The 72,089-nt window shown below is 40.1% G+C and overlaps 1 protein-coding gene across 1 annotated transcript; it reads left to right on the top strand.

Annotated features, from left to right (window-relative positions):
* The first annotated feature begins 23,977 nt into the window (after positions 1-23,977).
* slc6a11b (solute carrier family 6 member 11b) lies at positions 23,978-69,121 on the top strand. Its single transcript, XM_067432013.1, has 15 exons — positions 23,978-24,197; positions 24,850-25,083; positions 25,727-25,861; positions 25,969-26,109; positions 26,202-26,283; positions 27,998-28,130; positions 35,146-35,280; positions 48,726-48,829; positions 49,967-50,091; positions 51,111-51,223; positions 53,426-53,563; positions 57,061-57,163; positions 58,550-58,650; positions 58,729-58,899; positions 67,400-69,121. The coding sequence occupies exons 2-15, from the start codon at positions 24,861-24,863 to the stop codon at positions 67,547-67,549; spliced, it is 1,854 nt and encodes a 617-aa protein (XP_067288114.1). The 5' UTR covers positions 23,978-24,197; positions 24,850-24,860; the 3' UTR covers positions 67,550-69,121.
* The last annotated feature ends 2,968 nt before the right edge of the window (positions 69,122-72,089 follow it).

Raw genomic sequence — 72,089 nt, 5'->3', positions numbered from 1 at the left:
GCATGTGCTTGGGCTGAGGATCTGCTAATGACAATTAAAGATGATTTAATAATAAAAAACAGCTACTTTGGGCATGCCATAGATGTAACAAAACCCTTGTCACAAATCAGGCCTCTGAGGCTCCCTCTGATCGCCACTAGAGGGCGCCTTCACCTCAATATTTATCCCCATTCCAGACCTTTGCCCTGACTCACCAGCCATCATTGTTTACACCTGTGTGCCATTAGCCTCATCACCTCAGTCTATGTAAACCTGGTTCACTCTGCCATTCACAGCGAAGTCTTGTAAAGTGTAACACCACAATTCTGAGTGGTCTCCCATGTTTATTGTCTCTTTGGATCACCTGCCTGTCTCTGGTCTACTCTCCTGCCTGCGTTCCCAGCCTTGTTGTGTTTGTTTGGACTGCCTGCATGTATTTTGAGCTTGCCTGAACTCTGGACTTCGATTGTGAACTGCTGTCTTAATAAAGTTGCATTTGGATCCCCAATCTGTTGACTCATCGTTACAACCATCTAGCCAATACAATCTTGTAATGTAAAGGGTTTTCTAAATGCTGTAAAAAATAGCATTTCACTAAATAAAAATAATCAATTAAACTGGATTACTTTTGTTTTTTATATATTCATTTCAGAGTAATCAAATGTAATAGCTTTGCACAAAATTAAGAATGTTAACCTGATTTAACTAAATGGCATTGAATTATCTTTATGTAAAAAAATTATGTTTACCAAAATAAACAATGTTAATTAAATTCAACATAACCCAATTACGTGGAACCTGTTGACATAAAAATAAGTAAATGAAAGGTATAATTTTTTTGAGTCAGGTTTTGCAAACAAAAATAAAGATATAATTAATTGCAAAACTCAATGACTGCTGTAAAAAAAGAACAACTTTGATCCTATTTTATCTCTGCAACAGATTTTTGGCAGCAATGAATTTGCAATATATTTTCCTTGGCCATACTTACTAATTTATTTGTGTTTTAGTCAAGTGTGAGTTCACGATACTGTTTTCCCCGTGTGGCCCTGATATGTTGGTAAGGATAATTACAAATAGGGATAAACATTTAATGTTGAAATCATGTGGCATGATTTAAAGCAGCAAAATGCTCGCAGTATTATAGTAGAACACTTCTAATAATTCTAATCTAATTCAAACATGGTAAACCAGGAGTGTTCAGGAGCATTGTTGGAGCGGTGCTATTGTGAGGAACTGAAAACCACTGACCACTGACCAACACACACCTGCTCTAAAGTCAATAGTGCAGCCTCTGATTGTTTTTGTGCATGTTACGCCCAAAGCACACCCATGACTCATTAAGAGATGAGGCTCAACCCTTTTGGGCTAGGCGATGACCGTTTTTCACGTCGTTAAACTAGGAAAATGGTTAGGAAAAAATGGTTCTTTAAAGAACCTTTCACAAAACGGTTCTTCAGGGAACCAAAAATGGTTCTTTGTAATGGCATCGCTGTGAAAACCCCGATCTCCCTGGCACATTTATTTTTAAGAGTGTATCTGCCAAATCAAACTCTTCAAATGAACACATTTTTAACTCTTTCCCCACAATGACTGAATTTTCCAGCAATCTGCGTTTTCACTTTATATGGTAGGGGGTGCTGTTACACATCTTCTGAAAGAATACAGAATCTCCTGATCAAGACACAGGCGAAGAAGAAGCAGAAACAACCGATATCATAATCATATGCACATATGCAAATAACGTGATCATCAACATTAAACAGCATATAAATCAAAACTGCCTAATGTTCCTGAATGAAATGTCGCCCCAGGACAAGCTCTAGGACTGAAGCTATAAATATGATTTTCACACCCACATTCAAATTTTGATAAATAAACAATGTATGAAATCTTTCTGTTGATATATTGCATGTTCACATATTCATACAACAAAATGGGGCCTTGAAAGTTTTGTAAAAGATATCAAAAATGCAACTTAGAAAGAGTTAATGATATTATTAGATGACATGATTTAGGAAAATCCCTTTGTAATCCTCAAGACCAGCCCTATGGACTAGCTTGCAAAATCAAAAGCAAAAAAAAAACAGCTCCTCTGTTAAACCGACTAATTTGCTCGAAATCTCTCCTCGCTCAGTTATCGTCCTCTAGCACAATAGTGTGACATTTTAGCACAGGTTTTAAAAGTCTACAGTGAAACCCCAGTGAAAACTGGACGCAAAATCGCAACAGGATTCTTGAAACTGTGGCTTTGTTTTTCACCCTCGGTTTCGGTAGGATGTGATGGAGAGAGAGGGAGGGAGGGAGGGAGTTGTTGGGGCGTTCTCTTCTTTTCCCATGTCATTCCTACAAACGGGCTTCCCTAACAGGAACCATAGGTATGCTGATCTCATTAGAACAATAACTAAAGGCCTGCATTTTCCAGCCCAGCATTTAAAGACCCCGGGGCAATGTAATTTCAAAATCAATCCCTTCCAAAAAAGCACCAGTGTTGGCACTTTCTAAAGGACTGTCAATTACTTCTCCCTCCATTCTGCAAAAGGAAAGCAGCATGATTCAACCAGGCCCAGATAAAGGCCCATTCTTTGGGGAAATCAGCCTGCGCATGGACTTGAATTCATTCTGCATTAATCTGCGGCCGCCTGTGGGAGCTCACTAGATATTCATCAGCAGTGCCAGACACTTCACTGCATGCAAATGGAGCGTTCCTGACGCAGAGATCCTTCAGTCTTCTCCCTCTTCCTTGAGTACTCCATCTCCCTCTCTCTGTGGCAGACACTTCTTCAGTTTTTACTGCTTTGGCATTCTGAGAGTTTTACTACCACCACCTTCAGCTCTACAAAAACTAGATGCAGTTTGTAGGTCACCTCGAGATCCACGATGAAAGCTGTTTAACTAAGAGATCAGCTGCAGGGCATGATGGGAAAGCTAATAGTCTTCCGAGGCTGAACTTACGTAACTGTGGGCTTGTGTACTTTAGTACCCCATTTTCCCAACCACATTGTCCGTACATCCTAATGGATGTTGTATATGGACATAAAACATGCAGATAGCTCCAAGCGAAAGTTTTTACATAAATCAAATTTTGCGAATAAAGCATTATGTGTTACTTATGCTGCCTTCACGTGCGATTGTAATTATCGTAAATGCAAGTTTCCGAGGTAAAAATTGCACATGAACCTCCTCTGACGTCACTGGGAAGTTCGGAAATCATTTTGATACCCAACTTCCCGAGATGGGCGTGGCATAACAGTTAAAAATGTTGGATGGTGGGAGACAAATTTCTGCTGTGGCAGGTGTTTTATTGTTTTTGTTCCCGTAACAATTTCATTGTCTTGTCTTGTCATTAAAGTAGTACAAATTTACATAAATTAATAATCATTTGAAGCATATTGTGTATTTTAAACACATCGAAAATCACATGTAGTTGACCATCATTCCAGAATAGTGAGATGAGTATAGTGTGATAAAAGTATCTACACAATAGGATCATGTATGGCTGAAAACTGTTACCATTTTAGAGTTTAAGCAGCCTTATCTTGACTACATTATGCTATTGTGAATGTGATTATAAACGATATGCTTTTGTGTTGTGCTGCAGTATTTGACAGTCATTATGATTTTCTGGGACCGGGAAATGACTGAAATGGTTATAGTGTTAAAATAACATTTTCCAAAGACGCACAAAAGAATGAAACTGGCATCCTCCATTCTTTCCGACAACAAGCTCGTAATCACAACTTCTGAAGTAGGAAGTAGGAAACTTCCGATAACACGTGAAGGCGGCATTACTGTGAGTTCACACCGCCAGCGGCGTGAGCCTCAAGGTGGCCGGAAGTCATTCATTTTCAATGGGAGCCGGTGGCGAGCTCCGGCAAAGCGGTGTGCAGTGTCCTGGCCGATTTGGCTGTCGAGGAGAGTCGAAATCAGCTCAACTTTATGGTAATGAGCTATGACGCGGTTCGGCGGCAACTGGCGGCAACCAATTGGAATGTAGAAGTGCTCCGCTTGAGACAAATCCAGAGAACGCAGGCCTGTAAACTTTGGTTCCGACCACATTGGTTCCCAAGCTAAATAGAGGTGAAGTTGATCATTGCTGTGCAGGTTTACCTATCATTTATGATGTGATCATTCATAGTGATCTGTAATTTGTTAAGAAGGAGTGCAACACTATTTTATAGGCGCTAGAACGCTTGATTTTCAGCGTGAATGCAATTCATTCTTACTTTTACATTTAAACGATTTCATGAGGTTAACTTATACCCTACTTGTGGTCAGTCTGCCCATCAACATGCTTGTTTGCTTTGTGGCCTCTTTAAATACAGTTTAAATACAGTTTAAAGACCAAGCTTTCGATCTACGTCAGAGTGGCAGCGCATCTACGAATCTTTCTACATCGCCGTTGGCAGGGTGGCCAGAGCGAATTTTGACGCTCTCGCCGGTGGCGGTGTGAACGCACAGTTAGTCTTGTTTAGCCCGAGCTTCAGACTGACGGCAGACTCTATCGCAGCTTTCATTGGTCGAGGACCGCCCTAGATAATGTATGACTGACATGTAACGCAACCAATCACAGTTTGCTTTGTTTCGTGTCATATTTAGGGGCATGAAAATATATAGTCGATGTCCTTGCAATAACAGACCGGCATGCGTCTAATAATTCACTTCACTTTATTTGTTGTCCCCGAAGGGCAATTTGCTTTGCAACCAGACCTGCACACATACATAAAAAACAGTTTAACATTAAAAAACAACACAAGACCACAGCCGTCCAAAAGTCTACCTACTACCCACAACTCCTCCCATACCAGAATTTAACAAAGAAACCACGGTAGGAATAAATTAATGTTTATACCTATTGCTTCTAACAGTAGGAAATCTGAATCTACGTCCAGAAGGTAGGAGATTAAACTCAGACTGTAGTGGATGGGAGGAATTCATTAAAATGGATTGGGCTTTCTTTACAACCTGATAATTAGTCATTAGGGTGACTCTGATGAGCTCCTATAATTTTACCACGGGTATTGACTAAATTATTCATCCAAGAGCGTTGTGCAAGTTTACATCAACAATGGAGCCGTGAACTTTACGTCCTTTTGTAAATCCAGCGTTTAACTGTTCCTGTAAGCGCTCGGTGTCACTGATGTAAACACAACAGCGTTCTTTTTCCACGAGGGAGTTTGACGTCACGGCATTTGTTTCAGGGCAGACCGTAAAAGAACGCAACACACACCGCTCGCGGACATCCTGTAGAAATCAACCAATCAGACGACGGCTTCGAAACTTCTGAAGTGTTTCCAGAAAAGTGTGCCATATGCATCAAACTTTCAGCCAGCGGTTCGTGCATGACGTCCAATGCTGAGACTTTATGTAACTAAACTCAACATTTCTGAGCTGCCAAAACGACTAATTTTCTACTTTCACGACACATAAATGAAAGCATCAGTGCATGACCGCTTCCACAGGAACACATCGATGCGTTTACATAATTGCATCCTTTGCCCTTCACTGGCACGGATACTTAAAGATGTAATTAGGTGACACCTTTTTACGATCGCTAGGAACCATTTCTGAATGTTCAGGAGCATTGTTGGGGCATTGCTATTGTGAGGAACTGAAAACCACTGACCATTGACCAACACACACACGCTCTAAAGTCAATAGTGCAGTATTTTTGTGTTATTTTAAGGGTGTGTTAGTGATATGAGCCTATAGGTGATGCACAACACACACACACACACAATGCAGTATTGAAGCTGAAGTAGCTAACAGAGAAATGGTACTCATTCTGTGTGTTTGTTATTGTGTGCACCATCAAAAACCAATAATGACTAACGCCCTTGGAGGTGTAATTAAGTGATAATATCTGCAGGGTACACGGCAGCTGATGCCCAGGCCACCTGCTGAACTCAAGCTGCCATTACTCCCACAACACCACTACTATATACAGTATGGACAGTTATATCTATTGACAATCTTATGAAACTCTATTCTTTACAGGACCAAATCCTTACTGAACTAAACTTTAAAAGTGCTCTGCTATGTGAATAGCACATGATGTAGGATAATGACAGAATTGTCTTCTTGCAATTTAGACCTTTAGGAGAAGAGTGTCGTTAGTAACACCAATAAATGAAACAAAAGAGATTAACTTGGAGGAATGGGTCACTGATTTATTTATAAATGACGAAGATCAGAGTACAATTTAGGAGCCATTTACTGAGTTACAAACATGTAATTTCTTGGTTACTAGACCTTTTATAAACACGTAATTCACATATCACAGTACATTGCTGAGGGTTCATATTCTACAGCAGAATGGCAACTTTGTCCCTACACCCATTCTCCACTAAAAAGACCCATTTATCCATCAGCTTAAAACAGTTGCACATTGTCCACGTTTGCTACATTTTAGGAATCATTAAAAATTTATTTTGTGCTGCAGGGTGACAAATCTTACAACAATGCACATGCAAACTAAGATTTGAATCAGAGTGCAACATATAGAGTACTTATAAACAGACCAGATTTATTTGGATTGATGAATTATATTTTTTATTCAAATTATTCCCAAATTGTTAGAGTAAAAAAACTAAAAATTCCTCAGTATTTTTGTCTTGTCTTCCAGTATAAATATCTAAACATTCTTAAATCGAGGCACATTTACAAGATACATTGAATATTATAATAAAGTCTTGTTTACTGAAAAACTGAACAAAATTAATGTACACTATGAAGCATTTGTCCCTCTATCGGTTAAAAAACAAAACTGCATGCATTTTGCAGAAGAACATTGTTTTGGTTGTGCTTATGGTCTGTGCATATGAATATGTTTCTTCTGCTGCTCATAAAACATTCACTACTAGTCTTAAAAGATATAACCAGTTTAGATGGAAAGATGACTCGTTACTGTAGCTTTACCCCACACTACTTCCATGAGAATAAACTCCAGCACCGCTACAACAACCATAATGACACGATCTTCACAGTCGATAATGTTTTACAGTCCAATCTGTTAGAGTACACATGGCAGTTTATCTGTTCAATAAAACACCTTACACACCTGTCGAGTAATGAAGACACCATCATCTCTCAGCTCATAGGGCCCTATAATTTCCACGATCACGGAATCGCAGATGGAATCGCGGAATTTGCATATTAACACGGAATCTAGTGTTGACACAGAATTTCCCAGAATTTTACATATTTGTAATGAAATTCTGTGTCGTGTGGGAGGAGAACATATGTCTGAGGAAAATGCAGACCGGGGGAAGCAAATCTTGGCGACACAACCCCTCCTGTCATTTCAGCTCGCTCTTCAAAACAATGAAAGTATGGCGAAGTTGGTCTCCACGGCTCTGCTTTCGTCAGCGAAAAAGTTAAAAAACTCGACGCTAACGGCGGTTTCAAACTGCACGCGCGCAATCAGCGCAGAAGCTTTGTGTATGGAGAGTGGGAGCCGCGCGGCCGTTGTGCTCAGGCAGCATTGGTCGCGCGCGCAGCTGAACTGCAGCTCATGTATTGCAAATACAGACAAATATTATCCATTCTGTCAGATTTTTCTGTGGTCTGCTCGACTCGACCCATATCATTCTCGTGCTTTGATTTATGATAGGCATATTAGGCAGCATATCTGCTGCAAATGCGACCGTGTTCCCCTCTGTTCCAAACACATAACAGGCGGTATATGGGTAGTTTACATGATAAAAGTAACCTTAAAGTTAAGATAAGCCTCTAGTTTAAATCATTTAAAGGGGCCTTCGAAGTTGGGAAAAAAACTTCTGGCAGTGTTGTGTTTTCGTGTATTTTATTTCTAACCTCTGCCATTAACAAACCCCTGCCACTAACTAACCCCTGCTACTAACTAACCTCTACCACTAACTAACCTCTACCACTAACTAACCTCTGCCACTAACTAACCTCTGCCACTAACTAACCCCTGCTACTAACTAACCCCTGCCACTAACTGACCCCTGCCACTAACTAACCTCTGCCACTAACTAACCTCTGCCATTAACAAACCCCTGCCACTAACAAACCCCTGCCGCTAACAAAACCCTGCCACTAACAAACCTCTGCCACTAACAAACCCCTGCCACTAACTAACCCCTGCTACTAGCTAACCTCTACCACTAACTAACCTCTGCCATTAACAAACCCGTGCCACTAACAAACCCCTGACGCTAACAAAACCCTGCCACTAACTAACCTCTGCCACTAACAAACCCCTGCCACTAACTAACCTCTACTACTAACAAACCCCTGCCACTAACTAACCTCTACTACTAACAAACCCCTGCCACTAACTAACCTCTACCACTAACCAACCCCTGCCACTAACAAAACCCTGCCACTAACAAACCCTGCCACTAACAAACCTCTGCCACTAACTAACCCCTGCCACTAACAAAACCCTGCCACTAACAAACCCTGCCACTAACAAACCTCTACCACTAACCAACCCCTGCCACTAACAAAACCCTGCCACTAACAAACCCTGCCACTAACAAACCTCTGCCACTAACTAACCCCTGCCACTAACAAACCTCTACCACTAACAAACCCCTGCCACTAACATAACCCTGCCACTAACTAACCTCTGCCACTAACAAAACCCTGCCACTAACTAATCTCTGCCACTAACTAACCTCTGCCACTAACAAACCCCTGCCACTAACTAGCCTCTGCCACTAACTAACCCCTGCCACTAACTAACCTCTGCCACTAACAAACCTCTGCCACTAACTAACCTCTGCCACTAACTAACCTCCACCACTAACTAACCTCCGCCACTAACTAACCTCCGCCACTAACTAAACTCTGCCACTAACTAACCCCTGCCACTAACTAACCTCCGCCACTAACTAAACTCTGCCACTAACTAACCCCTGCCACTAACTAACCTCCGCCACTAACTAACCTCCGCCACTAACTAAACTCTGCCACTAACTAACCCCTGCCACTAACTAACCTCCGCCACTAACTAAACTCTGCCACTAACTAACCCCTGCCACTAACTAACCTCCGCCACTAACTAACCTCCGCCACTAACTAAACTCCGCCACTAACTAAACTCTGCCACTAACTAATCTCTGCCACTAACTAACCTCTGCTACTAACTAATCTCTGCCACTAACTAATCTCTGCCACTAACCCCTGACATTTAAACTCATTTAATGTAGTTATTTTTTAACCAAGAATGTTACATAGTGCACCTTTAAGTGAGTTTGCTCTAAAAACAAGAACAAATATCTACCAGTAGGGTCAAAAATATCTTTTTTTGCAGTGATGTGTGAATATTACACGTGCATACTTAAACTTACATTATTTGTATAAATGCCTCTCATTGTCATTATCATGAAATAAATTTGACACTTTGTTTGGTTTTCGAATGACATGGAAAAAATGAATACAACATCAGAGTGATATATTGGTGGAGACAGATTAAAAATGACATTTCTTTATGATAATTAAAGTATATTTCATTGATCAAGGCTTTTTGGTCCAGTTGTTGCATGAAGACTTCATTATCTCTAATTTTCTCCGCTGTAAGCACACACATTTCTCTGATGTTTAACTTCCTTTTCTGCTCAGCCCTCCACCCTTTAACAGCCTGGGAGAATGAGAGAACACAAGGGCTAGTTATTCTCCTCCCTGGAACCAACATTGCCATAGAGACTCACGCTGTTTGTATTGCTCAACCTTGTTTTCAACTTTGCGCCTTTCCAAAGCCTTCAAAGGGGCTGTTTTAAATGCTTAGCAAGGGGCCACCTTTTATGCATCATGTCGCCGTGATATATGTGTGTTTCCCTTCCATCCTTTTCATAGGCTCGGTTACACAATGAAAGGAAGATACGTCCACATTGTAATTGTCCCTAATTACATCTGATTGTGGGACTTTATGGCTGAGGATGTCCATTTATCTGACTCTCTGTGGTCAGGCAGGGGACCCGGTATGCTTCACATGGTTTCTGATTTATAGCCCCAAAATGAACTCTTGATTATAGCCGTTGTGGACATACAACTAAAGAAAAAGAAAAAAAGGTATGGAATCATACATCTACATATTAGCTGTGAGTCCAAATGATCAAGCTCTGTGGATTTACACACAAATGGAATGGATTGTCATTCACAAAGTTCTACACATTTACTGCCCTAATGTGTCTATTTATTATATATGCTATGTTGCCTTAAGTATTGGCCCGCCCCTCCAAATCCGTCCCAGTTCAGGTGTTCAATCTCTTCATGGCCACAGGTGTATAACTCCAGCTCTAGGCCTGCAGACACTTCTACACACATTAGTGAAAGAATGGGTCGCTCTCAGGAGCTCAGTGAACTCAAGCGTGGGGCCGTGATAGGTTGCCACCTGTGCAATAAGTCCATTCCTGACATTTCCTCACTACTAAATATTCCACGCTCAACTGTTAGTGGGATTATAACAAAGTGGAAGCCATTGGGAACAACAGCAACTCAGCCATGAAGTGATAGGCCACGTAAAATCACAGAGCGGGGTCAGCGCATGCTGAGGGTCACAGTGCGCAGAAGTCACCAACTTTCTGCAGAGTCAACAGCTTCAGACCTCCAAACTTCTGTGTCCTTCAGATGAGCTCAAGAACAGCGGAGAGAGCTTCATGGAATGGGTTTCCATGGCCGAGCAGCTCATCCAAGCCTTACATCACCAAGAGCAATGCAAAGCGTGGGATGCAGTGGAGTAAAGCAGCCGCCACTGGACTCTAGAGCAGTGAGATGTGTTCTCTGAGCGACAAATTACGCTTCAGTCTGACAATTTCATGGACGAGTCTGGGTTTAGCAGTTGCCAGCAGAAACGGGACTTGCCTGACTTGCCATTGTGCCAAGTGTAAAGTTTGGTGGAGGGGGGATTATGGGGTGGGGTTGTTTTTCAGGGGTTGGGCTTGGCCTCTTAGTTCCAGTGAAAAGAACTCTTAATGCTTTAGCTTACCAAGATATTTTGGACAATTTCATGCTCCCAACTTTGTGGGATCAGTTTGTGGACGGCCCCTTCCTGTCCCAGCATGACTGCGCTCCAGTGCACAAAGCGTCGGTCCATAAAGACATGGATGAGGAGTTTGGTGTGAAGGAACTTGACTGGCCTGCACAGAGTCCTGAGCTCAACCCGATAGAACAGCTTTGGGATGAATTAGAGCGGAGACTGAGAGCCAGGCCTTCTCGTCCAACATCAGTGCCTGACCTCACAAATGAGCTTCTAGAAGAATGGGCAAAAATCCCCATAAACACACTCCTAAACCTTGAGGAAAGCCTTCCCAGAAGAGCTGGAGCTGTTAGAGAGGGTGGGCCGACTCCATATTAAACCCTACGGATTAACAATGGGATGGCAGTAAAGCTCATGAGCATGTAAAGGTAGGCATCACAAAACATTTGGCAATATAGTGTAATTTGACTGCTTTCAGTTGCTAATGACAGCTCTGAGCTCAATTAAACACATTTTACAATGTTTAAAGCCTTTCTGCACACTATCCCCTGAATACGGTGCAAAATTATATGTGAGCTTAATCATAAATGTGGACTATAAAGATACATTTCTCCTTTTTTTTTTGGATTACGATTTTCCAAAGGTCTAAATGATCGAAAATGACAGGCAATAAGGCTAAAAGTCATTTCCTTCACCTCATAGTGTAGTTTCAAACAGAATATGAGGGGAATTGAGGGGCTTTTTCTGTCTCTCTTGCATCAGAGAGGAATAGCAGTTCTTACTGTAAAACAAATGCTTTTTGCATCAGGTCATGGACGCTCATGTATATAGCGCCTCCTGGAGGAGGAAGAGCCGTGACACTTCCTTTAGCCTGATCCAGAATCAGTCATTTTATTTGATTCTGCTCCTAATGCGTTCTATTAACTGTTCCGTCTAAATGCATTTCTCTACCAAATGTTTATTTTGTGAATTATACCTGCACCAAACACATTCATTATTGTCCATAAGACTAGAAAGCAAGTCAATACAGTTCATACAGTCCTTTGCTTTTCAAAGCAGCTTTACAATAACAATGTCTTTAATTCCATAAGACCCTCATTTAATTAAATGGCGATGCTGGCAAGGAACAAAATACGTTAATGTTACTGGGGGAGGAACAAATATAATATATTACTTAGCTAATTAAATGATAGCAGCACCACATGCATAATGCATAATTTTTCAAATGTTTTAAAGCTCAAAAATGCTTCTTTGTACTGTATATATGAATGAAGGTGGTTCTGCTGTAAAATACCACACTTTACAGTACATAAACTGTTAATTTCAGCCATGTAATTAAACTATTTGCTACTCAGAATGTTCTGTTCATTTCATCAACAACAAATATAGTTTATATATAAAGTAATTTACAGTTGTTAGATGGAGAAGAACAGTAACATGATATGTATAATGCATCAGGCAATGTGTTATTAAGGTAAACAAAATACAAACTTTTGCTAATTTAGTTTTCAGCACACAAAAAGTGAAATAGTTTAAAGCGACCACATTATCTAATTACTAGGTAAGATTTTTACAAAATGTATTTTATTTATTTATTTATTTATTATCCTTTATTTTACCCGGAAATAATCCCATTGAGATTCAAAATCTCTTTTTCAAGGGAGTCCTGGCCAAGACAGCAGAAAAAAATAAAAATAAATAGATAAATAATAATAATAACAAACAAATTAAAAATACAATAAAATACATATACACACAAATAACCAAAATAAAACATTTAACACTTTAACATCATCTCAACAAAATCACCAGCTGCACTCAATAACATCACATGTGCATTTAGTACTTAAATAGTCCTTAATCCGAGTTTTAAACTGTGTCATTGTCGGTAGATACTCAAATTTAAGCTGTTTCTGCAATGTATACCAGGAAAAAGGTGCAAAAACGTTAAAAGCACTTTCACCGAAAACAGTTCGCGTTCGTGGGATATCATACATGATTTGCTTATATGATCTAAGATTACAATTCATAGCAGTGACTTTTGGAGTCAGAAGAGAACATAAGTAAGAAGGCAATTTACACAGTATGGCCTTAAAAAGAAAAGTATACCAGTGCTCCAGCCTGCGATTGTGCAAGGATGGCCAACCCACACTCTCAAACAAGCTACAGTGATGAATTGCTTCTGTTGCCATCCTTGTTATAAAATATATGTTAGTGGGTGGGATATATTAGGCAGCAAGTGAACATTTCGTCCTCAAAGGTGAAGCAGGAGAAATGGGCAAGCGTAAGGATTTGAGCGAGTTTGGCCAGATTGTGACGGCTAGACGACTGGGTCAGAGCATCTCCAAAACTGCAGCTCTTGTGGGCTGTTCCCGGTCTGCAGTGGTCAGTATCTATCAAAAGTGCTCCAAGGAAGGACCAGTGGAGAACCGGCCACAGGGTCATGGGCGGCCAAGGCTCATTGATGCACGTGGGGAGCGAAGGCTGGCCCGTGTGGTCCGATCAAACAGATGAGCTACTGGAGCTCAAACTGCTCCAGAAGTTAACCGTGGTTAGGCTTTTTTAACAACAATAAAACAATCGCAATGTTCACAAACCTGCTTTTGTATGAACCACTTGTTTAGATTTCTTTGAAAAAGGTTTAAAGGGGGGGTGAAATGCTGTTTCATGCATACTGAGCTTTTTACACCTTTAAAGACTTGGATTCCCATCCTAAACATAGACAACGTTTCACAAACTAATGTTGGACGTTTGATGGAGTATTTCTGTGTTAAAAATACTCCTTCCGGTTTCTCACAAGTTTCGGCGAGTTTTTTTCGAGTATGGGTCTACTTGACGTTAAATAGAGCGGAAGGTCCTTGTATGGGCTGTACGGGCTCTTCTCCCGGTAGGGTGCGCGCGCGTGACTAGAGGGAGAGAGAGGAAATGCACGCTGTAAACAGTCTCTCAGGTGCAGATCCAGTCGTCCGTGAACACTTATGACGCGCCGCGCTCCACTTTATTCCTCTGGGTGACGTCAAGCGACTTCAGCACTTCAGCACAGCATTCTGGGAAGGCAGCGCTGCATTTGAACCGATTTGAACGCAGAAATGACGGGAAGCTTCAAGGCATCGCTTCAGTCGCGTCTCAAAGTGGATCTCCACGGTCACTGCTGTCACAGGACTTCACCAAATCATACCAAAGAAGTGTGTTTTTGACAGAGCGGTCCTGCTTTGGAAGATGCCGGTGAGTAAATCAACTTCAAATGTCTCTGCTATTGGCTACCGTCGCATGAGTAAACATCAGTAAACGATACGATCGCGTGCTTCGTCATTCAAATGCGCTAACGGTTACTCCATTGTTGTTCTGTATAACGTTACACTATTCTGACTCTGACGTGCAAAACCGTTTTGCTTGCTACCTCTAAGGTCTAGTCACATACAATAGTCCATAAACCGAATCATGTCCTCATAAACTGCACACAAAGGCCCCTAAATACAGTACATACCACAGAGACGGACATCCTGATGTTGCCGTTTCTCCTGTTCAATTTATTTCAGCCTCAGATTTGATTGTGGATCATTATCTGTATTAGCTGAGATAGATGGGTTTCTCCACGCTCGAGGACGTCACCGCTTTGCGCGCTTGTCATTCTTTAGCTCCGCCCACACGATACGCCTCCAGGCGCTCGGTTTTTTTCGGAAAGACTCGGTACAGCCCAAATTTTTTTCATAAATATGATAAAACTAAAGACTTTTCGGAGATATGAAGGATGCAATACTACTCTATAGGTACTCAAGATTGACATGAGATCGACTGAAACTGAGTGTTTCACCCCCCCTTTAACTTAGTTCAACTGGCAGCTGTTCCAGATCTGAACATGTGGATTGTTCAAATGTAGTTTCCTCTTCGGTACGGCATGACCAATTCTGATTAGTTGCACCTCTTGTAGTAATCCCTTACTGCGTTGTTTTGTTATTAATTGGCATATGATATCTGGAGCATGTTTGTTTATATATTTAAAAAACATTTTAATTAGAGACAAATGTATAACATTTTCAAAGCTAAGCAAACTATATTTTTGTAAAATATTACAATGATCCCATCTAAATGGCTTTTTATCCAAGATTTAAGGCGTTTGTTTATATAGAGATGTAACAGGTTTGATAGTCGATTGAGAAACCTGACTCCAGACAGTCACACAATGAGATAAACGTGAGAAGATCATTGCATGTATAACTTGTTTTAGTGTCTAACTCTTTTTAGGGCTATAATCTGATGGTTCAACACAAACTTTTTTACATGCACATCCTATTTTAATTAAGAATCTAAAATAACACGAAAATATTTGAAATCATTAACTGGCTCTAATGCCTTTTGAATGATCTTAATTATAAAATGTCCTTCCTTCCAAATGAAAAACACATTCCCTTACGAAACAAAAATATATTGCAATATATTTGAAAATATCATGCAATATATTCACATATATGGGATTTAATATTTATATTTTCCAATATATTGCAATATATTGAAAGCGGCAATCATTCGTATATTTTGTAATATATTGCATGAATATATAATATATTTTATAATACCATCAATATATTATTCCATATATTAAAATATATTTCAAGAAAATATATTGGTAAATATATTTTCCTTTCGTAAGGGTTGAGACATTTCTGAACAATTCAAGCTCAAAATATTGTTCTGCAGCCTCTGTGACACACCAGTCATTTCATTAGTTAATATCTGCAGCTAAACGTGGAGTCTGTGCGGATACATAAATGACTGTGTTATCTGCATATAACTGATATTTAGTTTCTGCTCAACAATTTGGCAAATCATTGACATAAAGGAGAACAACAGTGGACCTAAAATTGACCCTTGAGGGAGACCCTATATTGAATGTCATTAATATAAAATATTAAATCAACTGTTCTGTTTACAATTGTATTTTGACAATTTAGTTAAAAAAATTAATAGCTGATGACAGACAAAGCAGAATCCCATTAATAGAGATTCATCTGTGTAACGAAACTGCTCTGAGACAGAAGATTGGTTGAAGATCCACACGCAGTATTTATTAAAGGGTAATCCAAAGTCGTAGTCCATAAAACAGGCAAAAGGTCATACACAGGTAATCAGTCCGAAAAGGCAAACAAAACAGAATGAACAGCCAAAAGTGTAATCCACAGAGAAGGCAAGAAATCAAAGACCAAGATACATGAAAACAGGGAAACGCTCAGAAATGCAGTTGTGACACTAAACAAGACTTCGCAATGAATGACAGAGTGAACAAGGTATATATAGGCAGAGGTAATGAGGTGATGAGACACAGGTGTAAACAGTGAGTGCTAATGAGTCCAAGGATTATGGGTAATGTAGTTTGTGATGGAGTGACAGTCCGGGGTGGAGTGCCCTCTGGTGGTGATCACGGGCACTCACACTGGTGAATTGTGACAATCTGAAGGCGGCAATTTTTTTTTAATACTGTGTATTAAATACCAACTACACTATTAATGTTTTACAAATGTCTCAATGTCTCTTATGTCTCCAGCTATGTGTATGTATGTATGTATGTATATATATATATATATATATATATATATATATATATATATATATATATATATATATATATATATATATATATGTTCATTATTTTCCATAATGTAATGATAAAAATTCAACTTTCATATATTTTAGATTCATTTCACTCCAACTGAAATATTTCAGGTCTTTTATTGTTTTAATACTGATGATTTTGGCACACAGCTCATGAAAATCCCAAATTCCTATCTCAAAAAATGAGCATATCATGAAGCGGTTCTCTAAACGAGCTATTAACCTAATCATCTGAATCAACTAATGAACTCTAAACACCTGCAAAAGATTCCTGAGGCTTTTAAAAACTCCCAGCCTGGTTCATTACTCAAAACCGCAATCATGGGTAAGACTGCTGACCTGACTGCTGTCCAGAAGGCCATCATTGACACCCTCAAGTGAGAGGGGAAGACACAGAAAGACATTTCTGAACGAATAGGCTGTTCCCAGAGTGCTGTATCAAGGCACCTCAGTGGGAAGACTGTGGGAAGGGAACAGTGTGGCAAAAAACGCTGCACAACGAGAAGAGGTGAGCGGACCCTGAGGAAGATTGTGGAAAAGGACCGATTCCAGACCTTGGGGGACCTGCGGAAGCAGTGGACTGAGTCTGGAGGAGAAACATCCAGAGCCGCCGTGCACAGGCGTGAGCAGGAAATGGGCTACAGGTGCCGCATTCCCCAGGTCAAGACACTTTTGGGCTACAGAGAAGCAGCACTGGACTGTTGCTCAGTGGTCCAAAGTACTTTTTTTCGGATGAAAGCAAATTTTGCATGTCATTTGGAAATCAAAGTGACAGAGTCTGGAGGAAGACTGGGGAGAAGGAAATGCCCAAATGCCTGAAGTCCAGTGTCAAGTCCCCACAGTCAGTGATGGTCTGGGGTGCCATGTCAGCTGCTGGTGTTGGTCCACTGTGTTTTATCAAGGCCAGGGTCAGTGCAGCTCGCTATCAGGAGATTTTGGAGCACTTCATGCTTCCATCTGCTGAAAAGCTTTATGGAGATGAAGATTTGGTTTTTCAGCACGACCTGGCACCTGCTCACAGTGCCAAAACCACTGGTAAATGGTTTACTGACCATGGTATTACTGTGCTCAATTGGCCTGCCAACTCTCCTGACCTGAACCCCATAGAGAATCTGTGGGATATTGTGAAGGGAAAGTTGAGAGACGCGAGACCCAACACTCGGGATGAGCTTAAGGCCGCTATCGAAGCATCCTGGTCCTCCAGAACACCTCAGCAGCGCCACAGGCTGATCGCCTCCATGCCACGCCGCAGTGAAGCAGTCATTTCTGCAAAAGGATTCCACACCAAGTATTGAGTGCAGAACTGAACATCATTATTTGAAGGTTGACTTGTTTTTGTATTAAAAACACTTTTATTTTATTGGTCGGATGAAATATGCTAATTCTTTGAGACAGGAATTTTGGGTTTTCATGAGCTGTATGCCAAAATCATCAGTATTAAAACAATAAAAGACCTGAAATATTTCAGTTGGAGTGCAATGAATCTAAAATATATGAAAGTTTAATTTTTATCATTACATTATGGAAAATAATGAACTTTATCACAATATGCTAATTTTTTGAGAAAGACCTGTATAAAAAATGGCTGTAGAATAAAAATGGGTTGTTATTATTTAATATAAATAATACAATTATTTTGTTTTTTTAATACAATTGCTCACAGCAGGATATACATATTTAATTGCCTGTTTTTTTATTTATGTAGTAATACTGCAGGCATCTTATGCTATCTGACGCCACACTACACTTGGGTCATGTGCTATGACGTTCAAATATTCCATAAAGATTCTCCGTTACTGTGAGCTCATAAAAATGTGTGGTGTTTGAAATTTTAGATTAATTATTGCGTGTCAAGCCGCCGGACACTGCTTGTCGTTTAATATTAACCTTTGTGCGTTCATGTATTCAGGAGCATTAGATGTCATGTTCTGTAGTCACAGCATGCGATACAAGAAAATAAATCACAATAAACACATTTTGATATTCATATTTGATATAAGTCACATATACACATTTATAAACTGGTCTGAGTAATATATACTTGGCCTTGATTCATAGATATAGGAGCATATGAATTATGATTTAAAAAATCAAGGGGACATATTTAGACGTAAAGCTACTGTGTGATGATATAAGCAGTGGTCAAGTTATGATTTTGTCAGTAATGGTACTTTAACAGCAATATCAGTCCAGATGAATAAGACAAATAAATAAACAAATAAAAACTAAATAAGATTTTTTTTTTTTTAAATTCAAACTTTATGATGCCATGGACCCCCAAATACGATTAACCTTTTTGAGGGACCACCATCCTAAAATTAATCTAATTCCTTTAGATTAAAGGAATTCCCTTCCTTTCCTTACCATCAGTATACCATCAGTATATTGTCCATTACCATTGTTGCTATTGCTTATTCCGATTACATTGTTAGTATAAACTGTTGTTATAAAAATTACTTGTTACTTGTGGTAACGCCACCATGATATAACATTTGTAAGTAATCCGTAAGAAAAATAACAATGAAGATTAACTATTAATCACTAAATGTGTAACTGGGGTGGGATTAAATAAGTAGTCTTCTTCCTACTCCCTTTCAGGCAGAATTCGATCGTCATATTTGAATACTTTATATTCTGTTTTTGTTTTGTTTTTTGTTTTCCTTGCACTATATGACTTAAATTATAATTTGTCTACCTTGTACTTTTTGTGCCATTGCCTGGAATAAATGAATAAATAAAATAAAAAATAATTAAAAAGATATGTATGAATAAAAAAACTGTTAAATATTTTTTTCACAATAAATGTATGCAAGCATCTTACATACTGCGCTAAGAATACCGCCTAACAACTCAGTGAGCACGATAAAGGGGACTATAGTGAGACAAACTCACTAAAGATACACAGCAAACATATACAATACTGAAAAGTATGTATACGGCAAGAAAGGAGAGACATTTAGAAAGGAAATGGTTAGAATGTTCCGCATCCATTTTTGCTTTGTCTTTGTATTCTCCGAAATTTTCTGGGGACCCCTAAGAACCTTCTGGAGGACCCCTGGGGGGACCCTCTGTTGTAAATTATAGGTTGCTTATATTGCAAAAATGCAGATATAAGTGAATTTTGTCTGCAGGGAGCTGTTGCCAGCATCTTTGGTGGCCTCTCTCTATGCAGCGTCCTGCTTCATTCAAGTTAAAATGACAACTGACCCTTAATTGAGGGGTGTATAGTGAGTGGGTCACTCTTTTCCATGCTGCTCAGAACACTAGGGGAACTAAGAGCTCCCGCCATACAAGCAGTTCTTCCTGTTGAGAGACAGAGCTAGAAAATCCAAGAGACTCATTGAGCTGCTTGGAGAAAGCCTTTGTGGTGGCTTGCAGCTTGAGGCTAGCTGTTCTCGAGAATTACCAGAAACACCGAATACACCATTTCACTGTAGCATTTGTTTCAATGCAATTCTAAATCTATCAGTGCCACAATATTTGTATAATAAATAGAACACAAACACGGCGAGCTAATAATATTCAAAAGGACAGAGCTATGACGCAACAGATCCCTGACTGATTCTTCCATAAGTCATTACTTTAGTACTGATGATCTAATTTAGACGATAAATAGAATAATGAGTCAAAATCCTTCTCTTTTATATCCTGAGACAAAAAGTCCAAACATTATCATTCCATGGAACATTTACAGAATATAAAATTACAAATATGCAAGGTACAACTAACTGATGAACAATATATATAGGGCTCTATGATCACACACCCGCCGCAGTGGGACGTCAGACGCGACGCAAGTGTGTGTTCTGCTCGTCTCAGCACGAAGCAGTTCTCATGTTCACGTCCAGCTCCACAGTGTTTAAATATTAAATGCACTGGCGCATCTGTCCCCTCGTGTGTGTGTGTGTGTGTGTGTGTGTGTTCCCCCATGGGCGTCTGGTCTAAACCAGGAGTGTTCAGGAGCATTGTTGGAGCGTTGCTATTGTGAGGAACTGAAAACCACTGACCATTGAGCAACACACACCTGCTCTAAAGTCAATAGTGCAGTATTTCTGTGTTATTTAAAGGGTGTGCCTATAGGGGGTGCACAACACACACACACACACACACACACACACACACACAATCACATGGTAATGCGTATCAATAGTACAAGTGTGCAATCTCGTGGAATGTATATGCCAAAATGAGTTTTGGCGTGCATATGCTACGCACTTTATGGCGTCTATATGACATGCTCTTGGGATGGGCGTGGTGGGGTGGGTGGTTCATGCGTATATTATTCCATAAAGTGCCTATCATATGCACGGGAAAAACTGTGTACCATCTGCACGCCAAAACACATTTTGGTGTATAGGTTCCACGAGATACACTCATACTATTTATATGTATTTTCGTGAGATTGGGCTCAACACACACACACACACACACACACACACACACACACACACACAAACACGCACGCACGCACACACACACTGGAGACATGTTCAGTCTCTCCTCATGTAAACAGTGAATCCTCCATGGCTCGAGCACAATTGGCTTTTAAAGGGAAAGGGAGATGAGACTCTTGATTTGTTTATTGCATTACGCCCCAAACACACCCATTACTCATTTAGAGGCTCAACCCTTTTGGACTATGACGTGACTGTTTTTTCCATCGTTAAACTAGCAAAAGTGGATTCAGACGCGCTCTAAGAGCTCCTGCGCCGTGAGCTTCAGACCCTGAGCTCAGATCGGTAAAATAGGGCCCAATGTGTTCAACAGGGTAAAAGGCGCCATTCATTTTATTCTCCTCTAAACCACGTGCTGTAGCACTTTACAAAACATATTTTTATTATCCACATGGAAATTTGACTGATCCTTGAAACACTTAATTCGGCACTAGTTTTGTCTAATATTTGATGGTTTTTTTTTTATGTTGTAGATTTAAGGAGCAAATGAGAATCACTAAAATTATTTAATAGATTTTGACAAGGATTGTTTAAATGATTTTCATTTTTTTCAAGCTAATTAAACGTGCAGTATGCAACTTTTGGCCACTAGGGGTCACTCATTCAAAATAATAACAACAGACGTACTTTGATGACGTCGGGAAAGTGCGTGGGCACATGGGAGTTGTTGTCATTGTCACTGTCAACCAGCGAATCTGGCATCTCCAGCAGAAAACATGTTCACTGACAAGGTAATTGTTATATTACATCTCTATTATTGTTAAGTTTAGTTACGGCTTTTCACTTTATATAAATGTCAATCTAATGAAATAGCAGCGAGCTACCGTTACTTAACAAACTTATGAGTAACGTTAGCTAATGTGTGAGTCAGAATGTTGTGCGGGCGGTCGCTATGTCAACATACCTATAAGTTGGTAGGCTATGTTGACATATTAACCGTGCATCATAATTTGAGTTACTCAAATTATAGATATGTTGACATGGCATCCGCGATTGTCGAACATTCTGTATATCAACTGTTCAATAAGGAAATACATTTCAATTTAGTTTATCATTACCAACATAAAACATAGTAAATGAGAGAACCAGCACCAGCAATACGTTGTTCATTGGAACACGCGCTGTGTCGCTCCCCACGTTCATCAATCATTCTAATAAACATTTATTTTGGAACTCAGAGATATATGAATAAGTAGATCATTATTAAATCGATATTATATCTAGCTAGTATCAACATATGATAAAAGTGACGGTCACCTTATATTAATTGACCAAGATAGTGGCATATTGTTACCTTATGAAGCTAACGTTACCTTCTCCAGCTACATATAAAACCAATAATAGCTAGTCCATCTGCGTTTTACACATGACATCATCGTGTCACCAAACATACGGATAGAAATATACTTTTGAATCAGTTTTAAAAAGTCTCAGTTTCAGTCTCCAAAAACACAGAATCCGCCTGTTTGAAAAGCCGATGCAATACAAAATGTATACGTATTCAGCTAAACGCGTCTCAATGTGGTCAAGATCGCTATGCAATATGCAAACATACAGCATGTTATGATTATATGATTATTATGTTAGCTGAATGGTTACTTAAATTACCTGTTTATTAAAACGCAAGCGAGATCAGCATATCTCTCTGCAGTCCGAGCTTGTCACGAAGATTTCGCCATCTTTCAAAGGCTTCTCCAAGGTTTACACGTCTCTTGCTTCTTCTACTGTCCCAAAATCTTCTCGGGTCATTTTTTTCACCCGTACGTTTGCGCTTTGTTGAGCTGGCAAAACGTACAGGCAAAGAGTAGTCATGATCCATTATCATACAGACTTTTTTATACGGGTGTTCCCCTTATACTGTCAGTGTTCCTCTTTGAGTTTGGCGGTTCCGCCGAGTTCCGCAAGAAGCAAGACGGAAACGTGGATATGACGTGAAAGACGGGCGACATAACGGAAATAAAGACACGGTCCGTGTCTTCGAATTAAAATATTAATTTCTCTGGATTTAGAAGTTAATTGGAACTGTCGGGATAATGTAAACACACAACTTTAAAAAATATATAACATAGATATAGTGATCTTTTATATTTTTAATGCTGAAACATTACATATTGTGCCTTTAAAGCAACAGTTTTTCCCAATAATGTAGGAATATGTAAAGGTATGGTATCTGGGGTAAACAGCGCCCCCTGATGATAGGGAGAAAGACAATAATTAACATTACAATAAACAGCGGATGACTTTTCCATTGGTTGGCAATTTAGATTGAATATCATATATTAGGTTGGGTGTCCACCTTAGAGATAATCACCACATTTATATTGGAATAATCATATTTAAAAACAATATTATATTAATCATATAATAAAATATAATGGATTGTTACTACAGTAAATATATATTAAATTATTATGGGATCTCCTTCAATGCTTTCAGAACCTTTACTTTTTAAAATTAATTGTTTTTTTTGTATTTTTAAAATGTATTTTTATATGAACATATAAAACAGCATATTTATTGAACAAAAATGAATTGTATTTATGAAAGCAAACAGAAAATAGTACAAACATTGCTGATTGTTTAGAACTAGACATTATTAAAAACATTATTTTAGCTGTCACACGTCAACACTTGACCCCCCACCTCACCTCACTTTATGCATTTATAAAATGTTTAACCAAAATAAACCACTTTTATGATTTATTTTCACACAACATCTGTTGCTGCATAAATGTTCAATACAATCATGTATATTTTCTGCACTGTGGGAGTATCATACACCATGGGAGTCATTAAAAGCCCATTTTGTCTTAAGGTGTACCTTTGTACCCTATAGTTTGGAAGCAGGAGTTTGGCTGTAAGTGTAGTGTTTTCAGGAGGTGTGTGTGTGTGTGTGTGTGTGTGTGTGTGTGTGTGTGTGTGTGTGTGTGTGTGTGTGTGTGTGTGTGTGTGTGTGTGAGCTGTACTGTAGACTCATGGCTCTTCTCCAGTGAGAGGCGGTGGAGATCAGATCATCTGAGCTCTGATCACAGCAGTAGGGAGCTGCTCACTGCCACAGTCACAACACTGTGACATCCATCAGGGATTTGCACTTTTCTTCTTTTTGTCTTTTTTTGTTTTCTATCAAACGCGCTCAGACTGAAGCATCCCTCTAAAGCGGGTGGTTATCGGGTGATCTGAGGAGGTTCACTGTACCACCTAAACCGGTAAGTGAGCTTCAGCTCGTTCACTATGATGGGTTTGCCTAAATTCGCTTAATTACTCTCGGCGACACTGCTGTAAACATTTCCTGCCAGCCAAAACACACTGAACATAACGCGCGCGTTACAACCAACAAAGACGCGACGCGACAAACTGAAACGCGTGCATTATAAGCAAGACGTGACGCGACAATTGCAATACATTTCAATGACATTTAACGAGTCAATTACAATTAGTAGACTCAGAACGCTGCTGCCTTCACGTGCTCTCGGAATGATCCTAAATACCGAGGTAAAAATTGCACATGAACCCCCTGACATTTTGAAACTTGAATGCAAATCACGACTTCAAAAGTAGGAATTATCAAATTTTCCGATAGCATGTGAAGGCAGCATTAAGATGCAGTGCATAAGAGGTCTCCAGACGCGCGTTTAAACTTTAACTTCTTTAACTCGACACGGGGAGACAAAGAACACGGCCATTAATGATGACACCAGATTATAACACGCTTCAGATTCACGTTCCGTTCATGGCATCGCTGGTGTAAAAACGCGTCCTGTTCCATCCATTCGAACGCGGCCCAACTTTTGAAATGAAATGTTCCCACTCCCAGTGCTGACATGTGCTTCAGCTACAGATGTAATCCATGTGTTTCAGGCTAGAACGTCATGACAGCCGAAAAGACGATCCCCATAATAAATGGAAAAGCAGATGATACGATGGACCCCGAAGCGTCGAACCCGAGCGCGGTGCGCAGCAATGATAAGAAGGTGGTGAACGAGAGGGGACAGTGGAATAATAAGATTGAGTTTGTGCTGTCAGTGGCTGGAGAGATTATCGGTCTTGGCAACGTTTGGAGGTTCCCATATCTGTGTTACAAGAACGGCGGAGGTAAGAGATTATTCATTCATTCCCATTCAATGACACACTTCACCAAATCCTGTCAAAGGCTGGGGGAGTTTTCTTTCCTTTGCCCTTCATGGTAGATATGAACATGCTTCTTATTTATGCAACCTAAAGTATTTTTAAAGTCCATCCACAACTATTTCATCTTTGCTTTTTAAGTTTTGCTAGATAGCACGTTAGTTTAGCTTCTGTGGTGTTGAATGAACTATTAGTAAACATGAAAATGAAATACCATGTTTTTATTTTTTTATGGTTGTGGTTGCAATGTTTTTATATCCATTGCTGTATATTATAACAACATGCAGCAATTTTTGTTGCAGCCATGATTTGCTACTTAAGCCAGAACAGGCATATAGTTAATATTATATAGCTGATCCAACAGTGCAAAAGCAGCACAAGAGAATGCATTATTAAAACATCCCGCAACTAATGGAGCCTCTCAAATATTCCTAAAGGAGTATGACAGCTCTTCTCAGAGGTCATTGAAAAGCAACTGAACAGCTTTCAACTCTTTCTATTGTGTTGGTCAGTTTTGCATGGATCCATTAAGTAAAGGCGATGGCTTATGTTTGTGCCCATGGGTTGAGAGGTGTACTTTTATCATGAAAGTTTTATGTGTCCATTCTAGGTGCTTTCTTTGTGCCTTATGTCATCTTCTTCGTCTGCTGTGGGATCCCAGTGTTCTTCCTGGAAACAGCCCTAGGTCAGTTCACTAGTGAAGGGGGCATCACGTGTTGGCGAAAAGTCTGCCCACTCTTTGAAGGTAAGGCCTAGGTCATATGTTTCTAATGATTACATTCATACTCATTGCGTTGAACATACATCAACTGTGGATTAGTCTTCAAGTATTGGTTATGTGTCCTCTCATAGGCATTGGCTATGCGACTCAAGTCATCGAAGCCCACTTGAATGTTTATTACGTGGTAATATTGGCTTGGGCCATTTTCTACCTGTTCAACTGCTTTACATCAGAGTTGCCCTGGGCGTCGTGTGGGCACTACTGGAACACGGGTCGGTGCATTTGTGGATTCAAGAAAGCATTTCTAAACATTTTAATGCATGAATGAAAAACTGACAAAACTGTTTTAACAATTGCCTCCTAGAAAACTGTGTGGATTATAACAATGAAAGCATTGCCAACTTCAGCAACCCATATGCCACATCTCCAGTCATAGAGTTTTGGGAGTGAGTATGATGCTAGTAGCAATACATACATAGCGCCACTGTACATAGTTCTAGATGTTTGGGGGGAAATTCCTAAAAAGATTAGGGTATGAATTCAACCGAAAACTCTGGGATCACCAGCAATTCACTAAAACATTAATATGCACAGTGACACGCTGGCTTTCCAGGCAACTTTTGGCACAGTTCATCTGAAGCACACTCGACTACTGCTTATTATCCATGGAAATCCATAACCTTTTTCACTGATAATTTGTCATTCTTTTAGCATTGCTGTTGTCAACAAGCATCAAAAGGACACTTGCACAGCTAGGAATGGTATGGACACAAATTTGGCCAAAGTTGGCTTGCTTTTTTTCACACAGTGCCATAGTCAAGGCCAAATCCAGAGGAAGCAGTCGGACCGTTCTCGCATGTTGCTGGCCTCAGTCTCGAGCATTGATCACGCAGACCTCTAGTACTGAGAGCCACAGAAGCTGTCAGTTCTGAGGTTGAATGGTGAAGGTTTGTTCAAAGGGGGCATGGCTTAGGCAGTGGATGTCACCCAAGAACATGTCAAAGATGATAAATGGCAGTGCAAGAAAGAGAATTGTCGCGTTTCCTCGCAAACTTGGAATTCATTGCGTCACAACCAGTCAATGCTAAACAAAACATCGGACCACCTTAAAGTTAGGACAAATAGTTGGACTTGTGGAGTTGGCCCTCCTGGAAGTCTCTTGGAATTTTGATGGATATCATTGTAACTGTATCAATGTTTTGGGATCATTGTACATTGTGCACATCAGAAAGTGTCCAAGTTAGTCAGATATAGAGCCAACCAGCACTCCTACTAGTCACTTTGGCAGGTTGCATTTTATACATAATATACTGTATATATTTTTCAATTGTAGTCTTTTCAAAAAGGCATCTGAAATAATAAACTTAAGTGCAATGTGGTGTTGTCAAAAATATAGATTTTTCAATACATATTGATAATGAAAAATCTGATAAGCTTCCAATACTCATTTCCCTCATAATAGACACAGATATCAGCTTCTCTCTCACCCTCTCATCTCTCCGACAGCCAGTTACACACAAACCCTCCTCCCCTCACTCACTCGCTTCCTTTGCTTGAACATTGTTGCCGTTACAGGGCTTGAATGTCGGTGTGGGATTGCGGGGATTGCACGTATTGCGCTTAGTTTTACTCATTCCCAAAGTGCTCGCACATAAAGGCACCTCTCAGTGCTAAATTTGAAATCTTTTTTTTGCAACTTAAAGCGATTAAACAGTCAAATACACACAAAATAAGTGTCAACATGCCAGTCTTGCCAAGTACTCATGTAAACAGTCAGTTCTGTTAAGTGAACATAAAGAGTTGAGAAAGAAAACGCATGTGTATCAGTGTAATGGATCTGTGTGTCACATCTTAAAGTGACAGCAGCCTAATATACATGCTGCTAAATTATGAGATAATATTACAAATATCTCAATGGCAGTTTTTCCCCATGGGCTCAATGTCAAAATTGTGGCCAGTGAAAATGATGAGTGGCTAGAAACTTTGGAAAACCAATAACCACAGTGACTGGTGAGCAAAAAAGCTAATGTCAAGCCCTGGAGCCATCTTTAGAAATCTGCTCTTATTAACCTTGCAGTATGTAATCATCCTCTTGACTTGTGCTCATTTGTCGCATGCCTGCTTGAGAAGTTGTTAATTTCAGAATGTTGTCCTTTCTAGACGCCGTGTTCTCAGTATATCCTCTGGAATTGAAGAAGTTGGCAGCCTTCGCTGGGAGCTCGCTTTCTGTCTACTTCTAGCCTGGATCATATGCTATTTCTGCATTTGGAAAGGTCCAAAGTCAACTGGAAAGGTAAAAACAAAAGGTCCTGTGACCATAAATTGTGTTGAATGTGTGTAGATGTTAACCAAAGAGTAGGAGGCCGAGTTGGAGATGTCTCAATGAGAGACTTGGATGAATAGGAGACCCTGATGTTATGCAGTCAATTCAGCACAGAATCAATTGGGTGAGGGAGACACGCATTCCATCCTGGCAAATAATGCCATCAGCACAACTCTGACATGTGGAACGCTCATAAGGTATGTGGTAATGTCCAGCTACAATGTGGATCCCGTGATTTGAAAAGGCTCAAATGCAAACAGTATCTGCACATAAAGGGTTACATCTTTGAGGGCACAATGGCACTTTGAGGCTTTAGACATATATTGAGAGAATATCAGCTGTCAAAACTACCAACTCGCATATCAGACAGGCAGGCATCAAAAAGGCCATTGAACAGAAATCGGCAGCCTTCCAGAAGCCGAACGGAAACGTTGGTGGACAACGGTGCATCCTCACAATAACCAAATGGTTTATTGGTAAACTCAAACCAAACTACTGTGTAAAAGTGCCTTTGGAAAACAAACAGAGTGCATTATTCTGGTGTCTGGACTGCAAAATGCAGCTCTGGCCTTCCTCTACCTTCGCCTCGTACCCACAATCCATTGCATTATGAGGGCCTATGTCCCTCTGCCAATCTCTGCAACTCAGTCACTAGCCTTCCTCTGGATTCTATTCTTCCAGCATCCTTTAAGAAAGTCTAACGGACTCAATGAGCCAGAAAGAAAGTGGAAAGAAAGGAAGAGGGATGTGTGGGGAAAAATAAATGGGTTCACATTGTACAGGTCCAGGAGAAAAGCTCGGCAGCAAGGCCTATATCTCCTGAAGTGGCTTTTGTTTGGCCGTGAAGCAAGGGGAAAGAATGCTCCTTCATGGCGAGGCTTTAGCAGCCTGTCCAAGATTGATTTCTGTATTCACTGGGGGAAAGTGGAGCGTTCATGAGGAGCATGCAGAGTTCCTCCACTCGCCTCTTCCCTTCTGGGAGGAATTATGTCTGGCGGATAGCAAACTGCTTTCTTCCTTTCCTTTGACCGCTATACAGATTGCAGCATTCAGGACATTTGCTAAGCTGTTCACCACAGGTCTTTTGTGGCTGTTTGCGCTTCTCCCATAAGCCAGCGGTAGATTTATGGCATGGGGCTGACCTGTGAATGTGAGGCTTAAATGTTTGACCAGGGAGAGTTGGGAGAAAGTCAGCGTGCGTCAAAGTCTCATGGCGAGTTTAAACATTAGTCCATTCATTGAGAAAAACCACACGCATGCATCTGAAAGCTTAGTGGGGGATTCGCTCATTGCAGTGGCAATGGTTTTTGGATATGGATATGTAATCATTTTACAAGACTAATTGAAAAGGGTGTGAATTAGTGAGCTGGACGAGCTTTGCCTCACTCATACTGTGAGGTGCATTGGGATTAAAGGATCTTCTTTGTCAGATCTCTGCTTAACACAGTTGGCTTGTCTATTCCATTGGATTACTTGGTTAAGAAACGTCATGAAAATCGAGTCTCACATTGCAGTTCCAAGACATTTGGGTGCAAACAAGGAAGAGGGATTGATTTTGTTAAAGGGTTAGTTCACCCAAAAATGAAATTTATGTCATTAATGATGACATATTGATTCATGATTCGGATCGCGTGCCAAACTGCCGAACTGATGAAATCACATGACATTGGCGATCCGAATCATTGATCGATTCAGTGATTCATAACCATTTGAATCTTCATTTGAGGATTGAACACAAACACAGAAGAGAAGACAATGCTGAAAAAAGTCGTAGTTTTTGTTATTTTTGGGCCCAAATGTATTTTGGATGCTTCAAGAGACTCTAATTAACCCACTGATGTCTCATATGGACTACTGTGATGATGTTTTTATTCCCTTTCTGGACATGGACACTATAGTGTGCATACACTTGCATACGCTCTCGGACTAAATATAAAATATCTTAAACTGTGTGTGAAGGTGAACGGAGGTCTTACGGGTGTGGAGCGACATTAGGGAGAGGAGTTAATGACAGACATTTCATTTTTGGGTGAACTTACCCTTTAACGTAGCATTTTAAAAGACAAAACTTCCTGTCTCACTTTTGCTGATTTATCAACTTTAAAGTGTCTCGAAGGGCAACGCATTTGTTAATTATCGTGAAGATGCATTTTTTGTCATTTGGTACAGTAAATTTCTCAGGTCAGATGGAAGTCATTGGAAATTGAACGTTTCTGTGCCACCATTTTCCCACACTGCCAACACAACCCAGTTGGGCTCCTTCTGGAGGGAAACAGGGTAGAAGCTTTTGTGTCCAAACCCTGTCTTGTCCTCGTATGGTCTTGACTGGGTGCCAGAGGAACAAGAACCTAGTGCCGCCCCCAAGGGTGGTTTTGTTCACGGGATTGAAAGAGCTTCAAAATGTTGAACTCATTTCTGTGGATCATGAATGCCATTTTGCAAAAGCATTTTAGGTTCTCAAACTTGAATGTATAGTAGAGAAGAATCACGCCGTGATCTAACGCTGTTGGTCTGATTGCGCTTAGGATTTGAGCCTCTGCGTGTCTGTGGGAGACAACGCTCTTACTGGTTGGTTGAGACTTGGTAATAATTCAAGACTGTGAACATCATGTTGACAAGTCACAACTTGATAGTGGTCTGGCTATTCTATTTTTGTCTTTTTTTATGTGCTGTGTTGCAATGTTGAGTGTTTTCTCCATCAAAACCTCTGGCTCAGACCTGCATCCCTTCCACCCCCTGAGAGTAACTCTTTCAATCGTGGCTCAATTAAGGCTTCGAGAGAGTACCTGCCCCTTCTGGCAGACCCTCAGAGCATTCTGTAACCCCTTCACGTTAAGTGCACAGCTTTATTCACTCACTCATTCATTCCCTCGAATCCCTTTCTTTGAAAGGTATACCAGTAAGACATCTGATTTGCACATGATAGCCCATCACAAAATAGGGTAAAAATGTGTTTGGTCTTCAAACCACAGACTATTAGACACATTAACTTGAGAATAGTTCAAAAATGAATATTTTGTCGATGTGTATGCTTCCACTTTTTTTCTGTGTAACACAAAAGGAGACATTTTTAAGAATCTTCACACAGCTGTTTTACATACCATGCAATTCAGTGACCAAAAATGGACAAAAACATTATGCACCAGTGTTTTCTGAAACCATTTAAGCCATTTTCCAAAATGTAGCTGATTTTTACAGATGATCTATTCACATTCAGATTATTATGTGCAACTGATCCTGAGCTTTATTGACAAATATCTTATCTTGTAATATGTGTGTACTGCCACTCCCTATATACACAGAGTTTAAAGATGTTATGGAATTGACATGGTTTAAATCATACTTATCTGACCGTGTTGTTGACCTTATCAATTTGTAGCAGTAAATACACTGTGCATGCTACCCTTGGGAGATATCATTAGGAAGCATGGCATTATTTTTCACTGCTGATGATACTCAGCTCCATATTTCTTAGTGCCCAGACAAAACCTACCAATTCACAAAATTAACAGAATGCATAGCTGATATAAAAAAAATGATGACTACTAATGTTGTACTGCTAAATTCTGATAAAACAGAGCTTTTAATTATTTGACCAAAAACCTCTGCATGTAATAACCTAAAATACTGTCTAATACTTGATGGTTACACCTTTGTCATTGGTTAAGAACCTGGGTGTGTTTTTTGATGCTAATCTCTCATTTGAAAGCCACATTTCTAGTATTTGCAAAACCATTTTCCATCCGAAAAATATATCTAAATTATGACACATGCTCTCAATGTCAGAACAGTTAGTACATGCGTTCATGAGCTCAAGGCTAGATTATTGTAATGCTCTACTGGGTGGTTGCCCTGCTCGCTTAATAAACAAACTCCAGCTGGTCCATGATAGATAGATAGATAGATAGATAGATAGATAGATAGATAGATAGATAGATAGATAGATAGATAGATAGATAGATAGATAGATAGATAGATAGATAGATAGATAGATAGATAGATAGATAGATAGATAGATAGATAGATAGATAGATAGATAGATTGATTGATTGATTGATTATTGTAATGCTCTACTGGGTGGTTGCCCTGCTCGCTTAATAAAAAAAACTCCAGCTGGTCCAAAATGCAGCAGCTCGAGTTCTTACTAGAACCAGGAAGTATGATCATATTAGCCCAGTTTTGTCAACACTGCACTGGCTCCCTATTAAACATCACATACATTTTTAATTCTTGCTAATTACTTACAAAGCACTAAATGGTTTAGCTCCTCAGTACCCGAAGCAATATAGTCCTTCATGTCTATTGTGGTCTCAAAACTCTGGCAAGTTGATAATACCTAGAATATCAAACACGAATGCAGGCGGTCGATCCTTTTCCTATTCAGCACCTAAACTCTGGAACAGTCGTCCTAGCATTGTTCGGGAAGTAGACACACTCTGTCCGTTTAAATCTAGATTAAAAACACATCTCTTTAATCTAGCGTACACATAGCACTATCACATTTCTATAAATTCAAATCCATTAAAGGATTGTTAGGCTGCATAAAGTAGAACAAACAGAATGAGTTATATTTTGTATAACACCCAGTGTACTTGTTTCATCATAAGAAGAATGGCATCTACGCTAATATTAGTCTTTCTGGCTCATCCTTATCCTGATGTTACCATAGTCAGCCAGATCGTATCCAGATCAGATGGTGGACCTGCACATAGACACGACCACAATGCAGCCCTGAATGTCTGCAGAGATCCTGTCTACTAGACTCTCCCTCTCATTGACACGACAGCTATCGACACAGATCCTCAGCAAAGACCATGAGAACCTAGTCGTCATGCTGAACGTCTGATGCACGTGACACAGAATTGGAAACATTTTAGGACTCAATGCATTTAAAGTTTCGACTTTAAGTTTCAAAGTCATCACCTTACCCTAACCCTGAATTCAACAGGCTGAGAGACGTGTATGTACAGGATCACATTCTTTAATGGTTGGCCTTGAAACAAGAAAGACGTTGTGTTTATCTGTGACAACCGCTTATCAGGACCAACTAAACGCTGGATTTTCAAAAGAATATAGAGTTTACCGCATAGTCTCTTTAGCATACATCTGAAAGTTTTACACACTGGACTGTTATTCTAGGTACATCAACTTTACATTTTCATGCCCCTAAACATGACGCAGAACAAAAAAATCTGATTGGTTGCTTTACATGTCAGTCAGATGGCCTAGGGCGGTCCCTGGCCAATGAAAGCAGCGATGGAGTCCATGAGTCTGAGGATGACTAATGAGAACCAGAAGTATCCCCACAGATCCTGATGGCCATCTTCAAGCAGAAGAAACTGGATGAATATTTTAGATACCAATTCACAATCTGACTTGTGTTGCAGCCTGGATTTAAACCACGCCAAGTTGATATATATATATATATATATATATATATATATATATATATATATTAGGGATGCAACAATACAGTTAGTCCACGGTTCAATACACACCTCGGGGTTTTTTTGCTATTCTATTCTTAGGTGACAGGAACAGAAAAAGGTTCTGGAGAAAATGTTTTTATTGCAATACTCTTTCTTTATTTTACTTAAAAGACTTGAAAACCCTTACTTAAACTTAAAACTTTACTTAAAAAAAAACCTTTTACACATTCCCAATGTATTGTGTAATATAAAATAAATGTATATAAAGATTTACAGTGGCAGCTCAGAGATGTACAGTAGCATCTAAGTATGAATTTGAATTAATAAATGTAGGCTAAAATTAAAACTACATAGTCTTTAATATACAACATTTATTAAAAGCTACTGTATTATAGTTTTTTTTTTTTTAATTTAGAGGTGAACTGTCCCTTGAAGTACAGCGATTTAGTGAACAACTAAGCTGCGCTGCTGTCAATTGAAGACCTGCTCACATCTCATATACACACGATTTTACTTTCACTTTAGACATAACCGACTGTGTTTATATGTTAACCTTGTGTGTATTTGACACTATTAGCGCAGTAAGACTCTCCAGTAATTGTGTGTGTTTGACAGACGTTTAGTGCGCGCGCTCAATACAAAACAGTGAATAAGCCACTAATGAAATGTTTAACCGGCAAGGCTTTAAAACGCGGCTAACACCGCCTAACTTTAGTGCATATGATTGGATATTTGCTCATATCAGCGCGTAGACTCACAGGCTCACTCAAACAGAGCCGAAATAAACTGAGAGGAATATTTCAAACGGAGAGAAATGGAAATAATTAATTAAATGCAAAACTGAAAAAAGCACAATTCACCAGCGCGTATTGAACCTTGAACGCCGTACCGAATGGTTCAATATTATGTTGAGTATTGTGGCATCCCTAATATATATATAATCCACCCACCTACATAATTGTGAGAGAACACAAAAGCATTGAAATATATTTTTTTTACTCATGTCTCCTATTTTTTTCCATCACCGTGTCCCTTTAGGGGCTCAGTAGATTGTGTCATTTCCTTTCTGAGCATAGTATTTGTCATGATGCTGGAGCTCAAAAGATGACAGTCATGGTGGATATATGTGCAAAGGGTTTATTGAAGAAACAAACCTAAATAAAAGCCAAAAGCTCAATTAACTTCGAGAGCCCAGGGACCAGAACCATCTACACGACCAGCAAACAACAACTGACAAAGCACAAGAGAAACACAAGGGATTTATATATATAAAAAACAGGCTTAACAAGGTAATGAGGAAACGACATACACCTGGGGAGACTAATCAGCATTATAAACTATGGGACTGAAGACAGAAACACAAACACCCCAAAACCCACACAGAGCACAGATGACAGTATTTGGCTTTGGACATATCTTTTTAAATGAGTCTCCAGATCTAGCTATGTTACATTTATTTTTTGTAGCGGATATATCTGTGCCTGAGTGTTCAAATGTGAACGTGTGTTCGGTGCAGTTTGCTGACCTTTATTCATGGCCATGTTTTCCCTCTGCAGGTGGTGTATGTCACTGCAACCTTTCCTTATTTCATGCTGCTGATCCTTCTTCTTCGAGGAATCACGCTGCCAGGAGCTGCTAATGGAATTAAGTTTTACTTGTACCCCGATATGTCTCGTCTGTCAGACCCTCAGGTATGAACAGCTTTATTCAGCTTACCTGCACTTTTAATGCATTTAACACCCAGCTGTCTTTCTTTATTTAAAGAACTTTTTTTTCAAATGCACCTTCTTTAACAACAGTCAACTAGGGGTTCATTTTCCAAAACCATCATTATCATGGTCGCAAGTTCTGTTGAATTGTATTGGTAACAATGGAACTTGCAACCATAGTTGGCTTTGGGAAAGGCATCTCTGAACAAGAGGGGAGAACGGAAAATTCACCAGTTTCCAAATCAAATCCTTGAAATTGTTACATCACGCAGCTGAAACATTAACAGAATGAAACTCTATAGCCCCTTTCACACTGCACGTCGGACCCGCAATATTCTCGGAGCATTGCCGGGTCGCCTTCTGTGTGAAAGCAACCACATCCCGGAGTTGATTACCGAATTCGACCCGGGTCGGGGACCTAGTAAAAATTGCGGGGTTCGACCCGGGACGAGCGCTGTGTGAACAAAAGCCGAAACTAATGCCGCAACGTGTACGTAGTTATCGTGCGACTCCTAGAGCTTGTGTTTTCAACAATACAACCCTGCAGTGCCAGAAGAGCTCGTCGGTGTTTTAAACGCAGAGAGTGTTCGTATACAAAAGAAACTAAAATTAAACAAGCAGAAATGAGCGCAAACTGGACACAAGTCGAGACCACGGAGCTCCTTACTATCTGCGCTCGCCGTTATACGTCACATCAGGATGTCACGTGTCAACTCGACCCGGGACCGTTACGGGTTGTGTGTGAAAGCGCACATATTACGGTATTTCGCTGGCAGTGTGAATGGACCAAATCTAGCGGCCCGGGAACAAATGCCGGGTCGAATTATCCGTGTATTTGTGCAGGGTATCCGCGGGGTCTTGAAAAGTCTTAAAAGGTGATAAAACAATTTTGGGAAAATTAAGACCCTTATAAAGTATTAAAAAGTCTTATCACGGCTTTATAAAGTCTTAAATTTTGAAAGTATTTTGTTCAAGATTTGTCAAAAGAGTTTGACTCCAAAAAGTATTTATGAATATATTTATTTTCATCCCCATAAGTATTAAAAAACAACGGGGCGCTCAGTCTGAGATCGGCTCGAAGCGCGCGCGCCAGTGATGGACATTCGCACCACCACCAGCCAAATGCGGCTGATTTAGAGTTGTGGCGGGTAAACTCGCTTCACCTACCGAGCGGTTTCACCTCTTTGTAAACTTTGTTCAATGTATGCGAGTGCTGCCGTATGTGCGCATATGACCAGTCTTCTCCGTCATCACTCGCGTGAAGACGCGCCGTGAGACTCGCGCGCGCTGAGAGAAGATCTCACGCTGTGCATCATCCGAGAGCGCGTGCAAGTCTCACAGCGCGCAAATATTGACTTCTCTTTCAAGTCTTGCACTTAAACGGACAAACTCACACAAGAAGTATGTCAACATGTCCATCTTGATGAGTATCCTGGCAGACATAGTCTGAATATGCCTTAAGTGAACTGTATAGTATGCACAGTCGAGAAAGACGAGCATATCCCAGCATCAGGTCTTAAAGACGCAGTTGCCTTTACTGCTGCCTGAGTGATGTCCTTATATTTAGTTTGACATTAAACAATGCTCTTGATTGAATAGCTTTTGTAAGTTTAATAAGGATTAATCTTTCATTTAAACAGTTAAATATGCAGTTATTTTACATTTGATTACTTTATTCAATTTCTGTACCTTTCTGCAGGCCAGTAGGCATGTGCATTATTATTTAATGTACACATGAGTGAGGTCAAGTTAAACATTTTAGATTGAATTTTATTTTTTGGTTTTCGGCTTTGGTTTCTTCTTTTTTTGTTTCGGCCAAGAATTGTGATTTCTGTGCATCCCTACTGACAATGTTCTGCTCGGTGTGTTGTCAACACGCTTCAAAGATGCCAGAACGAATAGTTTCATTCTTGGGACTAAAAAACATAAAATTGGAAGCCATAAAAGACCACAAATCATCGTGAAAATGTCAGTATTTCATTGAGACTTGAGATTAAATAAACTGCTTAAAGAGGGGGTGAAATGCTGTTTCATGCATACTGAGCTTTACACTGTTAAAGACTTGGATTCCCATCCTAAACATAGACAAAGTTTCAAAAACTAATGTTGGACGTTTGATGGAGTATTTCTGTGTCAAAAATACTCCTTCCGGTTTCTCACAAGTTTCTGAGAGTTTTTTTCGAGTATGGGTCGGCTTGACGTTAATAGACCGGAAGGTCCTTGTATGGGCCGTACGGCTCTTCTCCCGGTAGGGTGCGCGCGCGCGTGACTAGAGGGAGAGAGAGGAAATGCACGCCCATAAACACTCGCTCAGATGCAGATCCAGTCGTCCGTGAACACTAATGTCGGTTATAGTCCGCGCCGCGCTCCACTTCGTTCCTCCACTTTGACATTAAGCGACTTCAATGCTTCAGCACAGCATTCTGGGAAGGCAGTGCTGCATTTGAACCGATTTGAACGCAGAAATGCTTCAGTCGCATCGCAAAGTGGATCTCCACACTCCAAGAAGTGTGTTTTTGACGGAGCCGTCTCAGCGATAAAGGTTCGGTCCTGCTTTGGAAGCAGCCGGTGAGTAAAACTGCTTCAAATGTCTGTGCTGTTGCTTATCGTCGCGTGAGTAAACATCAGTAAACGACATGATCGCGTGCTTCGTCATTCAAATGCGCTAACGGACTCCATTGCTGTTCTCTGTATAACGTTACACTAGTCTGACGTGCAAAACCGTTTTGCTTGCTACTAAGGTTGGTCGCATACAATAGTCCATAAACCGAATCATGTCCTCATAAACTGCGAGTAAACACACACAAATGTTGACAGGCCACTAAATACAGTCCATACCACAGAGACGGACGTTAGGGCTGGGCGATATGGCCCAAAAAAAAAAATCCCCGATTTTTTTCACCAAAAATTCGATTTACGTTTTAAAACGATTTTTCCCCCCTCCTACTTAAAATCAATCTGCAGATGACAAAGAAATTGTTCAAAACAAGTTTTAACTTTATTTTGTTTAGGTAAAATTAAATATTTGCAGCTTGGTAGAAGTGCCACCTGGGGTGCAAAACTTTCCGCATGTGAATAACCCGGACTATTCCACAGTATAAATGGGCACCATATCTTTTGCAATATACAGTATACATATCAAAGGTTTATGAATTGATATGCAGATAAAATTAACTTTTATTAACAACAGTAATGTGCAAAAAAAGTATAGGGAAAATTTAAATGCAATGCTCTTATTAAATATAGATTAGCATTGTTCTTCAATAGTCTCACACTGAACTGATCGACAGCTTCAGTGATTATTAAAGGAGCTCTTTACTTTACTGTAATTTAGTCACAATTTGAAGAAAAGTTTAGTTTTTCCTGAGACTGTGACTTCGTACTTTTCTCCATACATTAGGGAGTGAAAATCGCTAATAAATCACTAAGTGCTCTTCTGCTGGTTATAGTGGTGGGCATTTCATATCTTTTTTTAAATAAAAATGCTACAAAATGGATTACACATTTAAAAAAAATAAACTAAAAAAAACATTTGACTATTTCTTTCACAAGACCCCTTTAAACTTTTAGTTTTACAAACCATCACATTAAAAATAACATTACAGTCGGATATCTAGAGCTTTGAAGTGCTGGAAATAAGTGTGAAGCTCTTGAAAACCATTGGAAAGTGCTTGAATTTCAATCTCAAAAGGTTGTACGAATCCTGAGATAAATAATGACAACAACATTAAATCCATGTGGTTTTACTACAGTACAATCGTGGTAAATGTTGGTGATTTGTGAGAGAAACCCCTGACCTTCGCTCAGCTCTGTTAGAGCTGATATCTGTGGTTTATAACAGAATTCTGCCCCGACCGCTTCCACTAGATCACAGTAGCGATGGTATTAATTCTGTGGTGAATTTAAACGCTCTCTCACTGGATCACCAGCGCTGCAGTGTATCGTGTCCGTCTCGTTTTTTTCTGGAAAGACTCGGTACAGCCCATATTTCTTTAATAAATATAATAAAACTAAAGACTTTTCGGAGATATGAAGGATGCAATACTACTCTATAGGTACTCAAGATTGACATGAGATTGACTGAAACTGAGTGTTTCACCCCCCCTTTAAGTATTGTAGAGCTTGTACTATAAATTTGTTAAAAACAAAAAAAGTGGCTGATAAAAACATTGAGTGGTAGACTTTGAAAAAAGTTAATTTCCATCCCGGGCGAGCGCTGTCTACGAGTGACGTCATGTATTTTGCGAAATGCCGAGTTAGTTGATGTGTCGCCCTCCATACGTTGCGAAACAGATATGCAATATAAACAATACAAAATTGGCCTACGATAGATATTTTAAGTCTACATTCGACTACAACTGTTTAGGTTTTTTGCCGATTAGAACTTGAAGTGCGATGAGGTCTTTAAAAAGTCTTAAAAAGGTATTGAAATTAACTTCAGGATTCTTGCATATACCCTGTTGTGGGAATCGCAGTGTGAAAGGGGCTTATGAAACATAGAGACGCACAGGCCCCAGACCGCCCTAGGCCGAGGTCCATCCATCATTCTCTTACAAAATCCTGTGAGAAACATGCAGACTTTGTGCTCAATTATTATCAGATGATATGAGATACCTGTTTAATCAAACTTTTATTTACTTTAATGTATGACAGTTAAACCAGATAGATTTAGTACAGCTGGAGATATAAGTAACAGATGCATAAATCATTTAAATGGCATTGATTTTGCTATTTTATGAGATGCACTGAATAATTAACCCCAAAAAAAGAAGAAAAAGAAACGGGGACTTCATAGGTGAAGATCTATCGTTCTAAAAAAAAATAAAAAAAAACAACCATTAATAATTTCTGAGATTGAAAAGGCTGCTTTTTGAGATCCAGATTTGACTAACCGTTAAGCTATCTATCTCCTGCAAATCCTTTCAGATTCCTTTCATTAGACTGTTTTCTCAACTGTGACTCTACATGAGTGTGAAAATCTTGAATTTGAGCTGAAATGTTTGTTTAGCTGGTGAATTTGAGGTGTTTTTGTCCCAGTTGATGGTTAGCTTTAGCAATGGCTCAGGATATTCTCTTTAGGTTAAAGTAACGTTACAAAAATAACCCTGAAACTCCAAAAATCACCACCGGATTTCAAATGTAATCCCTGGCTGAAGTTCTTACATAAATGTGCTAATTTCATTCCAAATTCCCCAAAAAACATTTACGCCAAATACAACCACATACTGTAAATCAATATTTCATGTACATTTGTTTCTTTATTTGATTAGTTCCTGTGTATAATTCCCCAGGGTGCTATGATTTTCTGTCATCTCGATACACTGTCTGTCACACTGTTTTATGATAATCATCATCAGAATGCACATTTTCGCTTCAATGTATAGAATTGCTTTCACTTAGACCCAACTTACAACTTCTTATCACGAAAACATGGAATGAAATCTGGTCATTAAAAGTGACAAATGTTCCGACTGAATGTTCCGATTGAGCTGGACACATTGACAAAAGAAGCAGGTCATGTTAGCTTTTGATGCAAACCATCTGCGTTCAGATTCAAACTCAACATTTATTTGAAATAAAAATATTTATTGGTCGGGGTAGAGATTTAGGGACAATAAGCCAGCATCCATTTATGGTTTTAATATAATATAGCCTACCCTGAATATGTAACTATTATTATTGCATACAGTTTTATAATATACTACAATACACTCCGGTTCAGGTTCAAATAGCATCAGCCATTGTTTGGTCCAAGTATACCGTAAAGAGCATCTAAAAGTTTTTACTAGGGGTGTCCATGGTTAACCGGTTAAAAATTGCGTAACCGAGTGAAACATTTTGCTCGGTTAAGTGGCGTCGATGGCGTGCTTTGAATTTAGTTGTAATATATTTTTGCACCACTAGAGACCGCCAGAGCGCTCCCAGACATTTGTAATATCCACAAGAAGAAGTCATGACCAGCTTTCTAGCATGAAGCGGGCAAAGAAAAGTACAGCGTGGGAGCACTTTAAAATTTAGAGTGACGGGGCAAAATGTAAGTATTGCAATGCATTGCTTACCGCATTTTTCAGGCTATAAGTCGCTCCGGAGTATGAGTCGCATCAGTCAAAATATGCGTCATGAAGAGGAAAGCGGAAGCCGCACGCGCTGTGCATAACGGAGCAGAAGAAAGAAAGTTTGAAGTAAGAAACTTGTGAGGGACTAGCGAAAAGCAGACGTTACTTTAACTGTAATGAAGAAAACAAAAAAGCTGATCGCGGACTGAAAGCAAGATGGCCAGAGCTGAAGGGACGAGTCCACAGATGCTTGAACTCTCTGCCGGGAGAGGCTCAGCCGCACGAGTCAAACGCTGTCTGTGGGAATCATTCTCGGCTGCATATTTTACTACATGCCCTAATCGTGCAGGCGTCCTCGCGGCCACTTGCATTGCTCGTGAACTGGAGCGCGCATCTCATCCTAATTAAACGAAACTCGGCGTACGCCTCGCAGACATGAAATATATCTTAAGAAAGCTTGAAATGTCTTTTAACAATTTAAAACGAAAAGAAATAGGCTACTCTCTGATTAGGTAATCCATGATGTGCATTTCTCTCTATAGGCGCGTTCACTACGGAGATGGTGGTCGTCAAATTAATAAGCTAAAAATAACCCTGACGCACACTATGGTTAACCGAGTATTAACCGCTAAGGGCCTCGGTTAACGGTTAATGAAAAACTTGAAAACGTGCAGCCCTACTTTTTACACTGTGCAAAGAAAATACTGCTATTTTCAATAAATATAGCATCTATTATTGAATTTACAAAAACAAATGACTATTGGACAAATACAACATAAATACACTAACAGTGCTTTACAGTTATGCATTTAGTAGACACTTTTATCCAAAGTGATTTACAAAAGAGGAGCACAGGAAGCGATCTGTCATGAAGAGGCGAAAAATGCCCTAAATACAAAGATTTGGATATTACTCAGAGTAGCAAAAACTAGAATTGGGAGGAAAAAGAGAAAAATAAAGGAGGAAGAGTACGGCGAATGGCTGCTGTCAAAAATGAGACCGAGATTTAGAATGGCTTTAAAAGATGTCATGTGTTTTCCAAATTAACATCAAGGAGTCGGTGCCAAGTTGTCCAGGAAGCAGGGAACTCTCAGGTCATTTGGTGAGATTACAGGATGGCTGAACATGGAGATCAGTGTGTCATGCTCCACCGTTTCATCCTCCCAGTGAACAGAAAGCAGGACGGAGGGAATGTATGTGAAGTAGCATCGATAGCCTGAGAGAGCGAGCGACAGAAAGGAAACGCGGAGAAAGGGTGATAAAGGGCTGCTGTTTGGCGATGGGGCACCAATGTTTAATTAGCTTTCATGCCACACAATAAGAGGTCTGTTCACATTCTTTGTGCTCTGTTGTTTTATTCACCACCTTCCCTTACAATCTCACCACGCAATTGAGTGTTCTGTGCCAGAGAGATTGAAACCGCACGTTTAGAGAACAGAAAGAGGCACAAAAAGTTTCAACTTTCTGGTGTTTTGTGATTTCTCTGGTAATGTAGATGACAAATAGCATCACTGAAATGGACTAATATTCTCATGAACTGCATAGACTCAACAATATGCAAAATACTAAGCAACCTGTCCATGCTGGCATCTGTGCGATTTGGCTTGATTCTTAGTGAGAGATGAATTTGCGCCAAAGTACCATAGTGTTGAACGCAAAGCCTTTGACATCAACAAGAAAGGAAGCATTTTAAGTCTTTTTTTGTTGTTGTTGCTGTCCTAACTAGTTGCGCTTTATTAAATACATTAAGCACCGTTTTATTTTTCCTAACTGATGGCTGTCTAGAGTTAGAATCGCAATAAACGACAAGTTACGTTTTCTGGAAGATTTGGAAATAATGACCAGAGACGAGTTTGCAATCAAAATGTTTCTTTAGGATGTACTTCCTGGCTAAAACAAGACAAAACAAACCTCCAAATTAGCCACAACATCAATAAGCAGCTTTTAAAGAATGTAGCGGCGTGTCCGAGTAATGCCAAACCAGAGCATTCGCACCGGCCGAATGTTGAACAGAAGAGACGTAAATGACCGTCCCCATAGACTGGATGTTCTTGGAGGGAAGTTGCTCTGTGTTTGTGAGGTCAGTGGGGTTACCCTGGTTACCCGCTGGAGGAAGCAAATACTGTGAGTTGTCAATTGTTTTCCCAGTAAAGGAGATTAGTGGCTCAATGGTTATGTGAGAGCGCTTTAAAGAGGTGCTTATTTTCCACAGACTCACATGGATCCCCTATGGCCACATTTTTACACTTCTCTCCCTCTATGGGGCAGAATGACTCTAAGCAGAGCATTTGAGGGAGACGAGAACATTTAGCCCGTTGCAGGTGAGAGAATCAGAAGCCAGTTTTCCAAGAAAATGGCTGCACTGCAAAACATGCATTTCTTACTTATACCATTTTTGGTTCCTAGTCCAAACATCTAAAAATTCTTAAAACAAGAAATATCTACTAGACAAGTAAAAGTAATTGTCTTGTTTTGGGGAAAAATAACTCAAAATGAAGAGAGTTTTTGCTTAAAATCTCAATCTCATTCTCATATCATTGCTATGCTGAGGACACACAGCTCTACCTCTCATTTCAACCAGATGGTCCGACAGTAGCTGCACGAATCTCAAGCTGTCTGGCGGACATCTCGGCATGGATGAACAAACATCACCTGCAGCTCAATCTAGCAAAGACTGAGCTGCTCGTCTTCCCTACTAATCCAACCATGCAACATGATTTTACCATCCAGCTAGGTTCATCTTTGATTACTCCTTCAGGGTCGGTCAGAAATCTTGGAGTAATCTTTGATGACCAGCTGTCCTTCAAAGACCACATCTCAAAGACAGCTCGGTCATGCAGGTTTGCATTGCACAACATCAGGAAAATCAGACCGTTCCTTACAGAGCATGCAACACAGCTTCTTGTCCAAGCCCTGGTCATTTCTAGACTTGACTATTGCAATGCGCTTCTGGCGGGACTTCCATCTTGTGCAATCAAACCGCTGCAAATGATCCAGAACGCTGCGGCACGTCTTGTATTCAATGAGCCCAAAATGGCTCATGTCACACCTCTATTCATCTCTCTGCATTGGCTACCGCTCGCTGCCCGGATCAAATTCAAAGCCCTGACTTTTGCTTATGGATCTTCCACAAGCTCAGCACCCGCATACTTCGACTCACTCCTACGAGTCTACACCCCCACCAGAAGCCTTCGCTCAGCTAATGAGAGGAGGCTTGGGGTACCGTCACAGAGAGCCATGAAATCCCTCTCCAGGACTTTTTCTTTCATTGTTCCTGGTTGGTGGAACGATCTTCCGTCTTCCAAACGCACATAGGCGTAATTTACGGGTGGGACATGTCCCCACCATTTTTTTTAAAACACCTTGCTTCACGGATGAACCTAACTAATACAAACAAAACATCTCTGGTTAACTAGAAGAGTACCATTTTGTTCGTTTGTTAAATGAGAGGCGATCTGGCACTCTCGCGGAGCAGATTTCTCTCGCGGCTCATGCAGTCTTCACACAGACGAGCGCTTTAATCTAACGCTTAACGCCATTGCAGAGACTCTCTATTTGTTCCGGTCAGATCACGAAACAAAATGCACAAAAACCTTCCCTGCTCTTGATGTACTGATGAAATTCGGTTTTGATGAGAGAAAATAGGCTACGAGGGCAGATTAGAAACAAGAACTTCTGACGTTTAACAGACTAGACCATGGATTATAAACAAAGTGTGCAAATCTATATGCCTTTATTCATGTGAAAATTCTTGGCACAACACTATATTGTGTTTAGATGCAATAATTAAACGAGATCTATATCAATAAATGAACTATTTAATTGATTTCCGGACATCTTAATACTAAATTTTCTGCAATTGTTACTGTACATATTTTAAATCTGATATAACATTGTATTAGCAATGCTGCCCCCTTAATACGCCATATAGTGCATATCATATGCACGCGAGAAACTGTGTGCTATATGCACGCCAAAGCTCATTTTGACGAATGAGCGCCCCTCTTACGTCAAAAGGAGCTTTGGCATGCATATAGTACACAGTTTCTCGTGTGCATATGATACACAATTTATGTCCCACCCACTTTTTAAAACAAAGTTATGCCACTGTACATACACACGACAGAATCACTCGCTTCATCCAAAAGACAGGTAAAAACTCATCTCTTCCATGAGCACTTAATCTTATCATAAAAAATAAAAAATAAATAAAAAATAAACTCTTCCTCCTCTATTTCTCTTTTCTTCTTCCCTTTTTCTGTTTTTTGCTACTCTGAGTAGTGTACAAATCTTGGTATTTAGGGCACGTTTTGCATTTTCTTTGCCTCTTCTTGAGGGATCGCTTCCTGTACTCCTGAGTTGTAAGTTGCTTTGGATAAAAGCGTCTGCTAAATGCATAAATGTAAATGTAAAATAAGATAAATAATCTGCCATTGGGGTAAGCAAAATAATTAAAACAACATTATTTTACTTAACCCATTGGCAGATTATTTTGCTTATTTTAAGCAAAAACTCTCTTCATTTGAGTATTTGGCAATAATTTTGACTTGTCTAGTAAATGTTTCTTAATGTAAGAATTGTTAGATATCTAGACTAGAAACAAGACAAAAATACTAAGTAAGAAGAGCATTTTTTGCAGTGTGTTCTTGAAAGCCAGTGACTGTTGTGTGCATCAATGTTGGCAGGAACGTGAAGCTTCTCATGAAAACTATTCTAAATGTCATGAATGTATCTCTTGCTTTACTTTGTCCCGTAGATAACATTACAATGCTTATATTATGTTAAAATGGAATAGTTCATGTACTCATTTATATAGATGATTTACAGTACATGACATTGCATTTTATACCTGCCTGGCCAAAATAAAAGTCACTTTTTGGATTTAAATAGGTAAAAGGTTTAGAGTCTATGATTGGATCATTATTGCAGTGATTATTATGTTTCTAGCATGTTATATGTTTCATGTCAACAGTTCTTCATCGGCATTAATGATTGACGGAGGGCGTGTCTGAAGCTGGCCACGACTGTCATAGTGACAATAGCCAATCATATTGCATGAACGTAATTTGCTAGCCTCTGCACTAGGATATTTGCATAGGCGCTGATGTGAATGCAGCGTTACTGATGGAGTGTATAGCTTTTCATTTCTTAAACAACCATGTAGGAAGATACATCATGGCCATATTCCAAGGTGACAATGTCAAAATTTCTCAGACTCAAATTGTGAAAGAATGGATGGAAGGGAGCATGAAGAATCATTCGACAGGCCTTAAATTCACTGAACGTCTTAAGACTGTGCTGGAGGAGACCTTACAGAGTGCTGGACTCTTAGCCTAGAAATCTAGACGCCCCCTAGCGGCAGCAAATCTAATCTGCAGCGAGTGTCGTCTAGTAACTCTCAATACACTTCTGAGCTGTAAAAACCAAACTTTGGTCAGGCCAATCACATCGTGTATAGAGTCGGTGGGCGGGGCCATAATGACGACGGCCGAGTTGCGTGTGCGTGCTTCTAGTAAACACAGAAACTGGCAAACGGCGGTCTTTCGAATCAGCTTTGACCGCGACTCCGGAAGACTTGAGTTAAGCTTTTCTCTGAGAAAAGAACAAAGAACGGCACTGAAGTCATTCTTAAAAAGGGAAGATGTGTTCAGAGTTTAGCCGACCGGATACGGCGAATGTTTAATCTGTCAGCTCTGCTTCACCTTCGTTGCTCTGGTTGGTGTAGCGCTATCCTATCGCGTGCAGAGGGAGTTTGACAGACAGCCGTTTATCCGCCCCTCAGATTGAGCCGTCAATGGTGAGTTTCCAGACCAAACATCTGGATGAGGGTCTGGCTTGTCAGGCTACTGGACTCTTGCATTGTCAATACAAAATTGTATTTTATTTATTGATGGAAATACCACCACAACATTTATTTATATCAAGAGGTGCATACATTTTTGGTCTGGATTTTGTATTGAGTCTTAGGGGTTAAGGGTTACTTCACCCAAAAATGAAAATTCTGTCATTATTTACTCACCCTCATGTTGTTCCAAACCTGTATGAGTTTCCTTGTTCTGCTGAACACAAAAGATGATATTTGGAAGAATGTTTGTAACAAAGCAGAGAGAACAACCATTCACTACAATAGTAGGGGAAAATACTATTGTAGTGAATGGTTGTTCTCTCTGCTTTGTTACAAACATTCTTCCAAATATCATCTTTTGTGTTCAGCAGAACAAAGAAACTCATACAGGTTTGGAACAACATGAGGGTGAGAAAATGTAATTTTCATTTTAGGGTGAACTATCCCTTTAAGCATTTTCCTATTTAAGTCCAAACAGCAACTTTTCTGGGGGCTGGGCAGTGCATTATTTGCTGTTGACTGGGAAAACTAAACTGGTATAATTGCTAGTACAATTATGGTCCGTAATTTCAACAGTTTTGCTTGTTACATTATTGTGTGCATACTCCTAAACAATCTAATGCTAAAGCTAAAAGCTCTTACTCAAGTCAGCATGTCATGTGAGATCTTAATAGTTTATTCAGATTCATGTAGTCGGCATGTAAGGGAAGTTGTGCTCATCTTTTCTTCTGGAACAAGAACAAATGAAGGGCCCTTCAATTGATTAGATGGGTGTGGTTTGCTATTGGTGGATCTCATGTGAGTGACAGGTTGCCCCGCCCTCGTCATAAGAGAAGAGATGTCACTGTTATTCTGATTCAACATAATGAAAACTACAATGATGTGCAACGATAAATAATTTAGAATCAACACTGCAATATTGATTTCATGGTGACTTTGTGTAAAAAAAAAAAAATGTATGTGTATGTATGTATGTATATATATATATATATATATATATATATATATATATATATATATATATATATATATATATATATATATATATATATATATAAAATATACACGTGTGTGTATATAATGGATTATTAGTGTCAGAAAGAAATGATTATTGATCATTAATGAACTCACAAGTGAAGTTATTAAACGTAATTTCGGGAGAAGTACACCCATCTAATCTTTCAATTAATACTAAGGTATAATACCAACAGATTACCTCTTCCTGTTGTTAGTTCTTGCAGCTTCTCTCCTCCTCCCCTGCTCCTCCTTTTTGTATAATTTAGCCTGTTATAGGGGGGCAATCGGTGCTCGTGTAGAATATCCTCTCCGAGCCCCTCTATAGCAGACAGCAAGCCAATTCTGTTTACTACTTTCACTAAGATTATATGGGCACACAAACTCGTGATTTAATAACTGACCACATCTTATTCAGAATACATGTGACTAGACTATGTGTCTTAGGATCTTGTCACAGTGACAGTAAAATGAATAACAGGGGTCGTGTTATTAATCTGTGATTGCTGCAGGTGTGGGTGGATGCAGGCACTCAGATCTTCTTCTCGTATGCGATATGTCTGGGTTGTCTGACGGCTCTCGGAAGCTACAACAGCTACAACAACAACTGCTACAGGTAAGAGTCCGTGGAGTCAGCGTGCTCTGTCTAAACAGACTCTCTTTTTTAAGGAGACCATTATCTGTTGTCAAAAAGCTGAGATTTATCTGACAAAGGATTATTAGTTGGCTAAATACATATAAATATTACATACACTATATTGCCAGAAGTATTGGCCCGCCCCTCTAAATCACTGAGTTCAGGTGTTCAATCTCTTCATGGCCACAGGTGTATAACTCCAGCTCTCGGCCTGCAGACGCTTCTACACACATTAGTGAAAGAATGGGTCGCTCTCAGGAGCTCAGTGAACTCAAGCGTGGGGCCGTGATAGGTTGCCACCTGTGCAATAAGTCCATTCCTGACATTTCCTCACTACTAAATATTCCACGCTCAACTGTTAGTGGGATTAGAACAAAGTGGAAGCCATTGGAAACAACAGCAACTCAGCCACGAAGTGATAAATCCCAGACCGGGGTCAGCGCATGCTGAGGGTCACAGTGCGCAGAAGTAATGAACTTTCTGCAGAGTCAACAGCTCCAGACCTCCAGACTTCTGTGGCCTTCAGATGAGCTCAAGAACAGGAACTTGAGGAACTTGACTGGCCTGCCCAGAGTCCTGAGCTCAACCCGATAGAACAGCTTTGGGATGAATTAGAGCGGAGACTGAGAGCCAGGCCTTCTCGTCCAACATCAGTGCCTGACCTCACAAATGAGCTTCTAGAAGAATGGGCAAAAATCCCCATAAACACACTCCTAAACCTTGAGGAAAGCCTTCCCAGAAGAGCTGGAGCTGTTAGAGAGGGTGGGCCGACTCCATATTAAACCCTACGGATTAACAATGGGATGGCATTAAAGCTCATGAGCATGTAAAGGCAGGCGTCACAAAACATTTGGCAGTATAGTGTATAAATGTTTTTGTTGAAATGACACTAAGTTAGAGGTGTGCCTACAAACTTCTGTGCTTTTTACTGGTTATATAGGTGCATCGGGTTGTGCCATATTAACAGGGCTAAATGCTTATGGGATCAATTATAATAAATTTGGTTTGATTTTGTTATATTTTGAATCACTTTGACATAGAGTATTTTTTGTCCGTTGGTCAGTCCACTGTGGTTCAATGTTGAGGGGTGAATACTTTTGCATTTGTGTTTTGTAGGGACTGCCTCATGCTGTGCTGCCTGAACAGTGGCACGAGTTTTGTGGCAGGATTTGCCATCTTCTCCGTCTTGGGATTCATGGCATATGAGCAGAATGTGCCAATAGAGGCAGTGGCAGAGTCAGGTGAGCAAACATTTTTGTTTGGGATTTATTCGAGTTAGCTTTAGCTCTTTTATATAGAACAATAATATGTGTATGAGTGTTTGAGACACAGTAGCCTACAGTGGGATGTCTAAGGCTGGTGTGTTTGAACTCATGCAATTTATAGCACTTCTCAGAAAAGCTTTTTATTGTATGACTTATTCAACAATTCAGCATTACTTATTTACTGCAATAGAGCAAAACTGACTATGGAAGTGGCTGAAACCCATTTTGAAGGGGTTTAGAAATCATCTGACTTTATTATTAAGAAAAAAACAGTTATTTGCTATTTATTCAAAAACATAAATTCCACTCAACCATAATAAGTGTAGAGCATTGGTTCTCAAACCTATTCCTGTACCATATAGAAAAACAAGCCATATCTGCTTTCAAAAAAGATTCCATAAGCCTTATTTAATGAGCTTTTACTAGAGCTCCACTCATGGCATTTTTTTCTGCAGCCAGCATTATATAATAAACAGTAGCTCTGAGCTTGTGTTATAGCATATAATACTCTAGTGTTATGGCACAGTGATCTCTGCTCTTGGCTTGCTGCGTTTGGAGAGGTGTCTCTGTGCCACAAAACCAGAGCCAAGCCACATGGCATCAGTAGACTGTTTCACCAGGACCATCATTGAGATAATTAAATAGGACCGTGTTTGCCCTTTTACAAAGTTTTGATGTTGTTTTCTGGCTCTACTAGAGCAGGTTTTCCTGCTTGAATGTTGATTATTCCTCATATTCTCCATTGCTGCAGCTCCTCTCTTCCCAGTCTGTCAGTAACTCTGTTTAGTAGTGATGTTCGATTCTTGAACAAATTGTTCTTTTGAGCCGTCGGTTCACTAATTGACTGAGTCGAACTTTAGTTCCGGGGTGATGACACAAGACCCAACCCAAACAGAACGTGAAGGTTATGGTCAGTTTGTGTCCCTCAATCGGACCAACTTTGTACTAATCAATATCAGAAAGTGTTAGTTATTTTATTGTGAAATGTATTTCAGGTCCTGGTCTAGCGTTCATAGCGTACCCTAAGGCGGTGACCATGATGCCGTGGTCTCCGCTGTGGGCCTGCCTCTTCTTCATGATGCTCATCTTCCTCGGACTCGACAGTCAGGTGACAACATTTTCACCCTTTAATAATTCACTCAAGAATAAAATGTGCCACTATCAGGCTGTTGAAAACAACACTGTAAAAAATTATATGATAAATGTTATGACAACATTTTTATATATTGCTTTGACTGTTTAACAATTAAATATTTAATATGTGTTGATGACTTAATTTGGCGGAGCTTTTATTCTGTCAGACGAGCACTTCCGCTTCTTCTGCTCGTGTGTGTGTGTGTGTAACGCAGCACTGTTTTATCATATCACACACCTGTGAGTGTGTTAAAGTGATGTTATAATGCTACTACATTTACATTTACATTTATGCATTTAGCAGACGCTTTTATCCAAAGCGACTTACAACTCAGGAGTACAGGAAGCGATCCATCAAGAAGAGGCAACGAAACGCAAAACGTGCCCTAAATACCAAGATTTGTACACTACTCAGAGTAGCAAAAACCAGAAAAGGGAAGAAGAAAAGAGAAATAGAGGAGGAAAGAGTTTTTTTTAATTTTTTTTATGTAAGATTAAGTGCTACTCTGTGTGTCAGCTCGGCGCTGCTGTGAGACACTTGTTCACACTGCAGTGAGCGAGATCATATTAGGCGTTAAAACATGGGACTCTGTTTAAGTATAAGACTAACAATAAGACTTTCTGTCCATTAACGATCCAAACCGTTGCTCACCTTTCTAATAAAACACATCATATACACTGATCAGGCAAAACATTATGACAGGTGAAGTGAATAACACTGATCTCTTCATCATGGCTCCTGTTAGTGGGTGGGATATATTAGGCAGCAAGTGAACATTTTGTCAAAGTTGATGTGTGTGAAGCAGGAGAAATGGGCAAGCGTAAGGATTTGAGCGAGTTTGGCCAGATTGTGACGGCTAGACGACTGGGTCAGAGCATCTCCAAAACTGCAGCTCTTGTGGGCTGTTCCCGGTCTGCAGTGGTCAGTATCTATCAAAAGTGCTCCAAGAGGACCAGTGGAGAACCGGCCACAGGGTCATGGGCGGCCAAGGCTCATTGATGACCGTGGGGAGCGAAGGCTGGCCCGTGTGGTCATATGTTCTTTTACATCACGTGGATGGCCGGGTGTGTGTGTGTGTGGCTTACCTGAGGAACACATGGCCCCAGGATGCACTATGGGAAGAAGGCGAGCCGGCGGAGGCAGTGTGATGCTTTGGCCAATGTTCTGCTAGGAAACCTTGGGTCCTCCATCCATGTGGATGTTACTTTGACACGCTCCACCTACCTAAGCATTGCTGAGACCATGTTCAGCCTTTGATGGAAACGGTATTCTGGTGGCTGTGGCTCTTCCAGCAGGATAATGCTCCTGACACAAAGCACAAATGCTTCAGGAATGGTTTGAGGAGCACAACAACCAGTTTGAGGCGTCGACTCGGCCTCCAGATTCCCCAGATCTCAATCCAATCGAGCATCTGTGGGATGAGCTGAACAAACAAGTCCGATCCATGGAGCACCTCACAACTCGCAGGACTTAAAGGATCTGCTGCTAACATCTTGATGCCAGATACCACAGAACACCTTCAGGGGTCTAGTCGAGTCCATGCCTGGATGGGTGAGGACTGTTTTGGCAGCAAAAGGGGGATCAACACAATATTAACATAATATTACGCCTAATCAGTGTATTAAAGTGCCTTTGGTGTTTCCATTGTTTCTACAAAATAAAACCAGAAATCGAGGGTAACGCAGGTATGATGCCATTGATAGGCGATGCACGTCACGGTCTGTGTCTTGGTTAAAATCGCGCTTTTCTCTGAATTTTAACATTGTTGGAAACATCTGGGGTAAAAATATAAAACATTGTTCTAGTGCTTTTTGAATATTTTAATCCAAAAATCCTACATATTGTGCCTTTTAATGTAATTTAAAATGAAATGACTTGAACATCCAAGTTCATTGTACTTTAAAAAAACTAAGTCAGCAACTTTTTTTTTATAATAGTGAAAGAATTAGTATGAATATTTACATTTCATATTTGATATTTTACAAACATGAATTGTTTTTTTATGTTTTTATTTTGCTTAATGAATGTGACTGCATTAAATACAAAACATCACAACTAGTGTCATTTATTGCAAAGACAGATAACAGAAACACGTTTCAAAAAGTGAAGGCAGTGAGGAGAAATATACTATTTTAAGTTAATGACTAACCCTGCGTCACACTCCTCTCTGTCTAGTTTGTGTGTGTGGAGAGTCTTGTGACCGCGATCATCGACATGTATCCCAAAACCTTCCGCGTGGGCTATCGGAGAGAGCTTCTCATCCTGGGAATGTCTGTGGTCTCCTTCTTCCTGGGTCTAATAATGTTGACAGAGGTAAAGTCACCATTTTATGTTCTTTCCAGTGGCATCCATGAGTTAATATTTAGTACATATCACAGATGGATGAACAGAGGTTTGGTGTTAGCACACTTTGACACAATAATTGGTCTCATAAAATAAGCATAACACATGATAATGACAAATCCAGGTGTTCTGTTCGTCAAGGACGAGCTGATTTGCTCTTTACATCATCATGTTGGTTTGACATGCTTGGATTAATTTAGTTATCGTTTTTTCCAATTGCTCACACACAATTTTGCAAACTAGGCTGGTTTTATGAAAATACTTAACACGATTCACAAAACCACATACCCAAACTGCAAAATATCTGAAGCACTGCGACCAAAACTGCATATAGCATTATCAAAATCACACTTTTGCACGAAATGGCACACACTTCAATCATATTACCAGATTTTTGTCTAACCCAAACACTGTTGGGCATAATGAAAAGCACTCTCATCTTTAGAAGGCTTTGCCGTAATACTATGCCAAATATTATGTATAATATTAAGAAGTTCAAGTTGTAGAAATTTCAGATTGTTTACATGCGGAGAAATATTTAGATACACAAACATGCTGTAGAAACATTTATCATTGCAATTTTCACCAGTCAGTGCAACATAATCACAGCAGATATTTTTACATTGGACAAAAATATGCTCACAAAAAACAGTAAACTGAAAAAAGATTAAATAAGAAGATAATTCCTGATGGAAGTGCAGTGAGGTGTTTGGCCAGGCGGCTCATATAGTGTCATTTTGAAGGGCAGTGTTTTGCAAACATGTGACTTTATGTCAGATTGTTGTGTCTTCTGCAGAAAACCATGTTCAGTGAATTTAAAAAGAGCCATTTTTAATTGCAAAATGTGTGTAAAACAGAAAATGTGTTTAGACTTTCGGAGACTTGAGTGGAGGTTTTGCTCTGTGTGTCAGTTAAAATAACTGTGCTGTGTACGTCATTTTAGCATGTTAAGCAATGGGAAAAAACTGTAACCTGTGCCCCATGATGTTGTTTTTAATGTGTAAGAAAGCATGATTTGTAGGAGATTTGTCCTGGCGTATTGCTGACATGTTATATTATATTACTGCGCTTTGCATTTACGGCTGAAGTGAGGGTAAAAATAGTCTGTTCAGGCAGAGACATGAGGACGCTCTCCACCAGTAATGTGCAGTCAGGTGAACGCTTCACTCATGTTTCATGAATAAAGCCATCCCAAGAATTCCCAACACTCTCTGTTACTAGGATGAGAGGGAGATGAAGATGCGTTCAAAGCCATTTTCTATATTATATCAGTGCTTGCATTGATCCATAAAATGTGCATGAACATGTGAGTTTCCATCCCATGTGCAATATTGGATTATTTGCATAAAACATTTGTGAATTAAGCAGTTTCCATCGCATGTGTTCAAGAGAACAAAATTGTCTCTTTCCCCGCCATTATAAACTAGTTTTGTCTCGGTGTCCTCTGTTAAGGCGAAGTCAACATTATATTAATGTTTTGCTCATTAAGGGAAATGCTTTCTCATGAACATGTCTTCTTATCAGATAAAAAAAAAAAGATCTCCCTCTTAGTTTTTATGGTTATATTTAGAATCTACTGTATATGCGTCTTGCTGTTTCCATCCAGCATTTGTTTAGGTGATATCCCCAAATTTGCATAAAGATAGGTGGATGGAAACACAGCTAGTGATATATTGTTAAACAGCTAGTGAAAAATAGTGTAATCAACATGCCTGTGAGCCACAAGAAACGGTTATAATATTTTAGGACAATCCACATTTGTAATAAAATATTCAATGTAGACTGATTGGTTGATTTTGGTAATTCCACAGCTGTTAAATTTGCATAATATACTGTAACTACATTTGAGTTGTAAACGGTGAGGAAGATATAATGATCCTAGATATAATGTCCTTACTTTGCTCTTTCCAAAAATGTTACAAATTGGAATATTACGTAAAAAAAAATTGCAAGTAAAGCAGCGCTTCATGTTCAAAATACAATCATCACTTCCTGGCTCAAAAAATCAGTAATAAACTGTAAGTTGCTCAATCAGGCTTTTTTCCCTCCATCATAAATGAGTGTCATCTCAGAGCAACACACACACACACACACACACACACACACACACTGCCCCTAAACCTACCCACCACAGGAAACATTCTGTATTTTTACTTTTTTTTTTTTTTTTTTTTAACTCATCCTGTTTTCTCCAGCAGCTGGAGTGTGTTAACTGTAGCCAAAGCAACTCTTAAGGGCCACCAGGACTAATACAGTATTATATAAGCTTTTTTAAAAATAAAAAATGTATTCGTTGTAAAGAAAGTTTACCCCTCAGAAAAATGAGCTTTCCTCTCTTGTCAACACGAGCGCGGCGCGCGCTGTCACGTCATGTAAGGACGCACACTTAAGAGTAATCGGTCAGGTCGTTTACATGGTCAAAAATAGACTGTAAAAAAATGAATAACGAGTATGGAAGAGATTCAAGCTGTGCTGCTTTTGCTGGTTATGTATAGGTTTACTAAAGAGGAAATTAACAACGACAGAAAAGAGCAGCATATTCAGAAAGCTTGTAAAGCTAGATTTAAAATGACAATGTATATTATTATCAGCTATTACGGACATTGCACGTGAGATGGCTGAGACGAACGCGCGCCATCAGACAGAGAGCAGGACTGATATTTACTGAACGTAGACCGAACCTCACAAAAGACTTTTAAAAATGGCGGATAAAATAAAATGCTGCGTGAGCTAAACCAATCAGCATGCTCAGCGCCCAAGTCCCGCCCTTGAAAGTTCCTGAACTTTGAAAAAGTACTACCTCGCGAGCAGGGCCGTTTGGAGGGGGAAATATTTACCCGGAACTTCATTTAGACCCTGTTCCTGCGATCTAAACACACTGAAGTCCCCCCCCCCCCACACACACACACACACACACACCCACACAGAGAGATGCTGCAAGGCCATTGGTCCACTGGTTAGGCCAGTTATCCAATCACAGAGTCGTGTGAGGTTTTTGTTGCGCTTTTAGGGATTTGTTCAGTAAATGTGTTTCCATCATAGTTTATGTGCATGTCTTCTTATCAGATAAAAATGTATCCGCCTCAATTGAGCGCAAACGTTTTTATGTGTATCTGTTTAATTTATGCGCATAATGGTGTTTATGTTGCAACATCCAAAAATTCCTCCTAATAAACACAGGAGGATGTATGGAGGCTGTAACACATATCATGCCCACCCACTGTGCTCTGTTGTGGTGTGTGTGTGTGTGTGTGTGTGTGTGTGTGTGTGTGTGTGTGTGTGTGTGTGTGTGTGTGTGTGTGTGTGTGTGTGTGTGTGTGTGTGTGTGTGTGTGTGTGTGTGTGTGTGTGTGTGTGTGTGTGTGTGTGTGTGTGTGTGTGTGTGTGTGTGTGTGTGTGTGTGTGTGTGTGTGTGTGTGTGTGTGTGTGTGTGTGTGTCCTGTGTGTCCTCTGGCTTTGCTCTGTTAGGGTGGCATGTACGTGTTCCAGCTCTTCGACGCGTATGCAGCCAGTGGCATGTGTCTGTTGTTTGTGGCCATCTTTGAGTCCATCTGCATTGGATGGATCTATGGTAAGAGATTGCTTCATTTCTGACTATAACAATATTCATCACTTAATATGAACTTCTTCCTTACTAAGCATAGTCTAGCGATTCTCTGGCTGTCGCTCTTTAACTTCCAAGTGATGGTTTTTAAGTGTTACACTGCAAACACTGAAAAAAATGCTCTTCTTCTTTAGTATTTTGTTCTTGTTTCCAGTCCAAATATCTAAATATTCTTAAATCACGATACATTTACTAGATAAGTAAAATGACATATTTTATTCTTATTTTATACTTTTTCTTGTTTTCTTTAGAAAAATATCAAAATGAAGTGTTTTTTTCTTAAAATAAGTCACAAGTAAGTTATTTATTAATTAACTTGGAGTGAGAAAATAATCTTACTGGAAACAAGATTTCAAACAGAAATAAGATTATTTTTCTCACCCCATTGGCAGATCATTTTAGCCTGTTTTAAACAAAAAAAATCCCTTCATTTTGATTTTATTTTCAACAAAACAAGAAAATATATCTTATATCGTTTTATTTATCTAGTAAATGCATCTTGATTTAAGAATTGTTAGATATTTAGACTAGAAACAAGACAAAAAGAACGAAGTAAGAAGAGGATTTTTGCCGTGAACAGAAAGCCGTGTTCTTCCGCAGTGTTTCTGTCTTGTTTCCCAGTACAAATATCTAAACAAGCAAGATACGTTTACTGGAGAAGGATATCAAGATGGTGATGCAATGAAATTGAATTTGAATGTGATTTTATAATGATGTAGTCTTTGGCACTTGTACAGCACTGTGGTCAACTTTTGCTGTGTTAGTATGTGCTTTATAAACTGAACATTGAACACTGAACACTGAACAAGGAAACAATTGGAAACAAAAGGAATTGATTTATGCTTAAAATAAGAAAGAAAAAAAATGTCAGTGCGATCAGAAAAATAATCTTGTTTTCCCTTTTACTTTATTTTTCTGACCCAATCGGTCAATAGCTTAAACTGACTTTTTAAGAATTGACATTTTGATCAATTCTTCAGTAAACAAAAGTGATGTGTATGAATCTTTATGAACAAGCTCACACAGAAACAAGGCCTGAGATAATAAATCCATAAAGTTAATATCAATCAGTCACATTATGTCACACAATATAGCAAGACAAGCTGTAATCTATCCGAACCTGACATGAGATGCTTTTCTGTCTGAATTATTCATGTCCATGTTTACAGTATCATCAGATTTCTGTAACTGTAATGCCACCTGCTGGCAAGAGTCAGACAGTGCATGTTAAGAATCACTGAAATATGTTTTCAAGCAGAGAGCAGTGTCCTTTAAAGATAAGTTGTATAGTTGTAGTATATAAATACATTGTGTGTTTTTTGCTGAGAGACATTATAATGTATTTATCCTCAGGTGGCGACAGGTTTTATTTGAACATTGAGGACATGATTGGCTACAAGCCCATCTTCTTCATCAAATGGTGCTGGAAGTACTTCACACCCGGCATCTGTGCTGTGAGTTGAAATTGATGTGATATGAGTGGAGATATTTACAGTGTGTGAGTGATAAATCTAAGCTCTTGGTCTTTTCAGGGCATCTTTCTGTTCTTCCTGATCAAGTACAAACCGCTCAAGTATAATAATGTGTACACGTATCCCAACTGGGGTTATGGGATCGGCTGGATGATGGCCATGTCCTCTATGGTTTGCATCCCTCTGGGAATCGTATTCCAGATCTGGAAAACGAAAGGAACTTTCCGTGAGGTAAAAGCCTTTTTTTTTTTTTGTGAAGCTGTTGTTATATGTAAATGTTTGTTCGGGTTGCTCAGCATGGTCAATCTCTGAGACCACTTGTGAACAATATTTTTATTTCACATTTCTAATGTCTTTTTCATCCCAAATTATAGCATCAGAATAACAGAAATGAGTTGGAAAAATAACCATAAATGTGAGACTGTCTCAATATTTGGTTTGTCTTTTGCTTTAATGACACTGAAGCTACATGAAGAGAACCTGATGATCATGTTCTCCAATTCTCCATTTGCTTATCTCAGTCGCCTAGAAATTGACAAATCTTTATTCATTTAACATCACAACATTTCAGCAGCGGCTGCTTGCAAAGTACATTTAGCGATAGATGGATTTTTTTTACGATTAAGTAAGATTTATTGGCACTGTTACACATTTTGCACATACTGTTTATGCAAATAGTGGTAAATACACTTAGTGCATATTTTAAAACAGTATGCAACATATTAAGTGTATATGGTTATATTTATTAAAATCACAACTGGATGCTGCCTTATTGAGACATGACTTGTCCCTGTCCCTAAGGCCCTACACCAACCCTAGACCCTATCCATTAAAACCTTTATTCCCACTATTAAACAGGCATTTTATTTCCACTTTTCGAATATTTTAAGTGTCTATTTGGGCCAGGCATAACTCCACCCACTGACATCTATTTGGGCCAGGCATAACTCCACCCACTGACATCTGGTTGGGCCGGACATAACTCCACCCACTGACATCTGGTTGGGCCAGGCATAACCCCACCCACTGACATCTGGTTGGGCCAGACATAACTCCGCCCACTGACATCTGGTTGGGCCAGACATGACCCCATCCACTGACATCTGGTTGGGCCAGACACAACCCCACCCACTGACATCTGGTTGGGCCAGACATAACCCCACCCACTGACATCTGGTTGGGCCAGACATAACTCCACCCACTGACATCTGGTTGGGCCAGACATAACTCCGCCCACTGACATCAGGTTGGGCCAGACATAACTCCACCCACTGACATCTGGTTGGGCCAGACATAACTCCGCCCACTGACATCAGGTTGGGCCAGACATAACTCCGCCCACTGACTTCAGGTTGGGCCGGACATAACTCCGCCCACTGACATCAGGTTGGGCCGGAAATAACTCCGCCCACCGACATCTGGTTGGGCTGGACATAACTCCGCCCACTGACATCTGCTTGGGCCAGACATAACTCCACCCACTGATATCTGGGTGGGCCAGACATAACTCCGCCCACTGACATCTGGTTGGGCCAGACATAACCCTGCCCACTGACATCTGGTTGGGCCAGACATAACTCCACCCACTGACATCTGGTTGAGCCAGACATAACCCTGCCCACTGACATCTGGTTGGGCCAGACATAACTCCGCCCACTGACATCTGGTTGGGCCAGACATAACTCCACCCACTGACATCTGGGTGGGCCAGACAAAACTCCACCCACTGACATCTGGGTGGGCCAGACAAAACTCCGCCCACTGACATCAGGTTGGGCCGGACATAACCCCGCCCACCTACATCTGGTTGGGCCGGACATAACTCCGCCCACTGACATCAGGTTGGGCCGGACATAACCCCGCCCACCTACATCTGGTTGGGCCGGACATAACTCCGCCCACTGACATCTGGTTGGGCCGGAAATAACTCCGCCCACCGACATCTGGTTGGGCTGGACATAACTCCGCCCACTGACATCTGCTTGGGCCAGACATAACTCCACCCACTGATATCTGGGTGGGCCAGACATAACTCCACCCACTGACATCTGGTTGGGCCAGACATAACTCCGCCAACTGACATCTGGTTGAGCCAGACATAACCCTGCCCACTGACATCTGGTTGGGCCAGACATAACTCCGCCCACTGACATCTGGTTGGGCCAGACATAACTCCACCCACTGACATCTGGGTGGGCCAGACATAACTCCGCCCACTGACATCTGGTTGGGCCAGACATAACTCCGCCCACTGACATCTGGTTGGGCCAGACATAACTCCACCCACTGACATCTGAGTGGGCCAGGCATAACTCCACCCACTGACATCTGGTTGGGCCGGGCATAACTCCACCCACTGATATCTGGTTGGGCCGGACATAACTCCACCCACTGACATCAGGTTGGGCCAGACAAAATCACGGAAGAAGCTAGACTGTCAACAGTAACAAAAGTGCAAGTATATTGAGATAAGCACTATATAAATGAAGGTGCATGACATGCAAGAGTAAGGCATATGGCCAATCTGGTGTCATTGGCAAAACGTGGCTGTGGCAACGTTTTTGCAAACCACAAAATACGTACCAATAGGTAGACATCGCGACAGTTTCGAAGTGAAATGAACACTAGAGGCAGTAAAACAGCATTTTTTATCAGTTTCTTTTTTTTTTTTTACCATAGTCCATGATTTGTAAACGAATACATTTTGGAGTTTGCGTCACTTAACCAGCTCCATATGTTCGGATTTTCTGACCAATTAAGCTCGATAGCTCAGCTGGTACAGATTTGAACTTGCAATGCTGAAAGCTCGGGAACGAATCCCGTGAAAAACAGGTCACGATAAAAGAGCTCAAAGACGAGTTCAAAAAAACAGCTAAAATGACATTTTTGTCACATTTGCTTTTGTTAACACTATCGGGTAGGTTTAGGGTTTAGTATGGGTGTATGTTGAGAAAAACAACGTAACCAGATTCACGCACATCTGTTCCAGAAAAACACTACGTTTTTAGCGCCACCCAGTGGACATTTCACTGTGAAACTGTCGCGATATGTACCTATTGGTACGTATTTTGAGGTTTGCAAAAACATTGCCACAGCTACGGTTTTCCAGTGAGACCAGGCTGAACATGGCAGAACATTCTGATGCAAATCAAAACGAGTTCGATTCCACCTTTTGCCAAACTTGCTCTACTCCTTTTTTCCATCACATATCAGATCAGAAAGTGTTAGGGGTAGGGGTAGAGAAGGCTTTATGTCCATTTAATAATTTTAATAAACATAATTTATTTATATAATCATTTATACTCTATATTATTATTGCATACCGTGCATGTGCAACAACACTGAGGTGCAAATAGTATCTGCCAATATTTATAAGTATAAATATCAACTAACTACTATTTACACTTATTGCATAGAAAATAGGCTACTACTATTTTCACATAGTGTAAATAGAATATATTTCTATTTAAACTTGGTGTTAAGAGCAGCACTATTTGTAATTATAATCTAGTTATCTCTATTTGCACTATAATTTAAACGCTTCTCCAAACTAATATGCAATGAGAAAAGGGAGAAGAATGAGTCGAGTAAAAAGTGGATTTGAACCTGGGTTAGAACTCCACCCGTTACTCTCCACAGCACTCATCCTGTTATCAGACAGGTTTTTTTGTCATGTTATCTGGTTCAATCAGACGTCAGTGGGTGGAGTTAGTGTAAATAGCCTCTGCCAATGAGGCGGCCTATTTGTACTTGGTGCAAACAGACACTCTGTAACGTTTCTTTGTTTATTATTATCTTCAAGTCAAGCTCTTCTGTCAGTTCAGCATGGCTCTTTGTCCCTGATAAACATCACTGAAGACATGAGTCATCATTTCCTACCCCCCTTCACTGTTCTTCATTCACCCGACTGAACCTCTCATATTTCTGCCAATAATTTTATGTAGGAGGTAGAAAGTATTTTTCAGCGTGTACTTGAGAAGGAAAACATATATTTTGATGTACCGTGACATGCCGAAGATGAAAGCAGTTCTGGCACTGCAGAGTGTAGAGATGTAGTGAGCGTAGCGCAGAATTTATGGCACCGAGTGGGTGTGACGCGGGCGCTGCCCTGACGTGACCCCATTGTGCCATGTCTTATTGATTGTGAAAACATACAGGGCTGTGTGATGAGGTTAGTGTACAACACTGCAGACATTTTTTCCCCACTAACACATCTAAACATCTTTCAAAAAAAAGTAAAGGGCCAGTCACACAGAACATGTTTTTACATTCTACTTCACTAACTTTCCATTGTTTTTCTATGTAAACATTCACTAGAGAGATGTATTTAAACATTGCGCTCATGTCTTACATCTTACAGCGTCTCACTCTTGACACAGCATTCTTTCTGGATGGAGGAGGATTTTTCTTGTAACCCTCCCAAACAACATGTGGTGATGTAGGGGTTATATTTTTAAGGCCCAAGACTCAATTAATCTCTGTTATTCTCAATCGGTGATCCTTGGGGAGTCTATGTGCACTCAGACATTCCTCCTCGCCGTGCATTAGGACGATATACACACACATCCTCTCTCAGGCAGATTCATGACATCTTTAGTTGATTGGTGCTTCTTAATTACAGGTTTTTTTTTCAATAGCTTAAGCACAATTTTGAAACCAGGGCCCGGTTTGTCAAAACACTACACCCAAATTAACACAACCCAACACTGAAGTAGCACAACACTTCAGATCATTTGCAAAATGGAACACTTTTGTCAAAACTATACACAGCTTAAAAACAATATTTTGTTACAATACGAAACACACACATTTCATATGACTTCAATCTTTTTGAAATAGTTACACACTGCAGTTTTTAATCCTAAACACTTGTAAAAGATTTCTACTTTTCTAAAGATATAATCTGGGTTTGATTTTTTTTCTGAGATGTTGTTAGAGTAAAGTATATGATTATATTGACTAATCAGTACACACAAGACCAGTACTGCATACTGATGAAAATATTTATTTCTCTCCCCATTGTAAAATCATTCGATTCATTCATGCATTTTCAAAGGTTTGTGTTTTATATCTGTTGAGGTTGGGCTAAAGTCTCTGTCCAGCCTCTCTCAATGTCAACCCATGGGCACCAAGGTTCCCCGAATCACAACTGATTAATTTGGTCCCCGTCTTCTTTGGCCACATCCCACTCCAGGCCTACCTCTTCCTACCCCTTTATCCCCTCTCTACCACTCTCTACCCCTCTCTTCCCCTCTCTACCCCTCTTCCTCCACGGGCTCCCCCTCTTTCCTCTTACTGCGACATTGTCTTCCATTTTTGTTGAAGACATGGTGAACTTACCCTTTGTCTTTTTATAGTGCTTAAACCTGATTGGTGTGTCTAGAATTAAGCACCAGTGTGTGTGCACACCTGCTGGCTGTGTTTAACCAATTGGTTAATGGGTGTGTTCATTTGAAAGCCTTTGCTTTGAAATTGCAAGGAAATGACATCATGATACATTTGTGTCAAACGCATGCAAGTGTGAGTAGTGTTTTGCAAATCACTGTGTGTAATGTTTTACAAAAAGTGTTAGGCTAACAATGTGCTTACAGTTGTGCAAATCTAGGCCGGTGTTTTGCTCATTGAGTGTAAAGTTTTGCTAATTGTGGGAAAGTTTAAATTTTAGTGTGTAAGCAGTTGAAGGAAAAACAAACTGTATTGCCCTGATGGTGGAAATGGGGATTTTTCTATGCTTTAGCTATTTTCCTACAACAATAACAATAGCAGCAATAACGGTAGCAGCAGCAGCAGCAACAACAACAATAACAATAACAGCAGTAGCCATAATAGCAATAACAGCAACAGCAATAACACCACCAGCAGCAATCACAGCAGCAGTAACAACAGCAGCAGTAACAACAGCAGCAGAAATAACAGCAGCAGTAATAACAACAGCAGCAGTAATAACATTAGCAGTAATAACAGCAGCAGCAATAACAGCAGCAGTAAAAACAGCAACAACAGTGATAACCGCAGCATTAATAGCATCAGAAGCAATAGCAGCAGCAATAACAGTAACAACAGTAATAACAGCAGCAGTAATAACAGTAGCAGCAATAACAGCAACATCAGTAATAACAGCAGCAGCAATAATAGCAACAGCAATGATAGCAGCAGCAATAACAGCAGCATCAATAAAAACAGCAGCAGAAATAACAGCTGCAGCAATAACAGCAGCAACAGTAATAACAGCAGCAATAACAGTAATAACAGCAGCATTATTAACAGCAGCAGTAATAACAGCAACAGCAGTTATAACAGCAGCAGTAATAACAATAGCAGCAATAGCAGCAGCAATAACAGCAGCATCAATAAAAACAACAGCAAAAAAATAGCTGCAGCAATAACAGCAAGAGCAATAACAGTAGCAGCAGTAATGGCAGCAGCAAGAGCGATAACAGCAGCAGCAATAACGACAGCAGTATTAACAGCAGCAGCAATAACGACAGCAGCAATAACAGCAGAAGTAATAACAGCAGCAGCAATAACAGTAGCAGCAGCAATAACAGCAGTCGTAACAGCAGTAGCAATAACAGCAGCAGCAATAGCAGCAGTAATAGCAGCAGCAATAACAGCAGCAGCAGAAATAACAGCAGCAGCAACAATAGCAGCCGCAGCAATAGCAGCCGCAGCAATAACAGCCGCAGCAATAACATCAGCAGCAATAACAGCAACAGTAATAACAGCAGCAGCAGCAGCCATAACAGCAGCAGCCATAACAGCAGCAGCCATAACAGCTGTAGCAATAACAGCAGCAGCAATGACAGCAGCAGCAATAACAGCAGCAGCAGCAGCAGCAATGACAGCAGCAGCAATGACAGCAGCAGCAATGACAGCAGCAGCAATGACAGCAGCAGCAATGACAGCAGCAGCAATGACAGCAGCAGCAATGACAGCAGCATTAACAGCAGCAGTAGCAATGACAGCAGTAGCAATGACAGCAGCAGCAATAACAGCAGCAGCAGTAACCGCAGCAGCAGCAGTAACCGCAGCAGCAGCAGTAACAGCAGCAGCAATAACAGCAGCAGTAATAATAGCAGCAGCAATAACAGCAGAAGTAATAACAGCAGCAGTGACAACAGCAGCAGCAATAACAGCAGCATCAGCAATAACAGCAGCAGTAATAATAACAACAGCAGTAATAACAGCAGAAGTAATATCAGCAGCAGCAAAAACAGCAGCAGTAATAACAGCAGCAGCGATAACCGCAGAAGTAATAACAGCAGCAGTAATAACAGCAGCAGCAGTAATAACAGCAGCAGCAGTAATAACAGCAGCAGTAATAAAAGCAGCAGTAATAAAAGCAGCAGCAATAAAATCAGCAGCAATACCATCAGCAGTAATAACAGCAGAAGTAATAACAGCAGAAGTAATAACAGCAGCAGCAGCAGTAATAACAGCAGCAGTAATAACAGCAGCAGCAATAACAGCAGCAGCAATAACAGTAGAAGCAGCAATAACAACAGCAGCAGCAATAACAACAGCAGCAGTAATAACAGCAGCAGTAATAACAGCAGCAGCAATAACAGCAGCAGCAGCAGCAATAACAGCAGCAATAACATCAGCAGCAGCAATAACAGCAGCAGCAATAACAGCAGCAATAACAACAGCAGCAGCAGCAACAACAGCAGCAGCAGCAGCAGCAATAACAGCAGCGGCAGCAATAACAGCAGCAGTAACATCAGCAGCAGCAATAACATCAGCAGCTGCAATAACAGCAGCTGCAATAACAGCAGCAGTAATAACAGCAGCAGTGATAACAGCAGCAGCGATAACAGCAGCAGCGATAACAGCAGCAGTAATAACATCAGCAGCAGCAATAACAGCAGCAGTAATAACATCAGCAGCAGCAATAACAGCCGCAGCAATAACAGCCGCAGCAATAGCAGCAGCAGCAATAGCAGCAGCAGCAATAGCAGCCGCAGCAATAGCATCAGCAATAACAGCAGCAGCAGTAATAACAGCAGCAGCAATAACAGCAGCAGCAGTAATAACAGCAGCATCAGCAATAACAGCAGCAGCAGTAATAACAGCAGCATTAGTAATAACAGCAGCAGCAATAACAGCAGCAGTAATAACAGCAGCAGTTATAACAGCAGCATTAGTAATAACAGCAGCAGCAATAACAGCAGCAGCAGTAATAACAGCAGCAGCAATTACAGCAGCAGCAATAACAGCAGCAGCAATAACAGCAACAGCACCAGCAGCAATAACAGCAGCAGCAATAGCAGCCGCAGCAATAACAGCAGCAGCAGTAATAACAGCAGCAGCAGTAACAGCCGCAGCAATAACAGCCGCAGCAATAACAGCAGCAGCAATAGCAGTAGCAATAACAGCAGTAGCAATAACAGCAGTAGCAAGAACAGCAGCAGCAATAGCAGTAGCAATAACAGCAGTAGCAATAACAGCAGCAGCAATAACAGTAGCAATAACAGCAGCAGCAATAGCAGCAACAGCAGCAGCAATAACAGTAGTAATAACAGTAACAGCCACGGCAGCGTCGCAGATCGATTCTGCCGAGACCAAACATATTAACATTGTCATATCCATTACCATGCCAAACACTCTGAGAGTGTATATTAATAAAGAACCTTTTCACAGTATAAACTGCAAATACAGGACAACAACTCTTTGTCCAACTGTGATGAAGTGTTTCACAAATGCACTCAGACTGCTTATTATAATTTTGCAGAGGATCAAGAAGCTGACCACACCCAGCCCAGATCTAATAATGAGGGGACGCCTCGCCTCCAGGGGTCCTTGCGCTATCAATGATGCTGATGCCAAAATGAGGGCGGATGGCAAGATCTCCACCATCACAGAGAAGGAGACACATTTCTAAACCCAAGACTCGGACATCACCGGCACAACAGACAGAAACGTGAAGAAACAAATATCTTTGCCTTTATTTTTAAAGAGAGAAAACTATTATCACATTTGTAGTGTTGCTTTTTTTGCACAAACAGGTAACACATCACACTTTAACATCATGATTTGTATCAAGAGTATATCTAAATCTAGATGAAACTGTCGTATTGCGTAACACTTTGTCACATTAGTCCTTCTGTTTGTGTAGAATGAAGCCGAGGTATAATGTGCTGTGAAATGCTTTTACATGTCGCCTCTCGGCTCAGTGCAGATTACTGTAGAGTTCTGTTCTAATGGATAGGAGATGTATTGATGACCACTCCAAACGTTGGCTGTATGTTTGTAGATGAGGCTCGCTGTTGTCAGATACACTGTGAGTCGCTGTCCTTCAGCTAGCATTGACTCGCGGGGCGAGCGTGACGTAGTGAGCTCATTCTCCACGCTGTCTTACGCGAGTTGAATTCTTGGCCATTTCACACCAATTAAACTGAGTTTGATTGAAGGTGACAGACCAAACAGTTTATCACTATGATTATTTAATTTTTTTATTTCAGGCTGGTGATCCAGAGAGTCATCTCATCATGAACCCTTCGTTAAAGTTCATGAACATTTAGTCTTAATAGTGCGATTATTTTTTTGTCTCATGGTTTGCATGTGAGGACAACATGAAGGAAGGTACCATGGAATGCAAAAGTGCACATTAAACGGATCATGCAGGTCTTTTCAGGTACCATACAACTCACTATAATCACTGATAATGTAGTCCAGTGTTTCCCACCTACGATCCTGGATGTGTCCCTAATCAAACACACCTGATTCAAATGATCATCTCATTAGTGGAGACTCAAAGACCTGAAATGGGAGTGGCAGATAAAGGAGTTAGTGTTGGTGTGCCTCCAGGATCGTGGTTGGGAAACACTGGGTGCGTTTACATGCACGTTCTTAAGCCGATTATGCCTAATAAGCCGACACTGACTACGTTTACATGGACAACAATACTCCAATATTAATCTGATTAAGACAATACTCTGATTAAGAGGCTACCATGTAGACAGCGATTTCTAATGACCTTAATCTGATTAAAGTCATAATCTAACTAAACATAAATCGGATTAAGACATGTGGAGTATGCCTATTTTAGTCGCATTATCGGAGAGCATTACAGACATGTCCACACCTTAATCTAACTTAATGTCGTGTCAGAGATTTCGCCACATGTTGTGACAGGACACATAACGTTACGCACAACAGGGGAGTGCAGAGGGGAGGCTTTGAGGGTTCGAGCCTCTGCCCTTTCTAAAAATTAATCAAAAGTGCCCCTCTCAACAATCATCGATAATATTGTGGCCAATAAAACAGAATTGTAATTATAATTAATATAACAACGTGTACAAAACAGTAACAAATGGTGGAAAAGTCCCGTTTATCTTTTACGTATCTGTCAGTCTGAAATGTCGTTGCTATGGGTGGTGTGTGTTTTACTTGACTGTTCATTCTGAACACTGCGTCCTCTCTCTCTCTCTCTCTCTCTCTCTCTCTCTCTCTCTCTCTCTCTCTCTCTCTCTCTCTCTCTCTCTCTCTCTCTCTCTCTCTCTCTCTCTCTCTCTCTCTCTCTCTCTCTCTCTCTCTCTCTCTCTCTCTCTCTCTCTCTCTCTCTCTCTCTCTCTATATATATATATATATATATATATATATATATATATATATATATATATATATATATATATGTTTTTTGTTTTTGTTTTTTTTTTGTAATTATGCTCATTTTAAAAGTAAAATACAATAAGTTTGTATCAGTAATCGCAAACCAGATGGGTCATTCAGTGAACGCCTGTGGCTCGACGGCAGGAAAAAACAATCCAAACAGTCACGATATTTAAACATTTTTTTTCATCATTAATCAAAGCTATTATTCTAAATGTAGGCTGTCAATAAGGAGGAAAGAGGGGCGGTGTCTCTTCAAAAAAAAAACAGAAAGAGACAATACATATTACAAAAATAAATCAACGTAAATGTACATAAAACATTATAAAAGCGCATGTTTTTTATACTTCTTAATGTAAAGTAACACTGTCCAACAGCGACACCTGCAGGTGAAGTTAGCGGGTTTCCTGAGCCCATAAAATGAACACACCTGCCAAAGTCACGCTATGATTGGATGTTGGAGAACGTAGCGTGGCATGGGGACGTAATGACGTGCCATAATCGATCTATGTTCTATCACATGTAAAACGGGAACATGAACGGAGTTCTCTAAAAGCAAGTCATGTAAACACCTTAATCAGAATATTGTCTTATTTAGAATAAGGTCAATAATTAGATTACTGCTGTCCATGTGAACGTAGTCAATGAACATGGTCATGTAAACGCGGTAACCCGTTTTCTTTTATCGTAAGCATAAACCGGTCGACACAGCGAGTTTTTTGCCTCTTACCCTGATATCGCGCGGCATGTAAACGCATTAACCTGCTTTCTGTCGGCTTATTGAAGTGCGCATGCGTGATCGGTGACACAAACTCAAACTCAGAGCAGATTTAAACACATCCAGACAGAGCTAGCGAGCGTTTGCATGAAATGAGGACATATAACGCAGACTCTTTTAAGACCCAGAGCATTGTAAAGATGTGTTCTCATCTCAGTCAGCAGAAGTAGAAGAGGTTCAGTCTAAACGCTGCATCTGGAGCTGATGAGGGATAATATGAGCCGTAAATCTCTAGCTGACACGCTTTATTAACATCACAACTGACGGAACATTTGGAAAACTCAGAGTCAGAAACGGACATTATTGTTTTTGACGTCACTACAAGGAAATAACCCGGTTTATTAATAAAGTCATGTAAACGCAGTTTACTTGCGGCGTCAGTTTACTGGTGTAAGAATGGATTTCACCTGAGAACAAACTAAAGGGATTAAAGCTGCAATAAAGACAATAAAGACAATAAAACTTCACTATCTGAATGCAAGAGTAAACAAGACTGCATCTGGCCCAATCCTATTTCCTCACCCCTGCCGAGATATGACCCTCTCACCCTCTGGGTCACATGCAAATATCACAGATACTGCCACAAGCTGTTTCTGTATGGTCAATACAAAGACTTTTGGTGTGATTGGTAAACAGGTTTCATTCTCACATCAGGGGAACTGGTGACATTCCAGCTCTAGTAAAACAGGTCGTAAAAGAAGGACAACCGGGTTTGTTCCTCTGGTGTAGGAGATGCTCATAAAGATCTTTTGATAAACATTTGTTGTCAGGCCTCCAGGATAGGTGGGACCATTTGGGTCTGAGAAAAGAACCAAGATCTGCATAAATATTTGGGTGCTAAATGTTTATTGTTCTTTGATCTGGGGGAGTATTTAAGGGAAAGGAGCAAACCGCTCAAGGAAGCATCTGTATCCAGAACTTCCCACACTGTTCCCGTGTGTTTCTAGAAGCCAGGTAAAATGATGACTCTTTGAAACTGTTTATACTATTTTATACTTGAGTAACATTGTATGCTGATCAGTTGTGTATCATTGTCTTTTAATTTGACTATATTTTGATGATTTTGCCTGGCTAAATAAACATTAACTTTGATTAATCTTGTATTATTCTAAGGCCGCTTCTTTTAGTACGATCAATCGGAGTCCGGTATTTCCGCAAACGTTGTCTCGGCGATAGATCAAACAGCAGGACGCAATGGCGGGAGCATGGAGCACCACATTAGCGATAATCTGATTTCTGACTGGCACTGTATTAGCAAGTTGTAGTCCCTGTGATTATTATTCCCATTACGCTTTAAGATGAGTAAGCAGGCGCAACCACTTAAAGGTAAAATATTCACTCTGCAATCCTCTGACTAATATCAGAACCGGCTCGTTTGTGTTTGAGAATGTAATTCGCGAAACATATCTCTAAGAGATATCGGGTCCCTTGATGAACGAAGATAGTGAGAAGTAGAGATACTCAGAGAGATCAAAGATCTAAATTAAATCACAACTAATCATACGATCAGCTGTAATTTATAAATGTAACAAACTCAAGGAAACTACATACAATTAGAGTCAGATTAAATTAAAACATGGAGTCAGATTTAAAATTGGATCTTCACACTTTAATAAATTACAGTGTCCTTTATAGAAGCGCCCGAAAAGACGAACACGCAGTATTCCTTCGACCAGCTGTTGGATTCCTTCGTTGGGCCAAACAGGTGGAGTTTACACTGGTTTGCATGTAAACGGGGAAAATTGATTATTTCAATAAGCTGATATTTGTGAGTTATCAGCTTATGGTGTGCATGTAAACGCACTCGCTGATTTAGTCTTCAAGTTCAGATTAAAAATTGACATTTGTGATAAAATGGCATTTATGCACCATTATTAAGTCATTAGGAAGCAATGGAAACGTGTTTCGAATAACCCATGCAATGCCACAGCCATGAGTCCTCTGATCAAACTGGACTGGATCTGTAATGTACTATCACAGTGAAGAGCACCTGTTGTCCGTCGTTCACTCAGGATGAGCCCTGTGCACATGC

This window comes from Pseudorasbora parva, chromosome 22 (assembly GCF_024679245.1).
Source record: "Pseudorasbora parva isolate DD20220531a chromosome 22, ASM2467924v1, whole genome shotgun sequence".
NCBI lineage: Eukaryota > Metazoa > Chordata > Actinopteri > Cypriniformes > Gobionidae > Pseudorasbora > Pseudorasbora parva.
Note: the sequence above shows the minus strand (reverse complement) of the source record. Positions and strands in the feature narration are given on the sequence as shown.

Excerpts from the sequence above, each read along its gene's own strand:
- slc6a11b (XM_067432013.1), top strand. The coding sequence starts at position 24,861 with ATGACAGCCGAAAAGACGATCCCCATAATAAATGGAAAAGCAGATGAT. Across the intron at positions 35,281-48,725 it reads CTCGTCTGTCAGACCCTCAG|GTGTGGGTGGATGCAGGCAC; the intron begins GTATGAACAGCT and ends TGATTGCTGCAG. Across the intron at positions 53,564-57,060 it reads GTCTAATAATGTTGACAGAG|GGTGGCATGTACGTGTTCCA; the intron begins GTAAAGTCACCA and ends TTGCTCTGTTAG.